Source organism: Lactuca serriola, chromosome 3 (assembly GCF_051521515.1).
Source record: "Lactuca serriola cultivar US96UC23 chromosome 3, Lser_US96UC23_V15, whole genome shotgun sequence".
Lineage (NCBI taxonomy): Eukaryota > Viridiplantae > Streptophyta > Magnoliopsida > Asterales > Asteraceae > Lactuca > Lactuca serriola.
Genome location: NC_136410.1, coordinates 74,984,592 through 75,056,680, shown reverse-complemented (window position 1 = coordinate 75,056,680; position 72,089 = coordinate 74,984,592). Strand labels below are relative to the sequence as shown.

Genomic DNA, 72,089 nt, shown 5'->3' with positions numbered 1-72,089 from the left:
TGGCACATACCATTGATTAGTCAGCCTGGGATGTTTTACTCTGATAATGAAATATGTTTTGGAATTAATACTCTAAATTTATGGTATGACTTATGATATGTTTTTATGAATATGGCTTTGGTAATGATTTAAAGAAAAAAATTTGGTATGAATTTTTGGGATGTTACATAGGGTTTGACTGATAATGAGGCTATATACCCGACTCCACTTAGAAGTTTGCCATAATGGCAACAACAGTCCCTCCATGCCCCTTTTCTTACAATGCAATCCAATATTTACCCTTTCTACACTAGCTTTGGAAATCTTCTTCAAATTAAATCTGATAATTACTATTTAAACCCTCAACACTAAAATCCTTTACACCTTCAGTACAAATTTACCAAATAGTCCCCAATATCATAATTATGACATAATCAACCCCTCCACCTCATTTCCTTTTAAATTAAATCCAAATAATTACCACGGAGCCCTTGTCGTCGTGAATATTTACAAACTGAGTCCGGAACTCACACTTTTAACCCCTGACTTCTAAAACTGTGACAATTAGCCCTTTGAGACCATCCTTTGATATGTAATTATTTATTTTAGGGCTACTATTTGTTCATTAATTAATTTATTTATCTAGTAAATAAAAGGGTGTTACAACTCTCCCCTACTTAAATTAGATTTCGTCCTCGAAATCATTCCTTACTCGTCCAACCACTCTAGTAGCATGGTCACCAACCTAGGCACACCCTAGCCTTCCCAGGGTAGCCACGACCAATCCTCATAAAGCTCTACAATCCGCAAGTGAATGAATTCCTCGCAGCAAGATCACCTGCATTCTATCCGAAATCTACTGTCTCGAGATGGTCTGAATCCCTGACAGACCACTCATACTGAATCTTTTATCGTTGAATCTAGTCCGCTTACCCCTCAACTGACTACTCAACTTCTGATAGCCTGAGTCTCCCACTAGAAAACTGAATCACACACCCAATCATCCTTGCAGTTCGTTAGCATAACCCAAGCAATTTTCTATTCCGTCTGTACTTGCAACCTAAAACACAAATACTAATACTGCCCAAACACTGAATCTGCCTGAAATAGCATGCTGCTACATGGCTGTTTTCACAAAACTATTTAGATCTTCCTGGTCTCAATTCACCCTTTAGTCATCTGAATTACCGGGTTCCAACCCGATCGCTGAGCTAAAAGGGCTCCCACATAGTCGTCTCACACGACTTCTGAACGAAATCCTTCTCTGGAACTAGTTGCCACTAGTTATCATGTCACTGTGGCTCTAACAACCTCCTGATCTAACCGATCAGGTCCATGCATCGAATCCTGTCATCATCCAATCCAAGACTAAAAGTGATTGCTACCTGACCAATGGTAGCCTTATTTCATACGTCCTTAAGCAGTCCATTGTTTCCCTGATCTCATAACTGTAGTGATGTTCCTACAGGCTCGTCAATGGCTCAACCAGATCTAATCCATCTCGATAATTCCGAATCCAATCCATGGATTTCCATATCCTCACTGCTACACCCGAACTGGTGGGTACTACTGTTCCTTCCGCATCCTAACAATGCACTCAAGCTATCCACCAACCTAATGAATGTTACGGCTACACCCGCAGACTTACAACACTCTATCACTATCAGGCTACTAGTGAATGCTATGACTACACCCGCAGACTTACAACACTCTAATACTATCTAACTGCTAGTGAATGCTACGGCTACACCCGCAAACTTACAAAACTCTAACACTATTTGGCTGCTAGTGAATGCTACGGCTACACCCGTAGACTTACAACACTCTAACACTATCTGGCTGCTAATGAATGTTATGACTACACCCGCAGACTTACGACACTCTAACACTATCTGCCAACCTGGTGAATGTTACGGCTACACCCACAGACTTACAACACCCCTCACACTATCTGCTGCTAATGAATGCTACGGATACACCCACAGACTTACAACACCCCTCACACTATCTGCTGCTAGTGAATGCTACGGATACACCCGTAGACTTACAACACTTCTTGAACCGGGTCAAACACGCACTCGACCTAGCACTCGACTGAACTTGTGTCCTAACTAAAACTCTAACCTGGTTCCTGAAACCTGCTGTCTGAGATTCTCGAAGGTAGTCTGCTGCTCAGGCCCCAACAAAAGGTCACCGACTTCTTGATCAGTCGGGTCAAAGGAACTGTAATATCGGAGAAGTCCTGTATAAATCTCCAATAATAACCCGCTAGACCAAGGAAACTCCGAATCTCAGTTAGAGACCTTGGAATCTCCCACTGCATCACGACCTCTATCTTGGCCGGATCGACCAGAATACCCTTCTGGTTGACAAGGTGCCTAAGAGATTGCACCCCGTGCAACCATAACTCGCATTTGGAGAACTTCACAAAAGTCTCTCCCCTACTTAGATTCGACTAAATCTTCACCGTACATGAGAATTGAAGGATTCCCAATCCTTCTCGCTTTCTAATACCCTATTGATGACAACCTGTGCCTGCTAATGCTAGCATTTAATCACCGATTTAACCTTGAGATCTCCCATCCTCAGAAATCTTGATAAGGACTCTTGAAATCTGATCCAGTCTGACACCTCAATCTACCTCCCATTCTGACAACAGGAGGCCTTAATCTTCACTCTGGCTGACGAATCCTCGTTTCCACTACCATTATTTTTGCAGCACCATTGAAATCTAACCGAACATAGCCCACATGAGAAATGTAATTCTCCTGAACATCCAACGACTGAACACCCATGCGCCTAACACTCGCAACTGACTCCACTATCTTCATGCTACCAGTCCTGTGCTAGCAACGGTAGTGCCTTGAACTCCAAAGTTCATCCATGGACAATTGTCGACCACACCTGAACAATGATAGAACCCCTGAACACTGACCTCACTAGAGAACTATCACTCTAAACCTGACCGAGGATCTTCCAAACAATACTCCTACACAGATCTCGACTAAGATCCGAAATGATAACGGTACACGCGGAACCCGCTCCGCAAGATGCATCCCTCTGTGGGTTCATCAAGGACTTTTCGTAGATGTATAAAACCGGAAGGTATGGGTGAGAAACTTCCCTAACTTTTTGTGGGCCACAATACCATTTCTCTCACTTTCCTTTCCCTCACCTAAACCCAATGAATGGGTGTGAAGCTTCTCTCACTATTTTGTTTTTTTATTTTTTTTAAACAAAATTAATTCTTTTTTATGATTTATAAATTTTAAATTAGTAATAAACATAAAATTTAATTAAAAGTAAAAAACATTTCATTAATTAAAATAAAAATTACATTAAACCTAATATTTAAATAAGTAGAAAGTTAAAAAAAAACACAAACAAAAAATCAAACAAGCCACAACATAGAAAACATAATTAATAATCTAATTTAAAAAAAACAAAATACGTCACTCGGAATCATCGTCCTCGTCATCGACCGCATCGTCTTCATTATTCTAATGAATGTCACTCTCGTCATCAGAATCTTCGCTCTCGACGAACATATCAGAATCCTCGTTTGATTCGTCAAACAAATTATCGTGATAATACTTTATCGGCGGTTGAATATGAGCCCTATAAATGTGCTCCACCAAATCAGCACGAAGGGCGTGATGAATGTCGCGATTGTGTACTTCTCTTCTATTTTCCATATACTCTTGTGTACCAATGACTACTCCTTCGACATTTGGCAAAACTTCATTTTCGTTGTACCGACATATCGCTCTTCCTTTGTCTTCAAGAATCATATTATGCAATTGTTGGATTAGTGTCTAAGTCCATAACTATTTTGGTATGTACTTGACTCAATTATGAGCATGGTCCTTTTGGGTTGCCTTCACCATAACAATATGTAGGATGAATTAAGGAGAAAAAGGTTTAATTATGATTTACTAATATATTATGAGAATAATATATTAATGGAGAAATCATATTGTTTAATTAATATTAGTCAAGAATTAATAAATAATTAATTTTGTGGCTAAAAGAGATTAATTAAACTTAAGGGACTTATTGTGTAATTATAAGATAATTACATAGATGGGCTAATGGACTCCATAGAAGTTGGAGTGGACGAATTCTATGGGGAAACCCATGAGAAATCGTCCAAGGCTTCTAAAAAGGGAGTCCATGGGCTGCTTAGGGCTTAAGCAGTCAGATTAGGGTTTCCTAGCTGTAAACCCTAATAGCCAGCATATATAAGGAACCCTTATTGCCCCAAAAACGTGGTGAATACTTCCTTTAGGGTTTCAAGCCATTTTTGTTGCCTCCTTTCTCCTCCCTCTTCATCCAAGTTGCTTAGTGGTGTTTGTGACTCCATTAGAGGTGCAACACTTGAGGCACTAAGCTTTCTGAAGCCAAGGATTGATTGTTATTTCTATATAACAATAAAAGGTAAGATCTAAACCCTAATTTCAATTATAGTTTATTAGATCTAGGTTTTATGGCTTTGGATAATCAATTGCATGTTCATTAGACAAACTAGATCCAAAGCTATTAGGGTTTGCATGTACACCATAGGAATGATGTATTGCTCAAAACCCTTTAGCAATATGATACATGCATACATTACGTGTTGTAACCTTTTCACTTCATATGACCTTGCCCCAACTGCTAGTTCTTGCCAACGTCTCTTAAGTACACCAAATGTTCGCTCCACATCCTTCCTACCTGACTCTTGCGACTCTTTAAACTTTTTCCTTATTGGGTCGTAAGGATATGCAAACGATTTCACAAAAACAAACAAGGGAGGATATATACTGTCAGTAAGAGAGTATCCACGCTTATATGTTACCTCATGATTTTGTAGAAATCCTCATTTTGAATCAAGTATGATATGACATTACATATTTCATCTATCATTATAAAATTAAAACTATTTATTATCTTTGCTTGAAAAGGTACATCGTGCGACTTTCCAATGTAAATATCGTTGAATAGCGACGACTGGTCTAGCACATTGATGTCATGGTTTGCACCAACTGGACCAAAAAATGCATGCCATATCCAAAGATCATGCGATAGTCTCTAGAACGATTGTCGTCTCTTTGTGGTCGCCTCTTATGTACTGACCACGCCATGCGTTGAGGCATAATGACCAACTCCAATGCATGCAATCGACACTACCTAGCATTCCAGGGAATCCATACTTTCCTTCATGCACCGTGTATAACTGGTGGATATCGTTACCCATAAATCAAACAGATTGCTTTGCAGAACTTGTACACACACTCCTGCACGGTACGTTTTGACATCCTAAAATACTCGTCCCATATGTCTACGTCCATGTTGTATGTTAATTGACGAATTACAGCCGTGCATTTTTTAATTGGAGATAAACCTTTTATCCGTCTCACATCCATTTTCCATTGGAAATATGGAAAGTGGTATTCCAAATCGTCAACAATACGTAAGAATAGTTCCTTCCTCATCCGGAACTGACGTCGAAACTTTACAGCGTAGATGACGTCATCTGCAAAGTAGTATTCTATAAGATGATTGTGTCCGGCTTCGCGATTTCTACGCAATCGCGACTTTCTTGGTTTAGATCGTGCACGTGATGTTTCGCCTTCGGTTTTAAAAGTATGCAACCGTTTTCGCCATGACGGAACCGATAAACTTAGCCTCCTATAGAGCCGTCGAGTCGGATGATGAAGATTTCACATTTTGATTAATATTTTTTGGAGAGAGTAAGAAGATATGGATTGAAAAAATGGTTGAATGTCGTGGTATTTACAGTGTGATATATATATATATATATATATATATATATATATATATATACCTCTCTAATAAAAGACTCTTAGTTTTGCCACTTGGCAATTTTCTAGAACTCACTCTGCCACGTGTCACTATTTTAGCTCCCTGCTAATTGTATTTCCCGCCCATGCCTATCAAACCAAATTAATCACGAAGAAACTGATCTTAAATCCCTTAAAATCAGTCTTATTTAGGTTATTCTTCCATAAATATCGCTGATTCGTTGCTTGACGATCCGTAAGTCTCGCCAATCCCATGTCTTTCTTTGTTGTTCTTAAACCATAATACTCTTTTTTCTACCTATCAATAGCTACGTTGAAAGAAGATTTATCTCCTCATCTCTAATTTTCTCTCCAAAACCATAGCTTTGCAAACCCTTTGATTTTATGCTTCTCCTACTTGGAGCATAACAATGGCGCATGACTTCCATAAAAATACAATAGTTGAGTTAGTTCTCTTCTTCTGTAAGTACTCTGTTTTTTTTCCTTCAATTCCTCTCTCCCCTGCTATTTTTCTCCATCTTGATTTGGTACTTTTTATAGATACCTGATGCTTCTCTTGAAATTGTTCTATCGCTATTTTAAGAAAACGATACATAAATCCTATATTTTTTAGTTCTATGGTTTTGTTGTCACCTACAAATTTAGGTCAAAACTGCTTACAATTAATCAATAAAAAAAAAAATCCATAAGTTCTTTACCTTGCTTTCTTTCAAGAATTTGTTCAGAGAAAGAGAGGGAGAGAAAAAAGAACGACCTTTTGGTTAAGAAAGGAGCAAGCCCAAATTTTATGTTAAATGGAAGATGTCGTATAAGGGGAAAAGTATGGCTTCTTTCTTTTTCTTTGATACAACTAACATTTCTTTATAATGGTGCTATTTTTATATTTTAACAGATAAGGGAATGGATGGAATTGAATTCCCTTTTGTCTTTGTAGGAATGTTCAATTCCATGAATGATGCGATTCAAAGGAACCCAATGGAATTAAATTCTTCATCTATCATGATTGAAATATGGTCAACTAAGAGTTGGTTTTCAAAATGTTAGCTTTTATTTTGTTTCAAAACTTGATAATTTAACTTCAAAGTGAGGATGTAAGAATGCCAAAAAAGATTTGCTAATATTGCAGGTTCAATCTTGTGCATCATATTGATTTACAACCTTTTGCTAATATTGCAAGTTCAAGGAGAGCTTCATACTATGTTGCTTCCGCAGCCAAGGTGATTCCTCAATTTTATTAATTTCAATCTAAGTATGTGTTTGTGCAGCCATTTGAAAATTTCTTTATTCTATTCTTTCTTATGTTAACAACTTAATATAAAGATTGGTAAATATTTAACAGGGTTGCATCTTAATTGTGTTGCAACTGGAGAATAAAAGATTGATAATTATTGACATGTTTTTTAGCTGGAGTGTCGTGTCCCGGTCAGAATATCACTTAAATATTCTCTTTTCTTTTATCTTAATCTTTTAAAGACAATTCTGAATTTTGGTTAATTAAGCTTTACATATTATGAAATTATGGGTTGATGTTTCAAATATTTTAAAAATACTTCACATGTAACATTTTTCACAAGTTAGTTTATTATTTGGAAGATCAGATGATGATGAGGTTGAAGTTGGATTAATTGATGTATAAGGGACTGTTCATAAAGAATGTAATATGCCTTGCATATACGAGCATAATGTTCTGGGTAAGTTTGCAAAAGGAATGTAGATTATAAAGATAATAACTCAAGTTAGAAAGGAAAATGATTAACTTTTTCTTTTGGTTTCCACTTGGATCCAATATAAGAGTTGGAATTAATCAGGTGCCAAGAAAATTAGCAAAAGGTTGTTGAAAATTCAGCATCTACTTTTCTTATTCTTATCTACATATCAGATTATTTCTTTGTGAAAAAAAATCTTAATTTGTGTTCATGAACTTCTGAATCGAATATGGTTAAATATTGTCTATGTGAAAAAGTTATGCTTAGCACGATTTTAGTTATGCCATTCGGTTTGATTTGTGGTTTGTAGAGATGAAGTGATTGACAAATTAGTGAAGGAACAACCCATTCTAGCTTTATGAGATATTAAATGATTGTAAAGATTTAATATGCTATATGCTTTCTCATTCTAAATTCAAGTATGTTTATGCTTTCTCATGAATATGCATTGTAGAAGATTGGAGTAGTGAGACTAATCTTATGCATTTAAAAAAAAAGTTGATGTCTCTTGATAACAATGAACTTGCTGTTTTAAATATTAAATAACATGAAGATGCAGGTCTGATGCATTTTTTTTTAAACTTTTAAGATGGACCATTGTGCCCCTATACAAAAGATGACCATTCTACATTGGCATAATAACATATTACCTTTTTAATGAGTAATTTACCACTCGAACAAAAAATGATCACAGTTACCAAAAAAAATTAAAAAAACTCATGTGGTTGAGCAATTTTTTTTTATAATAACTGATATATATGCTTGACTTTTTTTATATAGCTTTTATTTTGTTATATGTTTTTAACAAAATTGAAAAAATAAAAATAAAAATAATGGTCCATGTTAAAATTTATAGCAATGTTCTTTGAAATAGGGGCACTTGCGGTAGATTTTAAAAACATGGACCAATTTGGTCATTTATCAAAGTACAATGTTATAAATGGGTGTACATAGTTTTGACAATGTGTAACAGGACCTGTTGTTTTTTAATGAAAATTAGTTTATAATGTCAGTTTACATTTTGGTCAATAATATCATTTCTTATGTTTCTTTATACCATCTTACTTTCATAGTTTCACTTCTGTTAACTGTTATAAATAAGGATTATATGTGTTAAATTTTGAATTATATAGAGACTATTTAAGAGATTTTTGAATATTATTAAAACATTTACCCCATTGGTCTTATTAATAGAACATGGAACATTTATGTTAAATAGCAATAAATTATGTTTAAAGATTTTAATAGCATTGAAGTTGCATGTTAATGCGTTTTCTTAAAAAAAAGGTATATTTTTTTGATGTCAATTAATAGCAATGAACTTGAATTTCTGTTACAGCTCTATTCATCGTCCTTTTGTAAAAAAATCCTATTACGTTAATCATTCAAGATTAAGTTGTTTCATAACCATTTTACAATACCATTTAGTTGTAACAACTTTATTTTTTATTCTGATGCTAAAAGTCTTATTATGTTATACTTTTAAAGAAATCATATCATACAAAATAGAATGAACAATGAGTGTATTGTCCTACAAAATTACTTTTTATTTTGGGTGCATGGAGATTCTCTTGGATGCTATATAAATTTATTTACCTCGATACATATATAAAGCTAGCCACGTGTAAGTATGACGGTATTGTCCTACAAAATTACTTCTAAAATTTTATTAACTGTGGTTTCTACGGGTTATAACCTAGTATATATATATATATATATATATATATATATATATATATATATATATATATATATATATATAGCTGTTGAAAAAAAGAGAAAAAAAATTAAACACCCAATCATCATCGGAGAGAGAACACATCAAATGCACCCCTACCTACCTCCCCGTGCCACCCTTCCAGCACCACCGGTGTGGTGTTACTCCGTGTGGGACGCTTCCCGCGGCCCTCCCCGTTCCCCCATAATGTCCGGCCTAAGAGGGGACTATAATCTTGCTATATTTAGAAAGTATTCTGGAAGACAAAATTATTTTTAAATGGGATTCGGATGATATAAAATATTATTTTCTCTATGTCATCAAAGATATGTGTTATATTATATTATTATGTATTTGGTTTATATATATATATATATATATATATATATATATATATATATATATATATATATATATATATATATATATATATATATATATATATATATATTTTCTATGGGGTTCCGATGACGTATCACCATATTAATGGTCCAGGTTATTAGTAATTATTAATCCACATTTATGGCTATTAAAAAATGATTATTTAAATAGAATCTTCATAACATAGAAAGTTTTGCATTGTAGGACTACTTAAAATAGAAATTACCGTGGTTAAGTAGCTTACTCAAAAATATTAATTTCTTTTTAAAATTAGATAAAATTAGTATCCTTTCTAAAAAAGATCTTTTTGATTTATCTTGCCAATGTAAATTTATGATTATTTTAAGTTAATTTATGTCATGATTTTTTTTCATTTTATTAAATCGTAGATAGTCAGTGGCGGACCTATGTAGGGCATTTGGGGTCCCGGGCTACTGCTCAATTTCCGGCACGCAGTGTAATTTTTTTTTTTTTCTATTAGGTGCACCCGTTTGAAGTACGAGGGACACCCCTACTAAAACAGTCCGCATCCGCCACTATAGATAGTATTTATTTTCAATAATAAATGCATATCGATTTTATTAATGAAGTTTCTTTTTAATTTTAAAATTATCAAATTAAAGATTCATTAACTTTATTTATTTATTTATTTAAATTATTTGTTTAAATTTAGAAGAAAAAAATATTTTAATTTTTATAATTCAATATTTTTTTATTTTTCTTATAAATAATACTTTTCAAATGTTTACAATTTTATATTTAATTTTTTTTAAAGAAAGTCTCACACACCTAGTATATTAATTAATACTCAGTGTTTAGTGTAGTTATTTAATACGTACAAATAATCAACTGTACACGTGATAATACTCCAGAAATCTCATTATTTGAAATTTTAAATAATACAACACAATATAATGATATATTATTAGAACTTAAATAAATTAAATTACATATAATAATTTTTATTTTATTTTATATAAAATAAGCCTACCCCACTCCCACCGGCCTGCTCTACTCTCTCCTCTCCAGAAAGGGATTTTTGTTGTAAAACCAATCGTCCCCTTTACATCTTCCAAGTCAAATATCACTTTCAGCTTTCAGATTTCATCTGCTCTCTTTTTCTCCACCTTCCTACCTAAAACTATACTACTATATATATAATATATTATATATATACTTGCACTAGATACCCGCACTCTACTGCTACTACTGCAGCTGCAACCACTATACTATCAAGAATCCTTCAAAATGGCGCAAGATCTTTCACAAGAAATAGCAAAAACAAGACGCACAAGGAGAAGAACAGATTCAAATCCAAGAATCCCACTTTTTGTCATTTGGGTCATCCTAATCTCCACCCAATTACCGTCGTCGTCCCCAGCTCACCACCACCACCACCACGATTCAATATCCTCCAGCCGAAAAGCTGAGTTCTTTAGAACTGCGGCACCACATTTCCATGCAGCAGCACGAAGCCGAGCAGCTGGAGAAGGCAATTTGTATGATGAAGATAAACGATTAGTTCACACAGGTCCAAACCCTCTTCACAATTAGTTAGTTAGTAAATTAAATGGCTTTGCTAATGTTGATTCTATAGTTTCAATTCAGTTTTCCTTTTTTTTACCTTTTTAATGGTAGTATTTAAGTTGTGTAGAAAGTAGGATCAGAGCAACACTTATCTGTGTAAGTTCTTTCTGTTTTCATCTTATTCCTTTTCTTCATTTCACCCGACTTAGAATTAATGGTAGCATGGCTTTTTAGCTTTTTCAGTCCATGTTTAACGAGTGTGACAGTCCAGAAATGGTTGATACATATGAATATATGTGTATATATACACACATAGTATAATGAGAGAGAGAGAGAGAGAGAGAGAGAGAGAATTTACTGCTCTTGTCTTCTTACTGGTGTCCATCTGAAACCTTCTGTTGAAGAAGTTAATGAATTTCTGTATTGAATTTGATGTAAATAACAGCAGCCATTAATTTACTGTTTCGCTCCATGTGGGAGATGTTTCTTTAGCAACAAACCATTGACTTACTGTTTTAAATCCTTTAAGTAGGGGCAAATAAGTCTTTTACTAGAGGTGTTAAGGCGTTGATTCTTCATGCTTTCATGCCATGGGTCCATGTTTGAGTTCTAACAATAACCAGCCAGGATATTTTTGTCTTTTGACAAACATGTGTATAGAAACATTAATCCTAGTACATTTTGGCATCGATAAGGGCAAGTTTGTCCTTCCCAAGCAGAGTGAGAAGGTATGTGTAGGAGTGTCAAATCGGATAATTGTGTTCGGATAATTGTGTTGTGTTTTTGTCTGACAAAACACGACACAAACAATGTTTTATGTAATACGAACACGACACGAAACAATGTCGTGTTTTTTTAACTAATACGAAAACGAATTGATTAAAAAACGACAAACATGATAAAGATAACATAAAATAACAATTAATTTATTTAATTAATACTTAATCATACATAACATGACAGACACGAAAAACACGACAAAAAATATTAAATCATGTCAATTTCGTGTCGAATTTTGAACACGAACTCGACACGACACGACGTCATATTTTTTACAGTTGACACAAACACAGATTCGAATTTTGGTATCGTTCCAACTTCGTTTCATATCGTGTGTTTTTGTCGTGACGTGTCATCAGTTTCCATCTCAAGATACAAATGTTAACGGTGCAATATGATATATTTTAAAGTCAAAACCTCTCTACCGCACTATATATGTGAAATGGTTTAATCATTTTGACAAACGATAAATGATTTTTTCAAAAGAGTAATAAATGCAAAAGGTATAGAAGACAAACAATTTACGTGGTTCACATGATTAGGATGATTTGCTATGTTTACGAAAAATACGAAAGAGAGTTTTATTATATGTGACTTTAAAGACTTTAGTATGGTACATTCGAATTTAAGGAATATAAATACTAATTGTCTGATCTAAAACTGTCAATAAGGCAAACTCAAAAAGACATTAATGAAACTGGCCCGTTACATGTTTTGATAAAGGAACTAGCCCAGGAACTTTTTTTTCATGGAGCGGAACCCTTTGTTTGGGTTGCCTAGTGGTTATATAGTCAAATGGTGAATGAGTTTCCACAACTTCACAATATGTCGTTTGAGCTTTTTGAAAACCGCTAAACAACATTGTAAAATTCTAAACAACGTTATGCGGTTCACTTTGTTGTTGACAGTTTATATTTGTTTGTAATCATTCAATTTAAACATTCTTTTTTAAATTTTATTGAAAATAAATGCATTTGTGTTTTCCTTTCTCTAATTAAGTAAGTCTATTATAACTTTGTAAGTTGCATGATTGCACTTTCTTTGTCAAATTCGTACTTCTTATCTTCTTTGACAAAACCTATAACAAATGAAGAGCGACATTAAATAGGTTATAGTTTAAGCACAAATGTATCTTTGACATACAAAAAGGAACGAATGTTTGGTGCAATTTGTCCTTCGAAAGCTAGTATGATACACATTTACTAGTTGGTGTTAAAGTTTTCTTTTTCATATTTCAGTTCTCAAACAATACGATTTGGTTCATGGTTCATGTTTTAACTAAAATATGGGTCAATTTTGTTTTTTGATGTTTAAGAGTTTGGTTTTTTGCAAGTATAATTAATATATTTCATATATAAGATCTGTATTTTATTTAGAAAGTATTAAGAGGATGGTAATTATCGATTAGAAAAATTCAATTTTTGAGCTTCAAAACTTATCTTTGGCGTACAATTATGGAGAGAACAAAAACACTTTGGATCCTTTAAGTATATAAGAGTTTTCTTTTATTTTGTTCCGACACATATTTGTCTTTCCACAACCACATATTAATACATTATTCTTGTCTTAGTCTATGCATATTTGTTTTTCTATAACCACTAGCCATTCCTTGTGTTCCAAATCTGTCTACAAGTTCCGTTATACACGTTAAGTACCATCATATTTCAATAATGTTAAAACTAACATTCCAATTTCAATCCAATTCATTCTTCTAGTTTTTGCCCCATCTTACATGACACTTTAATTCAAAGTCGCTCCCTCAAATTCTTGACATTAATGTGATTAACACTTGCTTATGTGAACCATTTATATTAACACTTACTTGGTTCAAGCATACATACTCAATGTTTATCTTTCATAGTCGAACGTCCCAATAAAAATAATGTTATATAGGAAAATTTGAAGTTTCCATAATAATATACTTGTCTAACATCAATTCTACTAATATTTAGTTTACTACTTCAATATCTTTTAAGCAAACATCGACTCACAAACACACATTTAAGTGTTTTTGGTTCACATAATGAAATAACCAATATTTCTTGTTCTAAACATAAAATTGTAATGTATAAAGTTGCTAATCATGTTCATACTCCTATAATTTAACTCCATTTCAAACATACAAGTGAAAGTTATAACATTAGGGTTCATAAGTTATTCTTAATTTCACCAATATTCACCATTAAAATGTAATATTAGAGATGATTACCTTCCAAGCTAGGTAATAAACCTTGTATTTCCTTTTTTTTTCTCACATGTTTGCACTAGTTTTGAGCCTTGATACCCAATTTTTGTGTACCACCCAGTTTCGTGTGATTTCTTAATTCAGGGTTGTAGACCAAAATTTGATCAAGAAAAGGCTTTGGGCTTGAGGAAGGAAAGCTTTGGCCTTATTGAAGGACTGTTAATGTTGGTTGTGAGATCTAATCCATTGATTTGTGTGCTGGAGCTGAAGGGTAGAAAAGGAAAAGTTATAGATTGGGTTTTTTTTGCATGAATTAAGGATTTTAGTTTGATATATTTTTAGTCTAAAATAACTAGATAAGATCGTGGGGCTCTTCAATATCTTTTCGTGCATAAAGAACGCCGAAAATGAAGTTGGAACGAAGAAGTTATGGTTGTTTGAAGTTAAGCTGCAAATGGGAGTCTGGCACTATGCATGGCGTACTCTAAGTAAGTAGACCGTGGTGGGGACGCGTTTCTATTGAGTTATGCAGGGCGTAACTTATGTTACGCAAGGTGTAACTACGCAAAGTAAAAACTCTAATTTCGGGGTTTTGAGCCCTATTTAAGGACTCTAACCCCTTGGGGTCCTTCTTATCATCAACCTCCACCCTATTGAGCCTTTAACTCGAAACCCTAGCCATTTTGTGAGGATTTTGAAGCATTTGAGTGTGTTCTAGTGTGTTTTGGTGAAGAAGGAGATCATTGAAGGTGTACTTGGGGAGTCCAAAGTTTATAGATCCAGACTCTTCTCTTCTTCTATGTAACGTCTCAAAAATTACCAAGTAAAAAATTTTATTTTTAAAACCAACAGAAACATCATTTATTCATTTCAAAGGTTCATCAAAATGTGATTATGTATAAAGTAGTTATCAGAGTACAAATCATGTCATAAAATGCGAAATGCTGGTAGATGCGGCACGATCATGTCGGGCCTTTCCCTTTCGAACCGGAAGTACCTGAAACCATAAACATAAAACTATAAGCACAAAGCTTAGTGAGTTCCCCCAAAATACCCCATACCATACATATATAACAGTTCAAAACTAAACTAGGTCTATTTCACCCCATTCGGTCTCTTTCAATCGATATTAGGTCTATTTCACCCCATTCAGTCTCTTTCAACCGGTATTGGGTCTATTTCACCCCTTTTAGTCTCTTTCAACCGATATTGGGTCTATTTCACCCCCTTTTGTCTCACTATCAAGTCTATTTCACCCATACAACTAAGCATACAATAATATCAACAAGAGTCACAAACACAACAAGCATATACAGACATAATAGTAAGTGTCATAAAGACAACTATCATCCTACAAACATAATCCAGTGGGACAGCAATGGTGATTTCAATCCACGAGTACAGTGAAGAGACTCACCTAACAAACGATGATCAGCTGCAACTGCTCCTACTGTCGCGAATGCTGATGCTACAAACCACATATATAGCCATATAAAGTACACCCTTAGCTTTTCTTCCAAGACTAGGGATTTGACCAAAAATCAACGCAAGTTAAAAGTCAAAGTCAACGGTCAAAGTTGACTTGCCACGTCGTGCCCCACGAGTCTAAACCTAATTTGGACCCAAGTCGAAGAAGTCAACATGCCACAATACTCCATGTTGTGGCCTTCCTTGGCCACACCGTGGGCACAAGATGACAAAACAATCGATCTGACCCCAATCACTACTACGTGGTGACCTGATGCCATGTCGTGGGAACTGGGTCCCAAACAACTTAATGGATTAAGCTGTTTTCTTTTGCCCCACAAGCTTCAAAGCCCATATCCAGTCAAAAACATGGTCTAGAAGGATAAAGTTTCTAAGTTTATCAATTAAGTCCACCTAAAAGGACAAAATCTCAAACCTTAAGTTCCATAAGGCTAAAAATGGAAATGACTCAACCATTAAGCACTTAATCCAGAAAGTCCTTAGACCAACTTCTCCAGAATGCTCTTAGGACCCGTAATGGTTTATAAAAATCTAAACTTTATAGACATGCATGACCTATTCATGTCCTTGAAACTAGGTCAAAAAGGGGAACAATAAGACCCAAAATCCATGCAAGGTTCACATCTTTCTACCAAATTCCAGATCTATAAGACATAACGTTCAAGGGACATAGAGAAACCATAAAGTTGCAAACTTTATCTCTTATAACTACTCAAACCACTCCAAAAGACCAAAACATACTCCAAAACCTAGATCTAAGAAGAAGAACACAAAAAGGTTGAAGCTTGAGGACTTATAAGGAGTCTAGAAGATTAACACAAATGGAGGAAGGTATCACTTGATGAACCAAAGCACTAATTCTTCTTACTCTTCTTCCTTCAAAACCACCACAAATTAGCTAAAATGAGCACAAAAGCACCAAGAGCACCAAGGAGGATTAGGGTTAAGGTTTATGGGGGGTTTGAGAATGATGGAGGCTGAGAATGAACAACCCTAGCCTCTTACTTTCCTTTAAAAACCCAAAAAAATAAGGTTTAAGGTATCATCAACGGCCACGCTGCAACCTTTACTTGCCATGTTGTGGTGAGTCAAAAGAGACCCAAAACCAAATATGTCTCACCAATCCCTGGCAATCCTCCCCATTCCATGGCGACTCCTAAAATCAAATTTTAATTAAAATAGAACCCATACTCTAAGATTGTAACGCCCGTAGATCAGGGCTAGTCAATTTAGAGACGATAAGTGTCAAAAATGACTTTTTGATAGAAGATTATTTAGAATGAATAATCTTAACTAAGTTGTAGTATATGTTACAAGGATTCCGTACATATAAAGAACGCCCAAATCTGACTTCGTATGAAGAAGTTATGATTTATCGAATTTTCGGCTTAGCGGTATGCAGCCTGAAATACTCGATTTGAGATCGAGCGGTTTTTAGCCAAAACAATCTAAACGAGAATCGAAGATCTCGTTGTTGGTATCGAAGCGATGAAAAGTTAGGCGAGAACGGACGTCAAACGAAGAAGTTATGATTTTATAACGAAGTTTTCCTGTCCGGGCCTACTAAAAATAAATAATAAAAATAAAGTCAAAATTAGCCGACAAAGTCTAAACGAAAGTTGTAGAGCGTAGTCTCACCTACGCGTGAATATAAAGAACGTCGAAAATGGAGTTCGTATGAAGAAGATATGAATTTTCGAAGTTTATTAAACAATTAATAATTAAATTTAATTATTAAATCCCGGTATTATCCGAAGACGAGTCATCGGACTCATCCGAAGTACGCCCCGCGTACTAGCCTATGCCCCACGTACACCGAGGTATGTCGACATTCGCACTCGGTTATTTTGGATACGTAAGCCATGACGATCCGAGGCGTACGCCCTGCATACCCTCGTACGCCCCGCGTACTCCGAGGTTCCAGCCTCTATAAATAGGATCCGAAGGCAGCCGACTCCTTTGCTATCTTTCTCTCTTATCTCTCCCGTTTTGCATCTTTTTGTGTGCCAAAAGTACCCCGAAGCCCTGGTAATATCCTCGAGCCCCGAAGCAAGTCCCGAGATCCTGAAGATCCCGAGAAGTGCGATTCCCGAGCCGAAGCTCTGCCCGCGAGAAGCTCGATTTTTGTAGAGATCTTCCAGATCTGCTGAGGATTACTACTTCTGCAAGTCGTAGTGCTGTCCGATCATCTTCTGATCAAGTGAGTGTATACTACCTTTCATAAACACGATAATAATACAAGTATGGTTTGAGTGTATTAAGTATATTGTTGTTTATATGTGTGAGTGTGTAGTTACTTTCTTCTAACACATAAATATGAAGTATTTGCTATGAAATACATGCTATGTGTTTATATATTATTTGTCTATTTGAGATGGGCGTGGAATTGATGTTTTATACAAGTGTTAAATGATTTAAACTGTGTAAGTATTTATATCTACGAAAATGTTGGGTAGAACTTGGGTAGATGGGATAGTTGGTGACTATGGAGTTAGCGCCTATTGTATAAACCTTGGCGACGATGTGACTTCGTGCCTATTTGATGAACCTTGGCGACTATGGAGTTAGCGCACGTTGAGTAAATCTTGGCGATTATGGAGTTAGCGCTTGTTGAGTAAGCCTTGGCGTCTATGGAGTTACCGCTTGTTAAGTGAACCTTGGTGACTATGGAGTTAGCGCCTGATAACTATGGATTTAGTACTTGATAAATAAACTTTGGCAGCAATGGAATTCGTGCCAATTCCTTACGAATAAATGAATGAAGGATAGTTGGTTCTTAGGGTAAAACCTTAAGAAGATAATGGGGATGGGTAATTGGGTTGATTGTTTGCTGATTAAATATAATAATTATAATATTGTGGGTTGAAAACCCTATATGCTCACCAGGCTCCCAAGCCTGACTCACTCAGTTTTCTTTTCATTACAGGTAATGGCACAAGGGTATAAGTTGGTGGACTTGACGAGAGATTTTGGATTATAGATCAGTAGTTAAATAGCTATTGTAAGGTCTATTTTATATTGTTTATGCTTTTGGTCTGTATCGAACATGACATCCCAAGGTTTTATTATTTAATGAAAATACATTCTCTTTGAGAAATGTTTGGATAAATGGTTATCATATTTTTGTTTTTGGGAACAAATTCTACAACAGTTTTCTTTAAACGATTACTCTGATTTTAAAAAACAAAACATAAACAAATCGGTCTTTTTTGGCCGTGAAATTGGGGATGTCACAAAGATTGAAGATCATCCATCGTCGTATCTACCCCTAGTCCTTGACTAGGAATACCACCAAAACATGTAGAAAGAATACTCAAAACATAGATCATGAATTTCAACCAATCCAAATCCGAAAGTTGTGCCCAAAAACCTTACATATACACTTGACTTCCTGAAAAGTCATCACCAATGCATTGTACCCATGAGCGTAATGATGGTCAATCCAAGAATCTCATGTTGCATCCAATTCCCTTATCATCTTAGGTGTACATCCACCTGACAAATCACTCGAGATATCTACAACGAACTTCATGACTCGAGATTTTAGAACCAATACACAACATTGGTAACCAAACCCATAATAAACCATCCTCAAGAAAACACGGTCCACAGTGGCAAACATTCATCAAGCAACTTTTGATGCACAATTAATACTCCCAATAAATTTCTACTATCCACACGATCCAAACTGGTTGGTCACCCAGTCACCCGACTCCTAATCAAAGCATTAATACCCGAACATGCCAATAAGACTAATGATTCGAGACCTAAGAGTCTCAATAAGATGACTACCAAGTTCCACCTATATGAATCATACAACCGTTGGTCCACGACACATCGTGACATCCTCTAGCCACTAGAATAATAAGCTTACAGTACTATATCGATCTCGTTGCTATTCTATCACTATCCCGAAGACTGACGAACAACACCACATGGACCTAAAAATACCCAACCTATCAATCCACCAACATGCAGGAACCCAATCAAAATCCCTCTCAACGCTAACCGAACGTAACACGGGTCATACCCTTTTTATCACACACAGTTCCTTTCATAGTACAAGCCGCTACCAATGCAAAATCAAATGAAAACACGATCACATACAACCAGGGAATGAGGTAGTTGGTTTCACTCTTGTTCCAATTCAAGAGCTATAAACCCAATAAGAACCATGCCAATAATCCGAGCCAATTGTTCTCATGCTATCATACTCAGTCCACATACACTTCTCATGGGAAAAACACAACCAAACCTAGATCTAATGCATTCCTTCTTCCCCACAACATTACCTAGAGGGTGTGGTACCAGTAGATCTAACCGAAATGATGAACCTCAACTGCTAACAAAACATCCTCATGAATGACCAATACAAGATCCCATACCTTTATTGAAATTAAATAGATCTTACCAATATGTAACTCAGCACGATAACAAAATTCCAAAATTATTTATAAATTCTATCAAAACCATGGTCGGGTCAATCCAGATACCAACCTTACCGACGTAACATGACAAAATTAGATTATGCGATGATCCCAAGCCACACCTGAAATATTAAACAACGCTGCCCCAACATCCGAACTTCCAATAACTAAGGACATTTTCCAAACTCGAGCTTGATATGAACAATAATTCCACAAACAACGTATTTCGAATAATAATACTAGGTTACGTCAAGGAAAAGACAATTGCTAGAAGCGAAGCACTATCTGTAATTCGAATCATCACTTTAATAAGTGAGTGCATAGTTACTTTCATATTACATATAAATATGAAGTATTTAATATTGATACATGCTATATGTGCTTATTATCTGTGTTCCTGATATCTATGCTAGATGAATGATCTATACATGTCTATGTGATTTAAATTGTATATGTATTTTATACGTATAAATATATTGGGTAGAGGATGGGTAGATAAATGGTGAGAGATGAAAGATGATATAGATGATGAGAGGTGAAAGATGATGAGAAGCCTTGACTTTAAAGTTGATCCAGTCATCTAGCAGAGTATAGATGACGACCATGGACTATTCTAGGCAGTCTAGTGGAATGTTAGCAGGCTCGCAACCTGTGGGTGTTTTTGAACTATGTGTTCACCAGATGTACTCTAAAAACCCTGGAAGCTATGGACTTAGTCTCTTATAAATGAACATTGGCAGCTATGAACTTAGTGCGTAACAGATAACATTGGCAGTTGTGCCTAATAGATAACATCGGTAGCTATGGACTTAGTGCCTGTTAGATAAACCTTGGCAGCGATGGACTTCATGCCTATTACTTAGGACAATCCTTAGGAATGATTAAATGAAGAATTGATAGTTCTTAGGAAAGATCCTTAAGAATAAAGAAGATAATGGGGATGGAAAATTGAGTTGTATGTTTGATGATTAACATAATAATTATATTATTGTGGGTTGAAAACCCTATGTACTCACCAAGTTTCCCAACCCGACTCACTCAGTTTATTGTATCACAGGTGGCTATATGAAAGATACATTCTGCTGAGAGATTCAAGAAGTATTAGTCCACTAATTTAATTACACTAAGGCTTGTAATTCGTTATGCTTATATTTATGTATTGACAATGACATGATAATATTTTAATATAAATAAAATACATTTCTTCGAAAACGCTTTGATAATATCATTATCATGTTTTCTGGGAACAAATTCTGCAATATTATTCTTCTGAAAGGATACTTTGATTTTTAAATAAGCATAAACAAATTGGTCTTTTCTGGCCGTGAAAATGAGGATGTCACACTTCTGGTATTAGGAGTGGATGAAAATAGCTAACCCAAGGGTCCTATTTATAGCTACTTGGAAACCGTAGAAACCCTAATTTGAATATGTAATAATAATATTTCAAATTAGGTAGTTATGGAGTTTCCTAGTTATCAGGAGGCTTCCAAAATGCTCTGTTAGGGCATCCTAAAACCGTCCCTATGGGAAGTTTCTGGAACCCTTCCCTTGTTCAACTTTTGAACAATTACAACATAGTCCTTGCACCTTTAATTAATTCTAATTAATCCCAAAATTAATTCCAATTCATTTTTGATTAATTCTTAATTAACTATTACTTTTCAAATTAATATATTAATCATATAATATATTAACAAATCATTTATTACAACTTATTAATCTTATAATATATAAATAAATTTATCCTTTCTCTATAAATATCATTCTAACCAAGTTCTAGTTATAAGGCAAACCCAAAAAGGACTTTGCTTTTAATTACAAGTAAATACCAGTTTAGTTATGAGCTTAGCCACCTTAATCCAAAAAAGTAATGTAACATTCAGTATCAAGTGCATTTCAAATTATCTTTAAAAACCCAAAATATTTGGATTTACAGTCCATACGGATAGCGTAGGTGAGAGCTATGCCCCGCGTAGCTCATTTAACTTGGTCGCAACTTTGGATAGTATGTTGGTCGTACATTTAGGTATGCATGACATAATCGTTTAAGGTTCAAACCCTAATTTTTAGGGTTTGGACCCTATTTAAAGGACTTTATGGCCTTAAACCTTTCCTTACCTCCAGCCTCCATCCCTCATCTTGAAATCCTAATTCTTGTGTTCCAGTTTTGAAGATTTTTAGTGATATTTTGGTGTTCTTGGAGGTAAAGGAAAACCTTTGAAGTTGTGGTGTTGCCCACAAGATTTTAGATCCAGGTTCTTCTCATCTTTGTGCATCTTCAGGATGTATAAAGTTCATACCTTGGAGCTTGCTTTGCTAGACCTTGTTTAAGCTTAGATTTATGTTTATTTTGTCCCAAAACCTTGATCTTTGTGAGTATGGTATACTCCAAAGATTTTGAGTTGTCCTTTCAGACGTTTTAGGGTGTATACTGTCATAAAAATGCAAGCTTGGTCGTTTCCTTTCATCCATGCATGAGTTATGTACTTTTTGGTGATCTTAGAAGTTAAGCTTTTGGGATTAAGCTTCCTTTTGACATGTAAAGGCATAAAGGTTTCAACTTTATGACTTTAGACATTTATTAGTGTAATGCCCGATAATGTTAATGTTGGATTAGTGTCTAAGTCCATAACTATTTTGGTATGTACTTGACCCGATGGTGCATGGTCCTTTTGGGTTGCCTTCACCAAAGCAACTTGATAGGATGAATTATGGAGAGAAAGGATTAAATATGATTTATTAATATATTATGAGAATAATATATTAAAGGAGAGATCATATTGTTTAATTAATATTAGTCAATAATTAATTGGTAATTAGTTTTGTGACTAAAAGAGATTAATTAAAACTTAAGGGACTGGAATTGTAATTATAAGATAATTGCAATTTGGGCCATGGATTGCCTTAAATTAAGGAGTGGACGAATTCTATGGGAAGCCCATAAGGAAATCGTCCAAGGCCCTAATTAAAGGAGTCCATGGGTTCCTTAGGGCTTAAGCATCCAAATTAGGGTTTCCTTGTTAGATAACCCTAATAGCCTTACTATATATAAGACCCTTATGACCCAAAAACATGGGGAATCATTATTCTAGGGTTAGAACACGTTTTGGGCAGCCACCATCCTCTCTCCTCTTCATCCTCTTGCTTATGGTGTTTGTGAACCATTAGAGGAGTGACAATTGTGACTCTAAGATTTCTAAAGTCAATACAAGGAGATTTGGGATTGTTATTGCTACATAACAATCAAGGTAACATCTTAAACCTATTCTCATGTTAATATGATTACTTGAATGCTAGAATTAAGGTTTATAGTCTTGGATAACTTTCATGTACAATAGAGAAACCTAGATCCAAGCATTAGGGTTTGTATGAGCACATAGGATGTTCTTATGACCAAAACCCATCAGTGGTATCAGAGCCTTGATTGGTTTCTATTGTATTGATGCTTGATATGTTTAAAAAATTCGATTTTTTGGTGTTCTGCTTGATGGACTCGGTGAGTCCCACTGTGGACTCAACGAGTTGCCCCTACTCAGCGAGTCCATGGGGGTACTCGGCGAGTTCGAGCGTCAGATGGAGCAAACTTCGGGATTTCTCCTTATCATATTAGATCAATATAAATATGATTTTATGATATATTTGACTATATTCTTGATCTAATTGAAGATATTTATCAATTAATAAGATAATTGTTTCCTTATGTGATAATTGTTTAATTATTTTGATTAAATTGATAAATTGTTTTGCAAGAAATCATTAAATAAATCAAATATGGATAATTATGTGATTAATTGTTAATTTAGATTATTTGTTATTTGATCCTTGTTGTTATGAAAAGTTTCATATTTTCCCCTTAGGTTTTATAGTTTAAATTTGAACCCAAAAGTTTTGTTGTTTTGAAATTTAAATAGTTAAAACCCTAATATTTTGAAAAAGGTTTCAAAACTTGCCCTCAAGTTTTGGAATTTAAATTTTGATTAAATGGTTTAATTTTGATGTATATTTAAATTCTAAACCCTAATGTGTTGAAATGTTTCAAAACTTGCCCTCAAGTTTTGGAATTTAAAAGTTGATTAAAAGTTTAATTTAGGAATGTTAAATTCTAAAACCCTAGTATTGTTTTGAAAAGTTCAAATCACACCCTTATGGTTTTATTAATTAATTAAGGTGTATAATTCAAAGAGGTTTAATAAATCCATAAAAGTTTAGGTTTACAATTTAATTGAATTAAAAGTATAATTGTTAAATTTAACCACCTAGTATTTTAAAAAGTGTAAAATACATCCTATACTATATATATAACATTAAAAGTCTAACATTATATATATATGTATGAGTAAAAGTCAGTCTTACCATTAGTAGGCCTCATTCACGAAGCTAGTCTATAAGGGGTGTTTAAGGAAATTGCCTATAAAATGGCAATTGAATGGGTATCCACTCTTACCCACCGCACTCTTGACTAGTGGAGGGTGGTTAGCCGAACGGGTAGGATATGATGAAACCTTCCATTATAATTATAATGAAGTAAAAAAGTAACTAAATGTTTTTCAAACTCCCAATCTTAGTTACTTAGGCAAAAGTGAATTGATGCAATTCCATGAAATTACACTTTGTGCCCTTGCGAAGACATTAGTGGAGCGTGTGTGGTTTACCGGCACACTAAATGGTTCTAAGCAAAGGTAGCAAAGGGTGACCCAATGTTTGTCATAGTTCGGTGGAGCGTGTGTGGTTTACCGGCACATCGAATAGGTGACTGTAACATGTGGGGGCACCATGTAGTTTGCATGGTTATTCACACCCGCTTTGTGATCCTCAGCATCCCAGTCACAAATAAGAGGGGCATATCGAGATTTAAACATGCCATTGAAATGTTCAATGAATCTCATAGGATCTAGGAGTTTTCATAAATTTAAAACTTAAATTTCTTTTTCGTTTTTCGTGGTGGAAATTAGTGAATCGTCATTCACTTACCTTCAAATATTCAGCAACTAGATTACGGCATCTCTTTTCTAGTTTGTAGCATATTGTGTTGGGTCCTAGCCTTAGTATCTCATTTGGGTGATTTACTAAGGACTCAATCAATCAACTAACTTGAATTTGTTTTCTCCCGTTTTGTAGATGTCAAAGTTCGACAACTATGGTCTTCCTAAATCTCGTGGAACAAGCTTTCCGCATGAAGATGATATTCCACGATTCGATCGAGGAACAAGAGATCATGCTTCACTTCCTTCTCCTACTCCAATTATTCTCCCTAACCCACAAGTTCGAAGGCTTGAAAAGTTCAAGCTCACTCAAGCCCTTTTGGCAAGTAAACATAAAGAATGAAAGTCGGTGTGTGCACACATCCTAGGGATGAAGTCACACATTGATAAGTTAAGAATGTTGGGATTCGTTGCTTCCTAACTCATATAGTAAGTTCGTAAGAGAAACTATATGATGAACTGCGACGTGACCCTTATAGATCTCACCTATATGCTTATTGTTGTTGAATCAGGAATGTTTTGGCGCAATGGAAAAGCAAAGTTGATTGGTGAATCTGCCTTCAAGACCTCTATGGATATAGACAATGGCAACGAAAGACATGCTATGATCGAAAAGTTTGATCATAAGAGAAAGGCAATGTCTGAAGTAGTTTCATGTCATGTTCCAAAAGAGTCAATTTGCTTTTATTGCCAAGAGAAAGGGCATTGGAGACGAAGCTTCCCCATTTACCTAAGAGATCTAAGAGATGGGAGAGTCGAAATGAATGGCTCTAATATAGGTAAAATCCATTAACTAACCCTTTTAAGCTTCTATTCTAGATTCTTAATACATAATGTGATAAGATTACAATTGATGTTTTGTATGATCGAAGAAACGAAAGGAAGCTTAAAGGAAGAAGTGAGCATAATCTAACCGTGAAGGAATGGATTTCGATCGCATTTCTCGAAGATTAGATTCTTGAGCTACTACTTAGAGTTAGAATTAGATTGCTAAGAAAGATGTATTAGCATAGTTTTTCAATGAATTGCATTGTAAGGACAAAATTTTCCACAATAAAATAAATTTTGATTTTATATTATTTATTTATCCTTGCAATGGCGTATATGAAAATTGATGTTTGAATGTTTCTATTATTAGCAATAATAGATTTGGTTCTTATTTATGTTATTTATGGAAAGTCCAGAATTTATCAAATAGGGAGAGTTTCTCATCGCCCAAGTTTCAATTGGACAGAAACTTGGAATCACGCAACTTGGTTGCATGATGAATGAGAAATTTCATATTTGGAAATTAGACTAATTCATTGACAAAGTGTCAAGTGAAGGACTAGGAGATCGAGCACACAAAGTTGCGTATTGATCAAGTCCACCATAAGAGTAACAATGATATTCGTCATAATTCACTAAAGGTTTAGTAAATATGATTATACTTACAAGATTAAGTGTAATTATGAATTGATTGAAAAAGTTTAAATCAATAGCAAAACGAATAAGAAGAATCAAGTAGGCAGAAAGATAAGAGTTTCTCCATTATAAGAAGAAGGAGAGTAGCTTTTATGCTTTATGATAGGTCTTAATGATTAAGAACCATATTTCAGTTGATCCTCTAAGTGAGTCTTAGTACAATTGTATGTTGGATTAGTGTCTAAGTCCATAACTATTTTGGTATGTACTTGACCCGATGGTGCATGGTCCTTTTGGGTTGCCTTCACCAAAGCAACTTGATAGGATGAATTATGGAGAGAAAGGATTAAATATGATTTATTAATATATTATGAGAATAATATATTAAAGGAGATATCATATTGTTTAATTAATATTAGTCAATAATTAATTGGTAATTAGTTTTGTGACTAAAAGAGATTAATTAAACTTAAGGGACTGGAATTGTAATTATAAGATAATTGCAATTTGGGCCATGGATTGCCTTAAATTAAGGAGTGGACGAATTCTATGGGAAGCCCATAAGGAAATCGTCCAAGGCCCTAATTAAACGAGTCCATGGGTTCCTTAGGGCTTAAGCATCCAAATTAGGGTTTCCTTGTTAGATAACCCTAATAGCCTTACTATATATAAGACCCTTATGACCCAAAAACATGGGGAATCATTATTCTAGGGTTAGAACATGTTTTGGGCAGCCTCCATCCTCTCTCCTCTTCATCCTCTTGCTTATGGTGTTTGTGAACCATTAGAGGAGTGACAATTGTGACTCTAAGCTTTCTAAAGTCAATACAAGGAGATTTGGGATTGTTATTGCTACATAACAATCAAGGTAACATCTTAAACCTATTCTCATGTTAATATGATTACTTAAATGCTAGAATTAAGGTTTATAGTCTTGGATAACTTGCATGTACAATAGAGAAACCTAGATCCAAACATTAGGGTTTGCATGAGCACATAGGATGTTCTTATGACCAAAACCCATCAGTTAAGGTATTTATTTAAATTTGGTTTTTTAATTATGATTTTGGGCTTGAAAACCTTGGACTTGATCTTTAGACTTGGGGGTGCTATATGCAGGGCGTACATGAGTAAGTGGATCACGGGTGCCATGCACGTACGCACAGCGTACAAGAAGGTACGCACAACATCCGTGTCCATACCGAAAACCCTAATATTTAGGGTTTGAGCACTATTTAAAGAACATTATGTCCCAAGGATCTTTTCTATCAGCCTCCCTTTTGTCTTTAATCAACCTCCATCAAACTCTAACTCCATTTTTGTGTGTTCTTGAGCTTGGAAGGTCTTTTTAAGTGTATTTTGGTGCTTTAAAGGAAGGAGAAGGTTGGAGAAAGGTGGTGGTTCAAGGAGGAGCTTGTAGATCCAGATTATTTGCTCCATTTCTGGCTTGTTTGAGGTATAAAGTCTTAATCTTGCTCTTTAGAAGCTTAGATCCATCCATGCATGATTTATGGCCATTTTCATGAAAGTAGATAGTTATAAATCGAAGTTGGGATCTTTTGGGGCATGCAAAGTCACCAAGTCAGTGACTTTTTGGTGACTTTATGGTTCTAGATACTCTTTGGGACTCAGATCTATGTTTTAGACCATTGGGCTTAAGCATTAAGAGCTTAATAGAAAAATTGGCTTACTAGAGAAGTAGGCTGGGTGTACAAGTCAGTACGCGTAACGTACAAACCATACAATGAGTACGCTTAACGTATAGCTAAGTACGCCCCGCATACTTAGTCAGTTTGGGCTTCACATCTTTTGGGCCTCGGTTGGGTTACTTCTTTGGACCTTGTTGCTTTGGGCCTTTTGGGCCATCTGAAATCAAGCTTTTGGACTAAGAAAAATTATTAGGGTTTAGGGTAAGGCCCATATGGGGGTTGGGCCCAATTTAGAAAATTGGGCCATAAGTGGGCTTTGGTGGAACAATTTGTTTTGGGCCTTTTGGTTTATGGATTTGGGCCTCAGTTTTGGTTCAAACTAGTTCAGGGGTAAAATAGTCATTTTACCCCAAGTATAGATTATTGGTTATAGCTGGAACCTAAGTGTTAATGAGGTGTTGTTTGGATTATTTAGCTCGGGGAGTCGTTAGGGCAGTAGCTAAGGATTTATTTCAGTGAGATTCAACGTTCGAGGTGAGTTTCTTCACTGGGTTTAGCGGGTCTAAGACACCAATGTCGGCCCTTATTGATTATGCTAGGATGCTATGAGTCTGCATGACCCTTGCATTTGTTATGTGCTGCTATGTATACTGGGCGGGGCTCGATGTCGGGCGAGGCCTGAGGACTGGAACATATGCTAGTGTTTATGATCATTATATGTGTTAGCATGATTATGTGATATGGATTGTATGTGTATAGTGGGCGAGGTCCAATGACAGGCGAGGCCTGAGAATAACATATCTGTAAACCGATCGGGGCTCAATCCCGGGTGATGCTCGATGTCGGGCGAGGCCCGATGTAGGGCGGGGGCCCAGTATGTGATTTATTATGTATGATATGTGGTAGCTTGGGGAACTCACTAAGCTTTGAGCTTACGGTTTTGAGTTTATGTTTCAGGTATTTCCGGTTCCAAGGAGAAGCGCTCGAGATGACTGCATCACATACACCACATGGATTCCACTTTTGAGAAATCACTCTGATTGTTATGTTATTGAGATACTTATTTTCATTGAGATGTATGGATAATGCTTTTGGAATACTGTTTTATTTAAATTAAAAATGAAAATTTTGGATCATATTTTTGGGACGTTACAATTAGGCTTAGATTTGAAGTTTGGATGTTAAGTCTTAATGCATTAAGACATTAAAAGAGAGTTTGCGATTTAGGGAATTACGCAGAGCGTACTCTGGCGTACACTGAGGCCCCGTAACCCCCTTGCGAGATCAACCTATATGTTGGGTGTAATGTGGAGTGCGTCGGACGTACTCCTAGAGAACCCATTGGGCTATTTTTGGGCCTTGGGTCATTAGTGATTTTGGGCTTGATTAGTTGGGTTATGTATGGGAATGGCAAAATGGTCTTTTCCCTTAATAAGATAAATGATGATTGGACCATTGATTATGGGTTAATGCCATGATTTTAATTAGGACTGTCCTTGGGTTTTGATTAGTGTGAGGAGTCGTGTTAGCAGCAGCTCGAGTGTGAGATTCAGTTATCTTCAGCCAGAGGTGAGTCTTCTTGCCACACTAGTGGGTCGAAGGTACTAATGACGACCTACTGATTCGTATGTATAGAATGTATGTAATTATGTGACTATTATTGATGTGATTGTATGATATATGCATTGAGCTTATCTGGGCTTGGAGTCATTATGGATTCGAGGTTGATACGAACCCGATACAACTATTTTTCGTTCCATGAGGTTGATACAGACATGGGGTTTGTTACGGACCTAACACAACTACGTTCTATTATATTTATATGTATGATGTATGTGGTATTTTGGGGAAGCTCACTAAACTTTGTGCTTACATATATGTTTTTGGTTTGAGGTACTTCCGGTACAAAAAGAAAGGGTCCGATGTTATGACACAACATTCTCCCCCTCATGATTTCCGCATTTATGATTTCTTTTACTTTGATAGTTTGTATTTTGGATTATTTTGAGACGTGTGATGTTTGGGATTGATGAACTTAAAAATGAAATTTTTATTTTTGAATTTTGGGACGTTACAAGTAAGCTACCATTTCTTGTAAAATAAGACTATTTAATTTCAAAGTATCATATATATATATATATATATATATATATATATATATAATCAATAAATGCATGTTGATTTGGTAATTGTGTTTATGTTCTATGTGTAGGAAATAGCAATGTAATTTGGTTTTTTTTCCCTAATCTAAAAATAACAATATACTTTGGAATCAATAAATATATGTTGATTTTGTAATTGTGTTTGTACTTGTGATTTTGTCCCAAGTACAAGAAATAACAATGTACTTTGGTATTTCTTGTATTTAAGGTTTAACACAAAATAAGTAAAAAGTAAGCTACCATTTCTTGTAAAGTAAAACTATTTAATTTCAAAGTATCATATATCTATATAATGATCAATAAATGCATGTTGATTTGGTAATTGTGTTTATGTTCCAAGTGCAAGAAGTAGCAATGTACTTTGGTTTTTTGTCACTATTCTAAATATAACAATGTACTTTGGCATCAATAAATGCAAGTTGATTTGGAAATTGTGTTTATATTCTAAGTGCAAGAAATAGCAATGTACTTTTGGTATTTCATGTATTAAGTGCAAATAATAACAATGCACTTTGGTACTTTTTGTTTATGTTATAGTTTAATTTATAAGTTTATATATGTTGTTATTCGTTATATAGTTGGAAAATCTTCGTGAAATGTACAACGACACAACGTGTAGGGAGGAACTTTGTGTGCTTTTTTATTCGGGGAAACCACTAAGTGATGATCAAGGAGGAACCGAGGGGAGCAAAGATGATGGTTTGTCGGAGTAGTTTCTGTTTTGTTAGACTTGTTATTAAATAACTTTATAATTAACACTTTTGTTCTATTTTAGTATTTTTATGAAATTATAACATTTTGGTACTTAATTAGATGTTGATATGTATTTTTTTTCTACATCTAATGTTTTCGTGTTTTCGGCGATTAATGTCGTTACGTACCGATTTTTCTATATCCAAAAAGGACTAAATTAAAAAAAAATGACTATTATTAGCGCCGCACACTTATTACCGACGCCAACCTTTTAGTGGCGATAACAAATATTACCGACGACTTCATTATTAGCAGCAACATTTTGATCAATAGCGACGGGGTAACAGCTGCAACTCATTAGTACCGACTTGTTGTGGCTATTATCTTTACCGCCAACTAATTTTACTTTTATCAGTGATTTTTGTTGCCGCTAATAATCGTTTTTCTTGTAGTGCATTCGTTTCTTTTAGTAAAAGCGTCAAACAAATACAAATACAATATGCTTGGTACGAAAATTATATGGTAATTCTAGCATTTTCAAACTTTGACGTGAATATGAAAATATGAAGTATATCGAAATATGAATTAAGGTTATTTCATAAAATCAGTTTTTGCAAAATGAATAGTTATTTTATAATAAATTAATTTGCAAGAGTCATTACTTGGTCATGCATGCCACCTCCTCTTTTGGTCATTTTTTTAAGTGATTATCCCTATATAAATTATAAGGTACCAGAGTCATTACTTGCTCCAAAATTGGTCACATGAGTAATGAGTTGACCATTTTTTATAGTGTTGACGAGGTGAGCCGACTCATGAAAGCACGTACACAAGCGGGTCAAAAAGGCTTGGCAAGACTGCATCATGAGCTCAAACGTACCAATTTGAGCCAACTCATATTGATATTTCTGCCCGAATCACACTCGCGTATGTGAGAACTTAATGCAATGCAGCTGGTTGTACTACTTTCATAGAAGATGAGGGTTGAATTGATGAAAGGTGCAATTACTCAAACTTTTCCTAGGGGTACAATCTGGTTGGTGAACAAAATATAGTATCAATAAATATTGACATATTGTAATTATATGGCTACTTTATTTCCTTTTTTTATTCTTGGTGTGGTCCTCTAAGGTCTGATAATGAGTGTAGCCATTGTTTTGAATTCTATATGCTAACGTTTTCTCAATAATTATTGAGTTTCATATAACAAATCAAGCGTTTTTCTAGCTTCACACAGTTAGAAACCAACTAGCTGATGTTTCCACTTTTAATATAGTTCTCGATCTGAGAGAAATCAAGAGCTCTCTCCATTCCACTTGCAATGAGGAACCTAAAAGGAACAAAACTTTTTAAAATTAGTGATATGTGTACACTAGGGTATTTGAGTACTAAAAGATACTAGACATACTTATCCAAGAAAACTCGAGCCATCAATAAACAACCACCAGGCACCGTCGACTGCATATTGATCGCTATATTTGGATTATGAATACTTTGTCTAATGTGTATCCATCCGTATTGCCCATCTTCTTCACTTGAAACCTTCGTCCTAAACATGTTTCAAGGTTAATAAATAAAGGACACATGTAATATGAGTTTCAAAATATTCTAGGAGTAGTATTTTTTGATGAAAAAGACCAAATTAATTCACATTTAGGAGTGCATTTATACCTGTACATTTGAGCATCGACGGGAGCAGGAGTGTCATTCGAATCAACAAGGCAACCATCACTCACCCAACAATCTCCACATGCATCGAGCTCCCATCCCACTAGCCTCCCTTCCTGTTGTTTATATACATTTTTATATATCAATTAATAATCATACATCTACAAACGTTTAAGTTATGAATCTTTGTTGAAGAACGTACTTCTATATAGGATTTGAAGGTCTCGATGATGAGAATGGCTTCAGCCTTCGCACGTTTAGACTCAGAAAGGATGTTCATTCTTAGTTCTACCGATTCTAATGGTTCTTCAAGATCTTTTATCAAACTTCCGATTCCTTCATCCGAACCCTCTAGTTTCATTCTCACCATCTCTATAATGATCTTTACCACCATATATGCACCTATATATACACAATGCAATACATGAAATCATAATATCAGACAATAAAAAACGAATTAAAAGAACACTAACCATCATCAAGAAAGTAATTTTCTTTAAGAGCTCCATGACCAGAGGTTTCCATCATAAGTTGAGTATCAATACCATCTTCGTTAAGCTGAACACCCTTATCAATAACATTCCGATAACCCACACGATACAAACAATGTTGACCACCTCGATCAGTGATGAACTTAGTCAAAGCCAAACTGGTTCGAGCGTCAGTAACAATGGTGGAACCAGGATGCTCCTTTAAGACAATGGAAGCCATAAGTGCAATTAACTTATCACCATTAATGGGGTTTCCATCTTTGTCAACAACACCACTCCGGTCAACATCTGTATCAAAAACGATGCCAAGATCCGCAGTGTTTTCTAGCACAGCTGTTCTTGTTACTGCCATTGCAACCTTGTCCTCGGGATTTGGGATGTGGTTAGGAAACATGCCGTCGGGTTTAAGGTTTAATGACCCAAATGTGTCGGCACCTAACTTGTCTAATACTTGGTAAGTAAAGAATCCTCCCGACCCATTTCCAGCATTCACTATTATCTGTGGTTAACTAAAAATTTGTTTTAGCACATATATGTAATATATATTGATAAACAAAGTAAATACAAATCCATGTTTTCATTGTTTTCATTTGGTTTACTAGTCAAGATATTTACAGGGTACTTATAGTTATTTATTTTGCGTATCATATCCAAAAACTTAATCCTATTGACGAAATTTTTAATTACACAATTAGGCTGACTGAAAAGCTAAGCTAATAATATATAAGGTTTTGTAAAACTAGAAGATAAGTTAAATAATGATTGTAAAATTGCAATAAAAATGACATTTAGTTATATAACTAAAAATGGGTTAACAATAAATTTTGGTTAAGGAACTATTCCAAAATGTCTATAAAGCAACCATGGAAGTTGTCCGGAATGAGTCTCTTAGATATATATTTTTTTAAATTATGATTTTTACAACTTTTATGCACAATTTATTTCAAGATTTTTTTAGTTTACTACATCTTTGTCTTTCTGGAAAAATGAATATGTAAAAACAATTACTTTTTACATGTTCATTTTACAATTTTGAATACATGAAAACGAATATATAAAAAAACATAATTTATAAAAACAAAAAATCTTAATAAATCTTAAAAAAAAACCCGAATATCTAAGACAATAAGCTCAAAATAAATTAGTTTATGTGCTCTATATGTGCTCTAATTTATAAAATAATTTATTGGTCTCAAAACATAAAACCAAGAAGTTTATGTCATATACTATCTCTTCGAAACCAACAACACTCTAATATGAGTGTGACAGTTAAGGTGTGTAATAAAAAAGTTTTGATGTTAAAACCAAACACAAACACTTCTATATCCTACCTAATAAATGAAAATACTTTTATCACTTGTCATCTTCTCCTTCATTTTGACAAATGTCATTTTCTATGATTTTTAAAATTGTTATTTTCCACTTGTCATTTTTTGGGGAATTCTTGATTTTCTTAAAATAATTTTTTCAAAAAATTCTAATGGGTTATATATGTAAGGTTATCATTCTATTAATTTGATAATAAATTCTCATAAATGCTTTAAATGATTTGATTTCATTCATAAATACTTCAAAAGATTACATTTTATTAAGGAAAAACATTATTTTATAAAATATTTATTGTATATATATATATATATATATATATATATATATATATATATTAATATTAAATTTTTATTTTTAATAAACCCGTGTAATACACAGGTCTCATACCTAGTTATTTTAATATTCTGCAATATATCATGGACTGTTGAACGGGTCTTACCATTTTTTTCATTTTCCCAATCAATAATTTAAAAAAAAATCTATTAACTTTAGACGTTAGTAGCTTTGGATAAAATTAGTTAAACTTCATTTAAATTGGAGGAAATTAATATAATTTCGATTTTATACTTTTCAAATTAGTATCTTTTTAAAAGTTATGTGATACTATACTTACGTTTTCTTTAAATTACTAGAACAAACTAAATAAATTCACTGCTCATGACAATAAATTCTGAATTTCAGAAAGTCCAAAAATTGTAAACACACTTCTTTTGGGTCCATCATCCATGCATTGATGCATGTTGCATCCTTTAAAGGCCCATTATTTATGTTTTAGGACTGAATGACTGATGATGTGGACTGAATCACTGATGATGTATAAACATAATAGGACCCACCTGGGCCTTATGCCTAATTGCCTATGGGCATTTGTGCTATTGTGTACACTCCATATTTTATAAAAAATCGTAATATGCATGAAAATAAATATGCAAAATTTTAAACTAACAGGTTTAGTTTTACTAAAAAGTATGGGAACTATCTAGTTATTAATAGGAACTACACGTCTACACGGCATACCAACATTTCACATAAGCGGGGCATTGTGAAAAATTGATGGAACTTATTGTTAACGTTGCCAATTTAAAAAATTAAATATATATTAACTTTTATATAAATACTATATTTGATGCACTTTGATGCACTAGTTGAAAAGCTAGCTGATAGTTTATAAGTCAGTAGATAAAAAATAACTTTCGGTAAAAACTAACTAATAAACTAGTTGAAGTTATAAAATGACATAAAAATGCATTTAGAAAAATATGATTTTTAAAATTAATTAAGGATATATTTGAAAAAAAAATAACTCATGAAAAGCTTGTCAAAATAATTTTTTAAAAAACTAAATTTTAAGCTACTTTTTAACTTTCTAAAGATGACAATTTAAAAAAAATCAAAAAACAAATTAACTTAAATGGTTTTCACCCATCCAATATTTTTAACTTACTCAAATAAACATGTTGTGCTTCAATATCAAAATAAAATGATAGAAACTTTTTTAAAAAAAATAATGTATAAGTTATTTTGGTATAAAAATTATCAAAAACAATGTGTCACAAGTGTACGTCATATTAGCAAAAATTATTTTGCTAAAACGACCAACAACTTTAGATTTGAGATGTCGTAAACATCTCGACTGTAGTTTATGAATAATATGTATGCAGTAGGCGGTTAACTAGTTGACGTCTACGTGTTTTGTCCCTACTTAGACCAATAAGAAAGTTGTAGGAACCAATGAATTTTAAAAACCTCGATAAAGTCCTTCATGGATAAATTTTTTAAGGAATAATATGTTTATATTAGTCATGACTATCTATTTTGTAAAGATATTAGTCATATTACTTATTTTGCTATGATATTAGTAATATTATTTTCTCAAAATCAATTGTTCTACATTTTAAGGTCCCTGATTAGTTGTCGAAAAGAATTTGATGTCGATGATTTGCAATATTTGACAATATCTAAGTTGTTGCAATATTCTTTTGTAACAAAATGATGTAATTTTTCATTGGTGAAGTTGTGGATGCTCTAGCAGAGCATGACAATAATAAAAAATTAAGGTCTCCTGAGGTGGATACCCAGGCTAATAATGAAGATAAGTTGCTACGATCCATTATACGGAAAAAAATATTAAGAGAAAATCCAATTATTTCTCATGATGAACTAAATAAACTAATCCAAAAACGAGAAAAAATATTAACAGATTTCTCGTTGGAAGATGATGACAACATGTCCTCACAAGGATATTTCGATAATGAAGATAAAGATGGTATTAGTTTAGAAGAACAAGATGATCAACTAATGAATGAAGCTGCAAGTATTCACTCCAAAGAAGGTGCATCGAGCAAGAAGAACGAAAAAAGACAAAACCAATAAAAAATCGGATCCAGCCAAAGAAGATGGAATCTCTGCAAATTAAGTGGAATCTCTGCAGTCATTTTTCAGGGAATCTGACTGAAATAATAAAACCAAATGATTTTTCTATCAAAAGAAAACAAAACCATTTTCCAAGACATAATTGATATTGAAGTCCGGGTTTCAAGTCCGAAGACTGTCTATAAATAGAGCCTTGCTCATTTGAAGAAGGCATCCGAAAAATTCTCATATCTCTCCTTAAATTCCTTTAGTATTGTCTGTGTGTTTGAAGTGTCGGTGTGTTTGGAGTTGTAGAAGTTTTTAATATCATAGAAGTGTGTAAGGATCTCATACCCATGGATCCAAATTGTAAGTTTTGTTTTCTTTGAATTTTGTAATCGTTTATGTACTATGTTTATGTTGTGTTAATAAAGTATTAATTAATTAAATCATCTTTCTACATTGAATTAAAAAATAAAAAACACTTTTATTTAGTAAGTTTTCTATTTTGGGAAATTCGATCCTAATGCATTTTGGTATTAAAGCCCAAGTGTTTCTTTATGAGTAAGAATGTGAGATAATATATTTCACATCCTCTGGATCCATATTCCATATCACAAATATTTGGTCAAAGATGAATCTATATTACGAATCCATGAGTCAAACTAATCCAAAGGTGGACCCATATTTCACTCTGAATCCATTTTACACTCTATGAATCCATATTTTACTGTTTTATTTATTTTAATGTTGATTTTGTTTTTGTTTTGGTAAATTATTTTTCTGTTTATTTTTATTTAGTAAAATTAAAATTGATTATTTTTTATAAAAAATAAAAATAAAAAGGTGATGAGAGTAGAGAAAGACCATTTTGAGGATGAAATCTTTAGCTTTTGACGAGGACCATATGTGCTGTTTAGCCTCAAATTTAATATTTAATTTAACAACCAAATAAAATACCCGAGTTACACTATACACAATAATATTAGAAATAACATATATTAGAGTTCAAATATTATTATATAGTTAAATAACGTAATAAACTGAAAATAGATACATAGATCAAATTGTAAAGAGGAAAAGTTCAAGGACAAAGTATGTTTCGAATGAATATCAAATATTAACAATAATTTAAAAAAAAAAAAGGTTATTAAAATAGTGTATGGACTTTGATGTTGGGTTCGAGATGCTAGAAACGTTTCTTGTGACTAAATATTTTAGAAAATAATTCAGTTATTTTAAGTTAAAATTATATAATTAATTAACTTTGATGGTTAATTATATTCTCATGATCACATCGAAAACCAACTCACCTGAAAGCCTTCAAGAGGAGTGTCGTAGTGTTGCGGATGGTTTACTCGCTCCTTGATGATATCTCGAAGATGTTTTGCATAAACACTCATGAAATCCACTCGTGTAGGCGTCGTTCTAAGCAACGTCGACACTTTTGTCACCCTATTCGCATATTTAAACGCTGCTTTATCGCATATTTCTTCCACCTCAACCGACGTTAACCCTCCTTTCTTTGTAAAGAATTTTAGACCATTCCGTGTGTATGGCAAGTGAGACGCTGTCATCTACATCCAAAACACCATTCCATTTCAAGAAAACATGACAAATTAAAATACTAAATTTAAAACGAATAAAAGAAAACATATATGAATACCATTATGGAAGCATCGTATAAAAATGGTGGCAACACTGTGCTCATGAAACAAGCTGGTGTAGTTGCAAGTCCCATATCATACGTCATACAACCAGCCCGACCCAGACCTGAAAATATAGCAACACTCAATGACCCACCCGATATCCGTGGGTCTCGACCGAGAGAAACCCGAATGTCCTCTACTGGTCTTCCTTTCTCCTTCACCAATCTATTCATCACCCACTCTCCAAAACTCTCTGCAATGGCTTCCACTGCGGGTGGTGTAAGGTCAACTTGCCGGCCAACTTCTCCTTCCACAGCCACACCACGAACATCCGACCCGTTTTGAAGCCGTTTGATCCGACCCATTTCCTCGTCCAACCCGAGGTCATTATAGTTTGTAGTGGCTGAAGATTTGGTGGAAGTTAGGGTTAGTTTTGGAGGGATGGAAAATGGAAAAGTGAGGGTTTTGGGTGTAGATGAAGAGGGAAAGTTGTGATTAATGGGAGTAATGTTATTTAGAGAAGTTGAGGGGGGTAAAGTGTAAGACATTGTATTTTGTTTTTGTGAAGAAAGAAATGCTAGGGTTGCAAGGTTTCAAGATTTGGAAGAGATGAAGTTTAGACCAATCAAGAAATAAGGGAAGATAAGATTATTTCCGTTGTAACTCAATGTACACCATAACCTCATTGTGCAATATCCTTATTACGACAAGAAAAATATCTCTTAACAAAATTCCAATTTCATCTCAAGGGCTTTTTGGTAATTTCCTTATATGTATAAGGTAGTAGTGTACGAGAAATTAACGATTACGTGAGTTCCTACTTCCTTGTCTAGAAACCGTGAAAAAACTAATAATACATTGGCACAAACTAATTTGGTGTCGACAATGGAGTACTTGTAAAACTACCTTGTTATGTTTTGTAAATCTATGTAAAGTATGCTATGTATGATTTTTATAAAAGATTGAAATAATTTAAAACTGACACTGTTAAAAGAAATAATAAAAAAATAAAAATAAATAAATAAATAACGAAGCAATATGCATGTTTGACTTTATGTGGCTGCAATTAGACGGAAGCAAGATGCAAACGAATTGACAGGGTGGGGCCAACCTACCGTCCTACCCTTAAGCACATATTGGTAAAAAAATAAATAAAAAATAAACCAGTAAATTTTGGTTTTTTATAATCTAATGAAATAGCTACCGTTAACTAGGTGAAGAATGTTGTATAGTGCAGAATCCTAGAGCAGTAATTATGTTATTAATATTAATCATGAAATAAATTTTTTTTACATTAATTTGTTAAATAAAAAAAATTGTAATATTGATACTAGTTTTAATTATGAACTAAAGTAGACCGGACTATAACTAGACAATGTATCTAATCAATTATAGCAAAATTCAGATAAGTCGAGTATCGATTTCGAGGAACAATTATTAAAAGTTAAATTATCTACTAAAAATTACCTAAATAACAAGTAATAAAAGTTTGGGTTTTTCTCTAATTTTACAAAACTAGAAACTTAAATCAATTTATTATGCAACACTTAAACAAACATAAAAGCAATCAAAATTCAAATGAAAATCAAAGATTGGAAGAGACTTTTGTTTAGATTTCGATTCACTAATACTCTTATGGTTGATTTGTTGGATAATATTATGAACTGGTTATTTGTTGTTTACCAATTCCTAAAGTGATTAGAATTTATGATCAAAAGACTAATCCTCCAATTATCGAGTTTATTTATTCATTAATCAGCTGCATAAACAAGCAAGACAATTAGAGTTAAGTTCGAATTAAGCTAGACTTAATTAATAATTGACATTAACGGATGATAGCATCAGTTTAACATATGAATGATCATAATATATTAGCTTCCAAATTAAATTACCCACTTTTCTATTTAATCCTAGGGTTTATGATCAAAACAATAATCCTATAACTTTATAATTTTGATTATAACAAATTTATGAGATTCAAATATCCTAAAACAAATTGATCATCTAATCTCATGAATATTCAACAATAAACATAAAAAAATGGTTGTTTTAACACAAAATGTTCTTTACCAAGCTAACAAAACAAATAAACAACTAGTAAATATATAAATATCCAATCAATCAAAACATAGTAGTATGAATCATCTACATTTAAACAGAAGTTAGGGTTTTTAGCCCATAACTACTGGAATCAAACAAATAAATTTGATGTTACCAATGAAAGACATGATGAAAATCAAGGGGAACTAAGATTTAGAAGTAAAATTGCCTTCGATCTCTCCAAAACGCGAACTCTATACGAATTAAGGTGACTCTCTGCCTTCTAATGCCTCTTTGGGTGCCAAAATTCGTGAATTACTTGAAGCATAAGTTAGGGTTGAAGGCAGAATCGGACTTTATATACATACCAAAAAAAACTATCCCCCACGTCATGGCTAAAGGCCTCCACGGCGTGACATTCATCGAAAACGCGTAAAGCCCAAGTCTGCCAACTTGATCGTGAATCTTCGAGATACCACAGCGTGGCTAGATATCCCCACGTTGTGGACTTTAGAGTTTATGCCAAGTTCTGCCTTACTTTGATCAGATCCAAGTTTCCTTGCTTCCAGCTCCGCATTTTGCTTCCTTTTTATCCCGAGCATGTCTTTATTACTACAAAACATATTTATAATAAATTAAGTACCATTTATCCTAAAATAAGCAGAAATGTAGCAAAAAGTATTAAATAATGCATAAAATATATAACTAAATATGCACATATCTAAATACCCCATGCTTGTCTTTTGCTTTCCCTCAATCAAAACTGATTTTATTATCATCAAATCAAATCTTTAGCTACCAACATCACAAAAGAGAATCCATTTTAAACCTCTCCATTACTCCAAAACCGCAATGCGTATATTTGTTTCTAATTTTTCCTAAGAACTTCCCTGATCCTAAATACTTACGATCCTCATAAACACTCATTTTAAACAACATTCATTTTATGCATCCCTCCGAGTATATCCTCAAAAATATTTCTTAACCTCAATGTATTTTTTTAATTAAGCTCCCCAGCATACATATAGAAAAATAACCTAGAAAGAAAAATTACAATAAATAATTACTTGTCAAATTGCCTTACTTCTTCACTTTCTTCGAGATCTTCATCCTTTGATAGCTCTTATTCACTCAACAACAACTTTTTTTTTTCTTTTCAACTGAAAACCTAAGAAAAATATATTCTTAAGCAAGGGAACTTAATCTTCAACTCTTATTGGTTAAATGCATCAGTCTAGAGTACAATCACTACATAGGCTATAACGCCCTGTTTCGAATTGTTTCTCATTTGGAGGCGGGTGATGTAATTTGGATGATCCAGGTAATCCTTAGTAAAATACTCAAAGGATTAGAAGTAATTTTCAATGATATTATGAATTCATATATCTGATTGAACACCAAACATGAGAGAACTAGTTATCCTCTGATCCCATGGACAGTATCAAGGGCTTTTCATCCATGATCAAGTTTAACTTATTCCTTTTTCAATCCTTTTACCTCAAATATATATATTAGGCATGTATACTTTCATTGACCTTTTCTTGTTTCTGGAAACGAATAGCTTACTAGAACATGTCTTAGAATAAGCCTTCCATTGTCCTTGGTATTTGGGCCTAGATTAGGTATACCAACACTAATCGCCTTTTAACCCATGATAGATTGGCTTTCTTTCTTCTTGACACTTCTATGATATTAAATATATGGGAGTGTTTTGAAGTTTGAGTTTCTATGATTGGCTATGTTAGTTCCAAAAGGAAAACTCAACAAGCTACACAACTCATTCATGGAAATTCCAAGGTCTTCATATCAAAATCAGAATGAAATGATTATATGTACATTTCATCTAGTTTACTAACCTTAGTCAACTTCTAATTTAAGGAAATTCAGTTTTACTTCAATATGTCAGTTTACAATGTATACTTAAGAACTGCGCTTTCTAATATGTAAGAATGCAATGTTTGGAATAAGCTAGAAAGAGCTTTATCAAAGGCATGATCTTTCTTTTCATTTATGAAAACCGTTCCCAAACTATGAATTTGACAATATTGATCATCCTAATAGTTAATATTTTCAAAGGTTTTATAACAGTAGATTTTAGTGGATAAGGTAATAGACATCATTCAATATCAATTTCCATTATAGTTTGTTTTACATATCCTTAGAAAAGAATCACCCTAAATAAAATTATTTAAGAAGGTTGGATCGATACTTGGCTCTATGATGTGTAAAGGGATGCCACAAACACACCATAAAGTTATTTAGGTAGGCAAAGCCCTTTGCCAATTTCGATCACTACGAAATTCCTAGATCTTTAAGATTCATTGATTATCAATGGCGTGTTAATCTCGGATTATGTTCATCTCAAATTCACTAACGGGGTCGTGAATAGATGGAGAATCATCCATAAAAAATCATGTGGTCCTCGTCTTAAGTTACGCTTGAGATTCGCAAGTTCCACATCATTCTCTACTTACACTCTCAAATTGACATTCCGGTTAACCATGCGAGCTAAAAAAAGTTATAAAAAGAACGTGCAACTTTTATGGATAACATAAGATTCACTTTAAATAGATTGTGAATTAACCATGAAAAATCGCATGGTCCCTGGCTCAAGTTACGCTTGAGATTCGCTAGTTCTACATCATTCTCAACTATACTCTAAATTGATGTATCGGTTAACTACACGAGCTCCATCAACAGAATATAAAGAGAATGTGCAATTTTCATGGATAATCACTACTAGAAAAACAACCTTTTACGACGCTCATTGCACACCGTAAAAGGCTCAGACGACGCGCAAATGCGTGTCAAGGAAGGCCCTGTCATAAAGAGTGACGACGCGCATTTACGACGCTCATTTACGACACGCGTTTACGACACGCAATGCGTATCAAGGAAGGCTCTATCATAAAGGAAGACGACACGCATTCGCGTGTCGTAACCTTACGACGCACGTGTTAATGACACACAATGCGTATCAAGAAAGCCCCTGTCAAGAAAGGCCATGTCATAAATGAAGATGAGACAGATTTTTTGCGTATCATAATTTTAAATGTTTAAAAAAAATATTCTTTATAGATTTACTTATTTTCAAATTAAATTTTTATTTAATGTTTCATAATAGAAAATAAAATATCATATACAAAAAATAGAACCCATTGCATAAATTTAATGTCATGCAATTCTATTTCTTACAATATATAAATTTACATCTAATCTACTATATACATCAAATTCCAACCAAGTAAAGTTGCATCTTGTCTTTCATAATTCTTTAAGACTAATGCTCCAAACAGATGATTACATGGATAAGCAGTTGTACATTGGCCCATCTCACTCAATAATGACTTAGCCAAATTCAACTCCAATTCTTTACTGCATCTTGCTGATAATGCTGCAAGATTTAAATCAAGTGGCTTCATATTCCTTTCTTCCATCAACTTTACCTGATGCACAAAATACACAGAAACAAAAAAACATTGTAGAGGAAGGGGTAATTTGGGAAAATGTGATGGGTATAATATAATAAGAATGCAAATACTTAATACCACTTTCATCCCATTGTTCCAAGAGATTCAATTAATCTTTAGTTGCACTAACTCCCAATGCTGCAGGAATTGCCTTTAGTTGCACTAACTCCCAATGTTGCAGGAATTGCCTGAATAAATAAATAAATAAAATATTTTTTTATATAAAACTCTATATGAAAATACTGTTAAAGCAATCTTTCAAATGAACCTTGAATTGGAGCCTAATAAAGAACAATGGCATTATTATCGTCACCGCCATCAAGACCCATCTCAAACTAGCATCTTTCCTAAAAAGATAGCTCAATAAAGAATAATGAGATAAATGTTCTAATAAAAACAAAAACCAATCAAATAAGAAAATGTATACATACCATTCTTCAAGAAGACCAACTGAATAAAGAAGTGAATGAACATCACCATGGCCATGAGGTTTTGTCTAATAAGTGAAATAAAAGAGGTTTATAATAGGGAATATTACTAATATTATATACTTTAGTAAATTCTTCACTTGTATTATGTACTTATTATTTGGATACTTCTTTCCTGTCAAAAGAGAGGAAGCTAACCTTTTGGAATCATAATGATGTTGTCTCTCTTTTGAAATCATAATGTCAAATATTTTCTAGATATTGCACTAAATATAGTGCAAGAGCATCCAGACCTTCGTAGTAGTGGAAGTGTGCTTGGAGTTTTAGCTAAAAAGGCTGGTGTATTTGCTGAAACATAATCTAATATCTTTAAGAAAATCTTTAATTGGAGTAAGCAAAGGAACGAAATTGATGCCATAATCAGAGGCCCTCCTGATCCTCCCGTTAAGCCAGATGACAAGTCACCTTCTGACAAAATGCCATTTGAAAATCAACACTCTATAAGTTTTAATATAAAAATGTAAACAAGGTAAATTAAAACCTATTCAGGGGATCGTATCGAATGATATCTAAAGCTTCATTCCAGTCTGTAGGGCCAACTACACCACAAGATGACCGTGCAAGTGGATGTCTTTCCATTTGAGGTTCTTGAGGAACATACATTTCTCTAAACCCCAAAATTAAGCACCTCAGGAAAAATATAAAGTAATACAGAACATGAAAAAAATTTAAAAATAAATCAAAACACAAGGACAACACTACCTGCTAAAAAATGGTCCAGACATGGATTGTGTGACTTCACCACTTTGCTCAGCAACATCAGAATTGCACAACAAAATATATATAAATTAAATAAATAAAAGCAATAAAAATGGTTATTTATCTTGGTGTTAGAAAAAGAGGATGTTTACCCATTTTCCCTAACAGAACACCTTTAAGCAGCTCTTGTTTCACATGGCTTCCCCTCCTTTCTTTTCTCCATTTCTCAAAACTATAAAAAAAAGTAGGGAATTAATAACAACATATAGATAAATTACTCCTATTCCCCAAATAGTCGTTTTTTTACCTTCCACTTAAAATTTTCATCTAGCATGCTCCTTTGGGCTTCATTCACATATCAACTTCACTACTCAATATTCACTCCTCCACAAAATGAAGAATATGATTGGCATCTAATGTAATTATATATAAGAATGGGGACACTATGATTGGCATCTAACTCTTCCCAATAATAAACGGAGCTAGATCAAATTCTCTCATAAGCTCTACTCTACTGACTAAATTGCAAACATTGTTTTAATTTGTATCTCCTTTTGGCTTCTCCATAGGCAATCACACCCATAACAGTCAAGAAGTAGCCAGCTATACCTAAAGGGGTAACCGGATTACGGAAAATGAGTATTAAGATAACAACCGCTACAACACCTTTAGCATTCCGACCATACCATATGCAATACTTCAGCTTAATTTGTAGTATAAAAAAGAAAGAATCATGGCTAAATTCACAAGCTCGATCCATGAATATGTAATGTACTAAGTTTGAACTCAGAAGTCAAAACATAGAGCAAGAAGAAACAAGTAACCTGTAGAGTTAGAGCACTTGTGTGCTTGGTGACCAAAAAATCGGTCAAGCTAGCAGCATACGCCATGGTTGAATTCACAGAAAGCAGTAGCCACATGAATCTATGCTTTAACCCAAGAGTAATGGTGGCATCTAACACATCTGGCTCCATTATAAGTGATGTTGGCAATAAAAACACAACAGCCATTGGGGACATATAAAGCAAAAGGTTCATTGAATTTAACTTCTCCCTGCAATAATAAAATCATTAAATGTACATTCACATACTTGGCTCCGTTGACATACTTGAAGTGAAGAGCAAATTTACATATATATATATATATATATATATATATATATATATATATATATATATATATATACCCTTAGTAGAAAGTAGAAGTAATTTATTTACCCCTCTGAAGAAAGTAGGATACCCTGAAGAACAGACTTGAAGGCCCTAGCAGCTGTTGCACTTATGCACATGATAAATCCATACAGCTGAAAACTTGGTTCACCCAGTAATAACAAACAATTTGACTTATTATTTTTGCCTCACTTAAACAAAATCTCAACATTACTCTCCATGGGAATGTGTAATTTGTTGTTTCTTTTTTACTTACTACAGTAACGTAGATAAAGTATAAGTTGTTATAGATGGAAACTTTTATATACTATGTTGATTAAGATACCAATTGCATTCAGAGGAATGGGTTGATATGTTTTTCAATAAAAATATGAAAATGAGCTTTAATGAAAAGTCCACTTATCTGCACCCATAATCATGGAAAGCATGAGTAAGCTTCAGCAGCTATAAGCCTACAAGGTGTGAGTGTGACACATTAATCAAAGGGACTACCTCAGTGTAATGATTATCAAGCAAAAAACAAACAAGATCAGTACACTCGATTTTTGTCCTGTTGTTTCTAGAGCACAGACCTTCTAAAATATATGGAAAAGTTTTAGCAGCCGAATAACTTTGTATGATCTACTTCATTAGTTCCCTCAACTTTTCTCTTAGTTTCTCAATATTATAACCAGTTTGCATGCACCAAAGTACAGTTAGTACATAAGTTTTCTATGTAAAACACAATACATGATACTTCTGTATAGTTTAAGCACATCTAGGTTCAGTATTAACCTTCTCAACCAAACAAGGAAGAAAGATATGGAAGCTTCAGCTTCATTCATGCTTTAGTTTTCATTTCTCAATGTGTCAAATTGCTCCGGGAGGAATTCCAAAACGTATAACCATATTTCAAATATATATATATATATATATATATATATATATATATATATATATATATATATATATATATATATATATACTACATAAGTTTACTACATAATAAACCAACCAAACTTTAATAATAATAATAATAATAATAATAATAATAATAATAATAATAATAATAATAAGTTCACCTTGAGTAGGCAAGATGTGTTGGATTCGTAGAATCGCAAAACAAACCCCTTCAACAATATATCTAGGACTTCAATAATTTCATTGGCAATTGCTGGAAGTGCCTGAATAAGTTAGATGAGTGAAATCAAAAATTGGGCCCACATAGTCAGTTTTAACTTAGAATATAAAATAAAAAAAGAATGGAAAACATACCTTCTGAAGCATCTCGATTCCATCAACTTGTTTTTTGAAGTTTGTGCTCAAAAGCCGCCTGTGCAAATCTTCCCTGAAGCACTTCATCAGATCATTCTGTTTCAACAAATTTACTTACTTTTTTGAGAATCTTAACGACAACCAAAACAATGTCATTATATAGATATCAAATTAGCAACCTCAAGATCCTGAATCTGCTCCAATCGTAACTCTTCAAATTTAAACATACGAACCACAATTCTCTCTCTTTCATCCTGCAAGTAGATTATATATTATTACTATTATAATTATAACTAAAGTATGTTTGATCCTTCTTAAATTTCCAAATGGCATAAAATCTATATCCAAATACCTTATTAGAGTCTTTGACATTTAGCAATGCTTGTGATTGTATGTTAATATCTTGAACAGACGTTAGAGGCTCTGGTTTTGAGCCCTTTGCTGGTACCCCTCTCTTAAACACAAAATCAAAACAATAAATCTGATATCTATTTTTATAAATCAGAATGAATAAAGTATAAAATCTATATATATCATACCGAAGATACAGCTCTGCTTCCTGGTATTGATCCATAACCATTAGACTTTCCAACCTTTGTTTTTGCTGCTTGCCAAGATGGGTTTGACCCAAACATAATGAAACCTCCTAAAAGGATCACACATGTTTTGAATTGTCCAAGAACAACATTAGTTGTTGCCAAGATGACACCGTTGCTTGTATCGCTTTTCGGATCCCTAACCTTAATACTCCATCATCACCCCTGAAACATCAATTGCAAAATGACTAAAATGCCCTCACGTTTTTCCACACAAAATGACCAAAATTTATAATGAAAAATAGTTTTTTTGTAGCTTTCAATTTGATAGAAATATTCTGAAAAATTGGAGATAAAATATACTTTTACTTTCATTTATTTCTTTATTGTAGCAAACTTGATTTTCATTTCTTTCTATTACAGCATTTCTCAGACAAAAAAAAACTACCAAATTATAGCATTGTGTTTTTTTGTTTATTATAACATACTACAATTAACCCTATCTTTAAATTCATGGAATATGAAACAAACCTGTGATTTCTCAAAGCTCCACTGAGAAACAAGGGCTGACCACTGATCAGGTGGGACCCGATGATCAAGGTCTGCAAGGCGAGACTTGAAGGTCCTCCATTTATTTCTAATGGACAACAGCACCCATCTTTGACAATTCAGGCCAATATCAAACTTGGTCTATAATATATAATAATGTCAATAATGATGATTTAAAAAAAATGTGAAAGGTTTCTTTAGATTACACTCTACCAAAACTTTCTGCCACATGTTCTCTTTGTTTTCTGGTGGGATTTTCTTCCAGTTATAAGTAAGGGGAGCAAAGTTCACATCACATGCTATCACACCCACAAAGGTGGTTGATTGGGCTGCCCCGGGACCCACGGGCTGCCCGAGTTCATTGTTGGTGATTTTTATCCGTTCCATTGTGTTGAACACCAAATCTCCTACCCAAATATCCAAATGGTCAAGTAATCAAGTGGACAACGGGTTTCAAAATCACAGCAGTTTCTAAATCACAGTAGGTTCAAATAATGGGGAAGTTCTTTCTAACAGCTAAAAGATTTTTGATTTCTTATTTAAGGAAAGACCGGAGTGTGAATTACAACCTGAACAAATGAATCAGAAAAACTAATGAAGCAAAAAAAAAAAAAAAAAAAAAAAACTAATCAGAAATTAGAGTTATTAACCAAACTAGTGTTATTTAAAAAAATATTTACCAAATTAGTGTTGTTTCTAAAATATTTACCAAATTAGTATTATTTTAAATTTTATTATAATATTATTGTTTTTGAAAAAACAAAAAACCATTTTTTCCTCCAGTCAAGGACATCAACAATAGAACCAACGTTTTGGGTGTATCCCGCAATTATATTTCTCTTGGGCATTTTGTTAAACACCATGTGTGCACAGCTTATCACCTCCCTTTTCTAGCCTATTTAGAGTGTCATAGCTTAAAAATAGATTTATAAACAGATTCAAATTCAAGACCATTTGAAACAAGACAATGGAATCAAATCAAGCTTCGATATCTCCAAAACCGATAGATTGAGAGCACTTGGATAAAGTCATAAAGTATATTTTATATTACCAATATTTTTTTTTGATTCTTCATGGGCTTAATCGTTTGATTGCCAAGATGGAATTTTCCTGAAACATTAATTGGTACACCCTTTGGTCTTTCACTCGTCTCCTAATTGGTGCTCAAAAGAAATATTCATCTTGATGCTTAACAAGAAATAAACCCAGATTACACCTCTAGAAGCAAAAATTGCAGCAGCACCTAGAACACTTACATAGTTATGAATTTCTGTGAGAAGTTTATAGATAGGGAGTTCTTACCAATATTTAAGGTTGTTGGTTCAACGACTACATGTATATTCACGGTGGAATGAACTGGAGATCGAGAAGCAGAGCATGAGAACCTGGAACGCTTGTGCCCTGATCTTGGATTTGACAAGCTGTCGACGGGAGAGTATATACCTCCACCAAACTCCAATATTAAAGAAAAAATGTAACTCCTTAGTCCTGAATCAAAACACAAAAATATGAAAATAAATACAAGAACTCTAGAAATTTGGAAATCATAAGTCTAGAAAATGAGAAATTATAAGTTGGGCATAAAATTTATACCTTGAGTCTTACTATCAATCAATCAGAAATTCAGAAATCCCCTCTTTACTCTTATGACTCTTTAGATTGCAGTCCTAGAAATCAGGAATCGGAGAATCCACAACCAATTCCATATCTAGAAATCAGGAAATAGAGAAATTAAAGAAAATAGAAATCAGATTATGAGGGGGTGAGTGATGAGTGAGGTCTGATGAGTTTAGATAGCAGAGACATTAGCAAAGTCATAAAAATAAGGATAGGGAGGTGTATTTAGAAATCAGGAGACGAGAGAGGAGAGTTTAGGAAAATTATTGTTCTTCTTATGTTCTTAACATAAACAGTACACATGGAGAGAGTATATAGTTATTACCTATCGACATAAGTGCCTCTTGACAAATCGATGATGGGAAAAACCAATCTACTCATCGTCTTCTTCAACTTTACCTTTCGTCTTTTTAGCGACATGAAAGATGACAACCTGACTCCTAATCACAGTCTTGGACGGCAGAACTCTGTGGTGAAACCGATAGCAACTTGGAATGAGATTCAAGTAAGCCAAATTCAAGATTCATGAAATTCTAGGGCACACGAGGCTACATGTCGCCTTAATTTCAGTCTACCGGAGTTCCGACACATAAGTCCGACTTGTACGCTTTCGGAGTTGTACTTCTGTAGATATTGTAAGGTGAAGAAGGCAAGTGAGGAAGGAAGGAACGAGCGTTGATAACTAGGGCAAGCCGACAGTCACTCTCTGGAGGGGGGAAGAAGGAGCATCGTAATTAGGGCAAGAGGGAAACTGAGAACAAAAGTAGAGGATAAAAAAGAAGCGGGTTCTCAAAAATTTTGGGATTTCATTTTCCCCAAATCTACTAAACGCGCCTTTCATTAAATTTATAAAGCGACACTTCTAGAGGACGCCCACTTAAGATACAGCGCCCTCCGTGTTTTTAAATTTTTTTTCTTATGATACTAATTTAAGGGCGCGCAATAATGCGTTTCCCTTATCCTTAAATTTTTTGAAGAGATGACATTTTTTTAATGTCACTCTCTTTTGCGTAACATAAATCAACGAGTGTCGTGGTTTGCGTGTCGTAAAAGGGTCTATTTCTTGTAGTGAATATAATATTCACATTCTATTAATAAAACAAGATTTTTTTTATACTTGTATTTAGAATACTTTTAGATTGACCATTATCATTATCAAACCCATTCGGTAACTCCCCTCTCAAAATGCAATAGGGCGGTGAGGGTGGTTAGCGCGAAGCATATTAAAAACCGACATCATTAGGAATCAAAGAGAAATCCTTAAACCCCTACATCAAAATGAGTGACCCTAGTCATGGGAAGACTGACAATGTCAATATTTCAACACGTAAGGACGCATGTTGTAACTTTCTTATACATATAATAGATACACTTCTATTATGTATAAAAGGGTAAATTTAAAACTCTTTAAATTTAGATGTCTATAATAGTTCTAATTAATTACGAGGACACAATATAATAATTAATAAATCATGAGAGGTTAATATTCAAATTTATAAATCTCTATTATAAATAATATTAAATATTTAAATTCACTATTTAAACAATAAATAAATATTCAAATTCAAATCTCTATTAAATAATATTTATTGTTTTCCATATTTAAAACAATTTAAATTTGTTAATAATCCATATCATAAATCTTTAAATTTTAAATTTTAAAAATAAACAATGAAACCTTAATTCTGGTGGCTCACATTGTGACCACAATGTTGTCACATCGTGACTGCGACAAAGGGTTTCTTAGTTTCGAATTTTCTTCTTTTTCAATTCCAAACAAGCATTTATAGAAAATATGGAATAAGGGTGCAAGTAATTATGAACTAATGACCCTGATACCACTGTTGGCTTTTGTATGCATCAAATACACTTAAACTATGTGGCAGACAAACTCAAACTATGATATACCTACGTGTACATGCACCTTAGGATCTATAGCTTCATAGTAATTATAGCTACCCTATGAAACATAAAACATAAGGAATAAAAAGATACATCTTCTGAAGTCATTGATCTTCATGCTTGAGATCTTGTCCTCCACAAAGTTGCTTGGATGAGAGGACCCAAACCAAAATCCCTCTAATGGTATCACACCCAATAACACCAAAGAGTGGAATAGAAATAACTAGGAGAATGGTCAATTTCACAAACCCTAAGAGGGTTAAAAATTATCCCTATGGGAAAAGGAAGAAGGGTTAGCGAAACTTCAAGTCAGGGTGCAAGGAAGAATAGAATCTTTAAGGCCTTATTTATAGCCTTGGATGCATTCCTAGGTTTTGTACTCCTTCCCATGTGGGATAAGGAGCCAACCATGAAATTCTTTCCTTTTCTCATGTGGGATAGACTGATTTTCATCCAATCCTAATTAAGGGTTCTGCAATATTCGTGATCAACCAACTATTGATTAATTCAATATTCAACCCTTTAATTATTTAAACTGTTAATAAATTTCAAAAATATATTTCCATTTAGTTTCTAATTAATTATTCACCTTAATAATTAATAAACTAATTTCTTTTTTTATTTATTCTACTCAATTTAGGTCTTGAGGGCAACCAAAAAGACCCTCTTATTGTTAGAAATATTGTCAATAGTTAATAACATTGGACACTATTTCCAACATGCACAACATGCTCTCTCTCTCTCTCTCTCTCTCCCTTCAAGTTATAGGTTCTTATAAGACACGGCTCAAAACTTGTACCAAAATAGTTTTGTATGTTTCTTAATTAGTTTGTGAATTAGTTTTATATGTTTTTGATATTTTGTGAATTAGTTTTTATATATTTAAAATAACAAAATTGAATGGTTGTTAGGGATGAAAAAGATAGATTTCCACATGTTGTAGGATGAGAGAGATAGATATAAGATGAGAGAAAAAACACTGATGTGACAAATAGATTGGTAGCGATAGAAATGATTATTACCTTCCACTAACCGTAGTAACACTCAATATTGTTTAGATATTGTTGACTACAATCCACCGTTTTGTGACATATTTTTTTCATATAAGAAAAAAAGCTATATTTTCCAACGGCATTTTCCTTTATGTAAATCCGAGTAAAACAAACATTTGAAAATCCGAGTATAACAAACATTCTTTAGCCAAAATCTTTAACCAACACAGATAAAAAAATAAAAAATCAATACAATAAACCTAAAAAAAGGAATTAGCAATAAGATATGAATCAAAAAGCACCACTACTTCCACTTCTAGCATTCGGACTAAATTTCAATCAACACAGTAAACTCTTCTAAATATCAATTAACATAAAAACAAGGGTAAATGGCACAAAAAACATTTTTTTTACACAGAAATTCGATTTTGACACCATGTTTTTTTTTGTGTCAATTTTTACACTGTGTTTTCCAATTTGTTACAATTCTGACCACTTGATCGGTTAACATGGTTGCATGCTGACGTGACATGATGACGTGTCAGTTTTGATGACGTGGCATGCTGACATGATATGCTGACGTGTCAAAATTGATTTTTTTCCACAAAAAACACTAAGTTTTCACTTTTTTCGATTTTGACACTAAGTTTAATTTTTTATTTTAATTTTGACACTATGTTTTTTTTTGTTCCAATCGAACATCATTTATCAAATTTTGTTCAATTTTATCTATTTTCCATTTGAAATCGTATAAATATTTTTTAATACATTTAAACCGTATAAATATGTTTTTTTTTCATTTAAAAACCATATTTTTGTATAAATACATTTTTTACACTCAAACCATATTTTTATGTATAAATATGTGTTAGTTATATAAAAATTGTATTTTATAACAAATTTGCAACTTTAAAATGTGTTTGGAGGTTTGGGGGCGTATAGTCAATCAAACTCGGATATCAAGTTTGCAACCCATCAAATTTTTACATCTTATTAGAAGCTTATGGTTAGTTTGATTCTCATGATATAGGTAATGTTTTGAATGTAAGAAAAAAAACACCTTGTATTTAAATAAAAATGTGGTTTTTAAACGAAAAAAATATGTTCATACGGTTTAAAATGTAATAAAAAAATATATTTATACGGTTTCAAATGGAAAATAGACAAAATTGAACAAAATTTGATAAATGATGTTCGATTGGAACAAAAAAAACATAGTGTCAAAATTGAAATAAAAAATTAAACTTAGTGTCAAAATCGAAAAACAGTGAAAATTTAGTGTTTTTTGTGGAAAAAAAATCAATGTTGACATGTCAGCATGCCACGTCAGCATGCAACCTGGTTAACCAGTCAAGTAGTCAGAATTGTAACAAATTGGAAAACACAGTGTCAAAATTAACAAAAAAAAAAAACACGGTGTCAAAATCGAATTTCTGTGTAAAAAGAGTGTTTTTTGTGTCATTTACCCTAAAAACAATTGCATATAAAATGTAGAGATGAAATGAGGAACAAAATCTTGAACCCTAAATCTCTATTCACATTAAATATAGGGACATTAGTAAAATCCACTGCTACTATCAGTGTTGCAACTTTGAATCTAGAAGAAAATAAAAGATGATGTTCTAGTAAAGTTTGTAGAGAATTAATAGCATCATTCATATAGATATGAACAAACCGAAATGATTTAGAAACACCCATAACCACCTTCACTTGATAAAGTCGGCCACTATCATCCATTTCCGGATATCCTTGTACGACAGTCGATATGAAACTCAACACATTAAAATATCATATTTATCCAACTTAATTTTTAAATATCATATTTACCTTTTTAAATATCAAAATATCATATTTATCCGTTTCCAGCTTAATTTCAAAAATATCATATATGATATTCTCAAACATCAAAATATTATGTGATTATATCATTTTAAATATCAAAATATCATATATATTTCCTTTTTAAATATCAAAATATCATAATATTCTTAAATATCATAATATTAGGGGTAAAATCTAAAATATCATTCATTTACAACAGGACAATAATCAGCAACAAAAAAACAAAACAATCAATCATAGAGATATGGATGAAGATTGTGCGTTGTGTTTGTTAAAAGGACGACATTTCAATAATTTAAAAGTAGTTACTCTATCAATTTAGACGTAGAAATAATACGCAAAGTTTTTTTTTTTATTTATTATAATAATTCTAAGGTATAAAGTTCGAAAATATTGTAATTTTATTTTGGATAAATATGGTATTTGAAGACTTGTAATATTAAATTAAAAGTAATTATGATATTGATTTTTAAGAAGGCCAATATAAAATATTATTTGACCAGGAAAGCCCGATTACATGATAACAATACCATTTTAGTCACGTCCTTTTACGTTTTTCAGAAATTACCCTATATACAGGCCCAAACGCTGTGAGGATGTGACAACAAAGACATAGGATCTTGAAACGTGGTACGCAAGTGTCTGCAAATTTCATCGATACTCCGGTCACCGTTATATATATCTTCGAACAATCCGAAACTTCTATCGCTTCTTCTAATTTGAAAATCTCTCGAATTCTCCGGGCAAGTTACCATTTGTTAATGGTAATCGTCCCTCACCAGTTCATGTTCTCTTCCCTCCCTTCAAGAAAGATCTTTCCGCTTGGATTTCGCAAGGAGGTTTGGCGCTACCGCTGAATCGGCGCCGAACCCTGAATTTCAACCTATAACCGTCGTCTTCGCCGTTTAGTTTAGTGGAGAAGCATGTTGGCTTTCAAGCAGAAGAAGGATCAGGTCAGGAAAAGCGGAGGCAAGCGAATTCTGATCAAGATAAACGTCGTCGGAAGCTCCGGACCTATCCGTTTTGTGGTTAATGAGGAGGAGGTGGTGGCTGCCGTCATTGAAACCGCTCTCAAGTCCTACGCTCGTGAGGATCGTCTTCCTGTTCTTGGCACCAAGTTCAGTGACTTCTTTCTGTATACTCCAGTCGCCGGAACAGAAGGTACATTCCTACCACACTACCAATTCTTTTATATGTAAGAACTTTGAATTTATTGCTGCATGTAATTGTGGGTTTATAGAACTAAGTTTCTGATGAATTTGATGTAGCTTTGGGTCCATGGGAGATGATCGGAACGTTCGGAGTGAGGAACTTCATGTTATGGAAGAAGCCTGGGCAGTCGGAGGGTGGGGCGGAGATTACGCGGAAGAGGTCCGGCAGGTGGAAGTCATGGCTTAGTAGATCACTTAGTTTAAAAGCAAACCAATAAAAAAAGTCCAGTTAGTTTGATTTGGTGGTTCATAAGAATTCATCTTTCCTTTGTTAATAAGAATGAAGCAAATGGCACCTCTCATGTCATGTAAATCGTATCCTTTCATACTAGAGTGGGTTTAATTTGTTACTAGATATGTTGTCATATCTTGGTGATCCAAAAGACTATCATCGCAATCTAAATATATCTTAACTAATCCGAAGCACACCCGAAAAAATACCGGATATTTGATTCCAGAAACAAATATAAGATTCAATAACGAAACGGATAGCATAACTAGAAAATATTAAGATTTTTAGGTAGAAGAAAAACGGAAAATAAGTTGCCTTTTTAATTACTTTTTTTTTTTTTTGTGGCGAACCTAGTTATTTTAAAAAGTACTTTCTCAAATCTTGTGGAAACATGGTAAAATATTTAAGGGATAATGATTTAAAAGGGTAATATATTTTTCGATTTGTATATATTTGGTTACTGAGTTTTTTTTCGTCCACATATACCTCTTCAACTTGTTAAACTGTACACATTCAGTCCTTATGACCAGTTATTCCAGGTTGACAGGAAAAATGACTTAATAGGGCAATATATTTCTCATTTTGTACAAATTTAGTCCTTAATATTTTTGTACACATTTAGTCCTTACTATTTTTTTGTTTCAAAATAAGTCATTTTTATTTTTGTACTCATTCAGTACTTATGAATGATTTCTTTAGATTTTTCTCACGACATCTTACGTCGGACAATAATTGATGAAGTGTGTGAGGCTGTTGATGTTTATGTGTAACGTCTCATTTTCACAACAAAAAATTTTCATTTTTAAATAAGGCAAAAGTCACTAATTATAAATTCATTATTAAGAAAAAACGTTTATTCCAAAATATATTTATCGAAAATCAGAGTAATATAAGAAATGTGGAATCCTCAATATTGTTGATGAGTGTACAATCATGTATTCGTCTTCCCACGATCAACGATAGAACCTAAAAACATAAACAACTGGGTAAGCACAAAGTTTAGTGAATTTTCCCCAAAATACTCGATACAACAAACGTATTATCATACATAACGAGCCCACACTCATCATATTGGAATACCTTGGCCCAATCAGTTATCGGACTAGAATGCCAACATGCAATAGGTCCAATCAGTCATCAGGAATACCTAGAGTTTGTCAGCATGCCGCCTTAACCCAACCGCTCTTCTCGAGCCTCCGTGCCTACACCTTACAGCCGGTATGGCTATCCCACATAAGATGTTGTGAGAAAAACCTAAAGAAATGACTTATTTTGCAAAAAAAAATATATTAAGGACTAAATGTGTATAAAAATATTAAGGACTAAATGTGTACAAAGTGAGAAATATATTACCCTATTAAGTTATTTTTACCGGCTAACCTGGAGTAGCCGGTCATAAGGACTAAATGTATACAGTTTAACAAGTTGAAGGGGTAAATGTGGACGAAAATAAAAATCAGTGACTAAATGTGTACAAATCAAAAAATACATTACCCTCTTAAGTCATTATCCTAATATTTAATAACAAGAGCAACACGTACAAGATAAAGCAAATATAAAGGTTTTTTTTATATATTTTTATAATCATTAATATAAAATATTAAGATTTTTGCATTAATTTAAAGTATAATGTAAACATGCAACAAACTACACAACTAACTTTTTCAGATGGCAAAACTAGTTGTGGTAATTGTGTAAATTCATAAATCTTAGGGTTATAACATTACTATGCAAAGCTCGATAAACATTATTGGGGAGCTCCAAAGCATTTGCCGTAATAAAACCAAAAGTATCAAATGCGAATATAAATGAAAATCAAATAAACACACAAAGGCACAAACATTTTTTTTGAAAGTGAACTTTGCTAACGAGCGTTTCTGGGCCAGCTTTCGCATACCGACTAATCTCCCACTGCGAAAATGAAGTTATGTCTCATGCGTTGGAGTCACTGCAGGCGAACCTCCATGGTCACATGGGCTGAGTAGTGTTAGGATTTGAACATGGGGCAATATGTTATCCATCATATTTTCCACATGTCTTACCAAGTCACTACAACCCAAGTGGTTAGTAATTGTGTAAATCCACATTAAAATATGAATGTGATTGGAGTTTTCATTTTTTAATTTATTTTTACCCTTCGTATCCTCCTCACAATTGCATGATTTTTTGAAACATTCAGTGAAGTGAAAGCTCGGAGGAAGGCTAAGATATTACTTATAGGCCAAACACCATCATTGGGTTCCGACTATTCCAAGAAAAGAGCATAAGTATTGTCAAAGTTGGTATGTGCACAATTGACAACAAAGTTGATTTGGTATGGGGTTGCACCTACTACGAACAACCTCGAGTACAGTATCGGTAGATGCTATTTTTTTGACCAACATGCCCTCATATGAAGTCCTTCTCAAGATATTTATGAGATAAAGATGAACCATTTGACCTAATTAACCACATCTGAGACTTCCATAACAATGCCATGAATATGGTTCATCATCTATAGCTTGAGAACTTGGTTTGGTGTGGGGTAAAATCTACCATGAACCTATCATTATGAAGTTTCCATTTTTTGGTATCTCTTCCTCATAGTCGTCTTGTCCTTCATGCATTAGAATCAGTCACCACCTTAAACAAATAATCATCAAGGCCATTAACATTGATTGAGATAATATTTTTTTAGAACTATCCACATCTTTGAACAAAGGTGTCCATTTTGTAACTTCTCTAACTTGTAACACATACGACTTTTCATTTACTATTACTTTCACCGTCCGATAACTTTTCTTCACCGTACCACATATGAGTTTCCATATACTATTATTACTCACAACTTTTCGGATATAATTTTTGTGGTTGTTGATTTAATGCAAATGTAGTTGTCATACATGTTTTTAGTAAGTTTAAAAAGCTTTTCTCCATGCCTTCACTAAAACCCCTTCATTGTTTATCCAAATAAGTATTTATGTAATGTAGAAGTCATATGACCATGGCCTTATCTCCAAAAACTGCAAACATGTGCCCATATTAAAGTGTGAACATGTGTTACGAAATTCAAGCATTACCCACAAGGCTCCAAGATATCGCAACTCCACATCAAGAAACCTATCATTAACACACATTATTTGTAGGTTTGGTAACATTAAAAAAAATCTTTAACATTACTTTCAAAAAATGCATGCATGGTCTTGATGATCAACCACATAATCACTCAAATCCATTTAATGGAAAAGTCTCTTGAGGTGATGCAATAATGTTCTTGTGAGCATTGTCATTTCTCCCATGTAAGAACTTTATTCTATGATAGGTGCATTAGTTCACTCGTTTTAAAATTTTTGGAAACATGTGCAAAGCTTTTGTCGGGATTAACACGTGAAACATGATCATTACTATCAAATTTAGCCATTAAGGCATAGAGTTTATGGCTACTAATCCAAATATTACAAAGATTACGCACAAGTTCTATAACACACGTGTTCCAAGAAGGTTGGACGATACTTAAGAAATCAAAATAAGGTTTTGGAGGAAATGCTCAGCCACGACTTAGGGCATGGTGCCAACAACGTGGTGTGAAATTTAATAAACATGTGTTTTAGGAGGTGTCACCACATTGTGGCAGCCGCTGCAGCTCAAATCTGGGATTTTTAGGGTTTCCCTCATATATAAACACCTTAACTCCCTCTCTAGGTTATCTCCTTCAACGTCAACCACCCCATCTTGAAACCCTAGCCTCCTTTCCATGAGTTTGAGCTTGGTGACTTGATTTTGGTGTTGTTCCCTTAATTTGGTGAAGTTTGTGAAGGAAGTCCATCTTGGTGCAAGGGGATCAAGGAGAGAACTTGGATCCACTATCTTCTCCATATTTATAAGTGTTTGAAGGTATAAAGTTCTCCTCTTGACTTATGTTCCTCTTGATGCAAGTTTGGGTGCTTTTTGGTATGATTTTGGTCCTTTCCTTAGATGCTTTGGACTTGAAGAACTCCAGGACTTGTGATGGAATTTCTAGGTCATCATTTGCTAATTGAGAAAAAGGACTATGCTTGGTGTATTTTGTTCCCATGTGCAAGTTGCAACTTCATTAAGGACCTATTGGACATTAAATGATAGATCTAGCCTTGAAACGGAGTCCAAATGGATAAATTTGGAAATTTATCCATTAAGTCGGTGTAGGAGAATATATTTGGAAGTATGAGCCTAGATCTGAGAATATATTTGAAGTGGAAAAGGTAGCCATGACATGGCGAAGTCAAAAATCATGATTGTCTTGTTTTGGCATGACCAAGGAGAGCCACGACGTGGCGTTGACTTTGACCAAGTTTGACTGTCGAATTTTTGACTAGTTTGATTTCGGGTCAAATTTGAAGGATTGGGTTGTTAATTAAGACTCTTCCATGTTTTGGTGATAAAGGGCTCGTGGGAGAAAGTAGTGCAAAAGGGAGGCGTGTCGCAGTGTTTCTGGAACCTTCGTTTTAGGTGATTTTTCTTCACTGTACTTGTGGGTCGAAGACACCAATACCAACCCACTGGATTATGTATCCTGGTATACTGAAATGATGTTGTGCTGGTTATATATTGGACTAGTAAATCTGCATGATTACTTGTTTTCACTAAGTATGCATTAGATTGGTAGATCTATATGATTACATGTACTTGCTAGTTATTTATTGTTATTGTATATGTCGACATGTTATGGTTTGTTGAGTTGAGGTGGTCCTGCTTTGTGCTGAAGGTCAAGATACACAGGGCAGTCCGAATAGATTGTAGGCCCTGCGAGGTGGTCCAGTCAGGTCTAAGACCAAAAGAGCGGTATGGATAGGTTGTAGGCCCGACGAGGCGATCTAGTCAGTCCAAAGGCTTAGAGTGCGGTCCAGATAGGTTGTAGGCCCTATGAGATGGTCTAGTCATGTTGAAGACTCATGTATGCATGTTGTTATCTGTATGGTTGTGTGTGGTACTTTAGGGGAACTCACTAAGCTTTGACATACAGTTTAAGTGTTATATTTCAGGTACTTGATATGATCGGGGCAAAGCGAAGGTTTGATCGCGCACATCTTTCGGATTTTATGAGATTTGATTTTGGGATACTCTGATTTGTGATTTTGACTTTTGGAAATTATGTTTTGTAAACATTTATCGTTTTTGAGTTGGTTTTGAAAAATGAAAATTTTACCTTGTTTTTTGGGATGTTACAAGTTCATTGACTTTAGGGATCCTAATAAATGTCACAAGACCAAAACACTTTCCTTACTTTGATTTTTTAAGCAAAATAAATACATCGGCCACATTCTCGAATTTCACACTATCCTATAGGGGTGTGCATGGGCCGGGTTGAGTCGGCTTTGGGCTAAAACCGACCCAAACCCGCTAATTTCGGGTTTCAATAATTCAAACCCAAACGGAAACCAATGGGTTCGGTTTTTTGGATCCTCGGTTTTCAATGGGTCCATTTTGGGTTTAAACCCAAACCCAACTACAACCTTACTTCTTGACAAAGAATCAATGACATTTCTTATATAAAAGAAGAAATGGCATCATTTTTGTGTATTAGGGCGATGTGGGATGCAAACTAACCTTTAGAATAAAAATCAACATTAAAATCAAAATATAAGAGAAGAGGCGGGTTGGGATTCGAACTCGAGACCTGTTGTATTGTACAAGCTTATATGTTGAAACACTTAACACTTGAACCAATGATCCGTACATGTTTCATGTTTTAAAATCGCGGAAAGAAAATATATAGATATGAAGCTAGTAAAATAAAGTAAACATGAGACGTCACAAATAAGAATCGAACTAATGACCTTTAGTATAATAACACGATGCCTTAACCATCAGGCCAAGCTTCTATTTGTGTTTCTAACTCAGGCAAATCGTATATATACTTAGATAATTAATAGAATACATATATTTCTTAATATTTGGTTCGATTCGTTTTCTCTTGGTTTTAGCAAACCCAAATACCAAACCTAACCCGAAATTTTCGGTTTTTGAAAAATCTAAACCCAACCCGTCGGTTTATGCTTCGATTTCGGTTTTGTCGGTTTTTCGGTTTTCAGGTTCGGTTTTGCTCACCCCTGCTATCCTAGAACTTCGGATTATCCAAAAAAGAAGGAAATCTTGTAACGTAAATTGTTGATGTACAATTGGTTGGATTTGACATACCTAGCTTTGGAGTTGGACTCTACCGATACAAAACGTTCGGGTACCCTATCCGATCAAAGACATTCTCTCACTAATATTTTCACTTACGTGGATTAAGTTGATTCCCCTCCTTTATTTGCCATGCCAAGGAATTTGTAATCAAAAGGTATGGAAAAATCCTCATAGCCAAACGGGGAACCATAAACCCACACTTTGTTTGACCGAGGAATCCCCAAGTTGACTTGGGATGGGGACGGCGGTGGAGAATCCCAAAATAAAAAAAAAATAGGAACCCTAATCTCCGATATTAAACCCGGCCCCGATAGATATTAATATATAAAAATAAAACAAACATATATTTATAATAAAATTTATAATACCTACAATTTTATATAAACTAAGAATCTTTGATTTCTCCACAGTAGCTTTTTGTGCATTTTGTTGGATGAAATTAACTTTAGACCTCTTCTTTAATTTGTTTATCTTCAAAGCCTATTTTGTGCAAATCGAGCATACTTTCTTCTTAGCATTAACTCACTAAAAATAAATCTCAAAACTCTAAATGATCTTGAGATATACTAGTAGAAGATAATTTAAAGAAAAGAAAATTGTTAATTTATTATTAAATTCAAAATATGACAAACCCTAAGATAATAATAATTAATAACGATATATCTAATTAATAAGATAAATCCTAAAGAATAATAATTAACGAGATAGAAGATAATTTAAAGATAAGAAAATTAATCCTAAAGTAACAACAATATACTCTAATTAGTAAGATAAACCCTTAAAGTAACAATAATTAACCTATTGAATTATGTGATTAAGATACGATTTATGAAATAGAGAAGCCAATAATTCATTAAGACTAAGTAAATAATAATCTAATTAATTAGATTTAAATAGAATAAAAAACAAATAAACAATGGTTTGTGAAATTGTTTTTTTCACATTGGTGCGATTGCACGTTTTCTGGTCCAATGACATGTTTCATATGAATAATATTTCATCCATCTCAAAATTATTGTCTATAGACACAAAAACACACAGATTAAGACACAAAAACACACATATTAATGAAACATTAATTATAACTAACTTTATTAAATGAAATGACAATCGTACTATTTTGTTGCATTTAATTACATTTTTTGTTGCATTAAATTTCATAGTAGGATAACTAATAATGAGATGTATTTTGATAAAAATGATATTTATTTTTAGAATTATGTTATTATTTTGGGACAAATCAAAAGGAAAGCGTGCACTATTATACCGGACGACGGTTGTATAAAATGCTTGGTGTCATTAATATTTTCTAGAAAGGGGGAGTATTAAATCAAACATATATTAACTGTGTCTATTGTTACAATTTAATAAAAAAAATAAACATAGTAGTTTACTATTATTTTCTTAAATACAAGAAAGGAGGCTAATCTTATTTATTATATTTAAAAATTTTAAAATAATCAACAATTTTATCAAAATATTTACAAAAATCTCTACCTATCTGTGAATAATAAATGCGATCACATTTTGAAGATTTTCGCATATGGTTTTTTAACGAATAAAGGTAATAGCAAAAATAAATGTCGGATCGAATCAAAAGCCACTTAAGCCCAATGTAATGCCGAAGTGTGAAAAACATGTCACCTAATTCCAACATGGACCGTGCACTGCCCACAATCACCTAATTCCAACATGGATCGTGCATTACCCACAATCACCTGCAAAAAATACACGCTAAAGACACAGAGACCGTACAAGATGGCAACATTATTTCTTTCTCAAGCTCAATAAATACTTCCTTTGATCATATGAAGTATCACCAAATAATAATTCATTCACATATTCTTCTCTAAAGCTCTTATATATTTTTTCGAGTAAGAGAGCTTTAACTTGGGTGTCAGAATGCAATCTCGGGATACCCCAGGATTGTGACATACCCTAGTTGTGACATCATCATTTTCACGACATTTTTAAAATTTTTTGTTTATGCTTATTTAAATAGAGTTCATTTGTAATAGCGGAATATGTCCCATACTCTCAGATCAGTGGTATATGATTATACCTAATTCATACTCTCAGACTAGGGCCGAATGATTATGCCTAATCCATACTCTCAGATCACGGAAAAATATCAGAATTCTACTCTCCATTCACACCTCTCACGGATTATTAGGAAGATGCTACCCAATATTCCTACTTAATTAAATTTATGCCTCATTTGTAAGTGTTATATTATCTCTTAGAAAGACTACACTACTCAACTCCTAGTACCGACTCTGATTTAGATAACATTATTATACTTTAGTGTGTTTTGTTTAACACATAATACTTTAGGTATTAATACACTTTTTCTAATAACATTCTTATTTTTATCATAAAATAATTATATATAGCTTAGCACATATAGAATCATACTCAATTCCCATATCATAAATTAAAAAATATGCTCTTAACACATATTACAAGCAATAATAATATTTCTTACATATAAATTATTTAACAAATAATTTATATTTTAATTGACACTCATATTAAAATCATGTTCATGAAAGGGACTATGCACTCACCTGACTTAGGTGAGTGATTGGAGAATTCGACAGCACTCCTCCAGACTCCATGACTTTTCCTCTGACGTGACCTAGTTATGAATGTTACTTAGCTTAATATTTCTGGAAACTAACGATAGTCTAGATTCCTTACTAATCTCAATGCCTACATCAAGATCTCTCACGTATGGAACAACCATGTAGGATCATATCGAAGGTAGGGTCCGTTTGGTACACAAAATATACTGTTTGGAAACCCCATTTTAAAAATCTCACTAAATCAATCCTAGAAATCACTCCCGTAAGTAGATCAATCAATATAATGACTTGGAATCACTGATAAATCTTAATTATAGGTTCATAATAACGACTATGACTATAATTAAAAGTTACACTTGAATAAAATAACTATATCTTAAATTACAGAGTACACTGATGAAAAGTAGGAATTAAGCGGGCAAAACTCTTACTCGAGAGCTCCTAATCACCAGCTATCAGACACAGTAGGGCTTCGCCGACTAAAAACTTAAGGGAGAAAGGGATTAAAAATGAGAGAAATGGATAGAGAAACGTTTGGAGGGTGTGAGAATGATCTCATATTCAACTGTTATTTATAGCTGAATGTGGATTGCACGTCGCGTAGCTGGTCCCCTGCTCGCCATGCATCTGGTCAACCAGGGTGACATGTCATTTTCTGCATGATGCCACGTGTCGAGCATATGGTGGAGTAACATCTGATTTCTTAGAAAAATTCATAACTAATGAATACGAATTCTTAAAAAGTCTGCATATGTTGTCTAGGTATGCTGTCTAGGCGCATGGGTGCATGCGGAAACATCTGAATTCTTAGAAAAAATCATAACTAATGCATACGAGCTCCATTTTCGATGGGTAATATATATCCACGCGTAGCTATCAATGATATCTATAACTTTCATTTAGACTTCATCGGCTAATTTTGACTTTATTTTTGAATTTATATTGTTAACAGGCTTAGACTATTAAAGTTCGTTAAAAATTCATAACTTTCTCATATGATATCCGTTCTCGACTGCCTCTATATCGACAAATATGTATTGATGAGATCTTACAATCTCATTTAGATTGTTCTTCTTAAAAATCGACCAATTTCAATTTCAGTTTCTGAGTTGTATGCTGATACGCTAAAATATTAGAAAAATCATAATTTTCTCTCACAACATCAGATTTGGGTGTTCTTTATATGAACAGAATCCTTATCACATATACTATAACTTCGATTAATATCATTTATCCTAAACAATCTTCTATCAAAATATCATTTTATCGCTTATTTGACTAGCATGTATCTGCGTGTGTTACAATTATCTCCCCCTTATGATGATTACGTCCAAAAAATCAGCAGAAAAATAGGGTTGGATGATGATCCTGCGAGTAACTTCTCCATCCTAAGTAGTAGTCGTAGAGGATGAGGTCTTCACTCCCACCACCGTAACAGAATGAGTGGTCATACCTTTATGATGCATTAGGCAGAGTCATGTCTCTTTGAGTCAGATTCCATCACGGAATGTACCTTCCTTCATGTATATAATCAAATTCTAGCATATAGCACTTCTAGCTACAGACTGCTTGATCTTAACGACAATTGCGATACCTCTATCGATTGTTTCAATTATCTTTTCCTTCAATCTCTTACGTTATGTAGGTTTCTACATCGATCATGGTTCTCTGAACCAATTAATTTACTTTGCAGAATTTTTCTCAAGTCGGACTCGATTCGATATGACTACTAGGGTCAGAATACCTTCATCCTCTTAGTCATTACCGAAACGATAATAACGACATACATGAACAAAACGAAGTCAATTAATAGTGCTTTAGTAACTTTGTGACTCATCCTGGTTCAAGTATGAATCATGTGTTTCCGAAAGTACGGGCCCATGCTACCTTCCACACCTACTCGTACTGTCCCAATAGTTTTCTCATAGTCCACAAGTTCTTATTCCTAAAATCACAAAACAATTCACACACGAATGTGTCTAAGCAATCAAAATAAATTCCTAGACTCCAATAGGACTTCTTCCAGGCATATCTTTAATAGCAATTTAGATTCAACTTGGTTGGTAGTGGAAATGATGGGATGACTTTGGGAATCATACCAAAAGTTCTACCATCCCGCCAATCGAAGGTGTACTTTAGACATACCATACTGTTATGTATTCTAAATGCAAGATACTATTCGATATGTATTACCTACGTATCTTCTTATAACTATCATTCACTATCAATAGCCCTCTTATTTCCTCCATTTGCTCAGTCCGCTATGAGTCTTTACCATGACGTTCTATACACCAAAGCAGACTTTCGCTTAAACAGATGCTTTGATACCAACTATGACATCCCCATTTTCACAAATTTTTTAAAACTTTTTGTTTATGCTTATTTAAACAGATCTCATTTGTAATAGCAGAATATGTCCCATAAAATGTATTTCTGAAGAAATGTTTTTCATTGGTTATTGTACCTTGGGATGTCAAAACTGATACAAGAAACATCAGCATAAACGTATTAATTATAGGCCTTACATTAACTAAACTCCTCGAAGCTCTCAATAGATTGTAACTTCATACTCTTTCCTGTTATACAAGGAAACTGAGTGAGTCAGGTTGGGAAACCTGGTGAGTACATAGGATTTCAATCCCACAATGTTATAATATATATATATATATATATATATAAAAATTAAAACTTGCAAGATTATTTATCATCAGTACGCAAGTATATCTCATATAAGCAATCTACCCTTATCCCTTCGATCCTCACATATTGACTCTATACGAATTTTCGACCTTTATCTAGAGAGATTAATGTGAATAATGAATTGACTATATTTCTTTGGGACTTCCTTAGAAGTGGACGAGGATCAATGGAGACAACGGAGTAAAGAATGAATTACTCGAATTATCATACTTAATCCATACTCCCAAATCAGTGATGAATGAATGTACTTAATCCATACTCTTGGATTAGTAATGAATGGCTATACCTAATTTGTACTCTTATATTAAGAATGAATAGCTGAATCTAATTCATACTCTCAGATCGGTGACAAATAACTATGCTTATTTCATACTCTCGGACCATGGACGAATGATTATTCCTAATCCATACTCTCAAATCAGTGACAAACAACTATACTTAATCCACGCTCTCGGACCAGGGATTAATGACTATGCCTAATCCATACTCTCGGATCAGGGACAAATGATTCTGTCTAATCCATACTCTCAGATAAGGGTTGAATTATTATGTCTAATCCATACTCTCAGATCAGGTACAAATGATTATGTCTAATCCTTACTCTCGGATTAGTGATAGATGATTATACCTAATTCACACTCTCGGACCAGGGACGAATGATTATGTCTAATGCATACTCTCGGATCAGGGACAAATGTCATAATTCTACTCTCCGTTCACACTTCTCATGGATTCTCAGGAAGATGCTACCTAATATTCCCACTTAATTAAATTTAAGCCTCCTTTACAAGTATGATATTATGTCATCGTAATACTATAATACTCAACTGCTAGTACCGAATCTGAGTTAGATAACACTTTTCTACCTAAGTTTGTTTTGTTTGAAATAGAGTACGTTAGGTATCAGTACACTTTTTCTAAACATTCTTATGATTATCCTAAAATAAAAATATATATCTTAGCACATATAAAACCATACTCGGTTCGCATATCATAAATTAACAAATACGCTCTTAACTCATATTCCATGCAATAAGCATATATATCACATATAAATCTTTAAAAAATATATAATACTTTAATTGACATTTGTACTAAAATCATGCTCATGAAAGGGACTATTCAATTACCTGACTTAGGTGGGTGACTGGAGAATTCAGCAGCGCTCCTCCAAACTCCTTGACTTTTCCTCTGACATGACCTAGTTACGAATGTCACTTAGCTTAATATTCTTGGCAACTAATGATAGTCTATATTCCTCACTAATCCCAATGTCTATATCATGATCTGTCAAGTAAGGAACAACCAGGTAAGATCATATTGGAGGTAGGGTCTGTTTGGTATATAGAGTATACTGTTTGGACATCCCACCTTAAACACCTCAATAAATCTAGCCTAGACATCACTCCTGTAAGTAGATCAATCAGTGTAATGACTTGGAATCACTGATAAATTTTAATTACAGGTTCATAATAATGACTATGACTATAATTAAAAGTTACACTTGAATAAAATAAGTATACCTTAACTTACAGAGTACACTGATGAAAATTGGGAATTAAACGGGTAGGACTCTGACTTAAGAGCTCCTAATCGCTGGCTATCAGACACCGTAGGGCTTTGCCGACTAAAAATTTAATGGAAAAAGAGCTTAAATTGAGAGAAATCGAGAAATAGACGTTTTAAGAGAAATCAATGTGTTTTATATCCACGCATATTCGCGAGATCTACAACTTTCATTTAAACTTCGTCGGCTAATTTTGATTTATTTTTGAAGTTATATTTTCGTTAAAATTTCATAAACCTCTAATATGATATCCACTCCCGACAGTGTTTATATCGACGGATAGGTATTGAAGAGATCTTCCACTCTCATTTTGATTGTTTTCCTAACAATCAACCGATTTCAATTTCGATTTCTATGTTGTATGCTACTACGCTGAATTATTAGAAAAAATCATAACTTGCTCTAAAGAAGTTAGATTTGGGTGTTCTTTATGTGTACGAAATCCTTGTCACATATACTATGACTTCGGTTCAAATCATTTATACTAAATGATTTTCTATCAAAATGTTGTTTTATCACTTATTTGACTTGCCCGTATCTGCAAATGATACAATTATCTCCCCCTTATGATGATTATGCCTCGAAATCATCAGCAAAATAGGGTTGGATAATGATATTGTGAGTAAATTCTCTAACCTAAATAGTAATAGTACAAGATGAGGTCTTCACTCCCACTACCGTAACTTACCGAATGGTCATACATTTATGATGAATTCGCTAGAGTCATGTCTCTTTGAGTCAGATTCCAGCACGGAAAGTACCTACCTTCATGTTCTAATGTGATACAATCACATTCTAGCATGTAGCACTTCTAGCTATAAGTTGCTTGATCTTAACGACGACTGCGATACCTCTATCGATCGCTTCGATTATCTTTTCCTTAAATCTATTGACTTAAGTAGCATCCTACACCGATCATGGATCTCTAAACCATTTAACTTACTCTTCAGACTTTTTCTGAAGTCGGACTTGATTCAATATGACCACTAGGGTTGGAATACATTCATCCTCTTAGTCATTACTGAAATGATGGTAACAACAGACATAAACAAAACAAAGTCAATTACTAGTGTTTTAGTAACTTTGTGAGTCATCTTGGTTCAAGTATGAATCATGTGTTTCTGGTAGTACTGGCCCATACTACCTTCCACACTTACTCATACCTGTCCCAATATTTGTCTCGTAGTCCCCAAGTTCTTATTCCTAAAATAAAAAAACAATTCACACATTAATGTGTCTAAGCAATCATAAAATTTTTCCTAGACTCCACTATGACTTCTTCTAGGGATATCTTTAATAGTGATTCTAATTCAACTTGGTTGGTGGTGGAAAACCCAGACGATGGGATGACTACAAGAATCAAACTAAAAGTTCTACCATGCCTTCAATCGAAGGTGTACTACATACGTGACGTACTGTTATGTATTCTAAAGGTAAAATACCACTCTATAAGTATTAGCAATGATATCTTTTGATAGGTATCATTCACTTTAGTAAGCCCTCTCATTTCCTCTATTTGCTCAGTCCGCTATGAGTCTTTACCATGAAGTTCTATACACCAAAGCAGACATTCGATGTATCGATACGAGAATATCGTCAAGGAAGGTGTTGACGCATGATCCTCCGTATCATTTCGAAAAGTTATATGCCAATTCTAATACCGTAATTAAACATTTAGAAGCCTAAATACATAAAATTTCCTAATTCTAGGTCGACAATAGACCTTAAACCTAATAGCAATTTAGATAGGCAACCTAAGGCATGATATAATATAAATCATTTAGCACATAATAGCAATTATGGCACATTCCTTAATGTATTATATTGCTTGTGTCAATTTAGGTATACTACCTAAAATAAAATAGACACTCACCTTACAATAATTGCTTAAGATTCTATGTTTAAGTCTAGAAATTTTCTAAATTCCTAGTTCACTTCAACTAATGCTTTGATACCAACTGTGGCATCCCCATTTTCACGGCCTTTTTAAAACTTTTTGTTTATACATATTTAAACAGAGTTCATTTGTAATAGCGAAATATGTCGTATAAAAAGTATTTCCGAAGAAATGTTTTTCATTGATTATTATAACCTTGGGATGTCAAAACTGATGCAAGAAACATAAGCATTAACATATTCATTACAGGCCTTACATAAACTAAACTCCTCAAATCTCTCATTGGATTGTACCTTCATATTGTTTCCTGTGATACAAGGAAACTAAGTGGGTTAGGTTGGGAACCTGGTAAGTACATAGGGATTTCAATCCCACAATGTTATTATATATATATATATATATATATATATAAATTAAAACTTGTAATATTATTTTCTAATCGGTATACAAGTATATCTCATATAAGCAATCTACCTTTATCCCGTTGATCCTCATATATTGACCCTATACGACGGTTTCACCTTTTTCCAGAAGGATTATTGTGAACAATGAATTGACTATGTTGCTTTAGGACTTCCTTAACATTAGACAAGGATCAATGGAGATTGGAGACAACTAAGAAAAGAATGAAATACTCGAATTATCATACTTAATCCATACTCCCGGATTAGTGATGAATGATTGTACTTAATCCATACTCCTGGATTAGTAATGAATGGTTTTACCTAATCTATACTCTTGGATTAGAAATGAATAACTGAAACTAGTCCGTACTCTTAGATCTGCGACAAATAACTATGCCTAATCAATACTCTT

General features: G+C 33.7%; 3 protein-coding genes across 3 annotated transcripts; 1 reads left to right on the top strand and 2 right to left on the bottom strand.

Moving 5' to 3' along the window:
• Positions 1 to 31,960: 31,960 nt before the first annotated feature.
• Positions 31,961 to 39,050, bottom strand: LOC145092655 (phosphoglucomutase, putative / glucose phosphomutase). Its single transcript, XM_079030617.1, has 7 exons — positions 38,394 to 39,050; positions 38,041 to 38,304; positions 33,029 to 33,545; positions 32,758 to 32,957; positions 32,559 to 32,671; positions 32,296 to 32,436; positions 31,961 to 32,217 (listed from the first exon to the last, which is right to left on the bottom strand). Exons 1-7 carry the CDS (start codon positions 38,922 to 38,924, stop codon positions 32,136 to 32,138), a joined length of 1,848 nt encoding a protein of 615 aa, XP_078886743.1. The 5' UTR covers positions 38,925 to 39,050; the 3' UTR covers positions 31,961 to 32,135.
• A 6,465-nt stretch (positions 39,051 to 45,515) lies between these two features.
• LOC145095395 (UDP-URONIC ACID TRANSPORTER 1-like) lies at positions 45,516 to 47,652 on the bottom strand. The gene is made up of 6 exons (XM_079033286.1): positions 47,615 to 47,652; positions 47,497 to 47,569; positions 47,304 to 47,405; positions 46,291 to 46,415; positions 45,898 to 46,126; positions 45,516 to 45,770 (listed from the first exon to the last, which is right to left on the bottom strand). The coding sequence occupies exons 1-6, from the start codon at positions 47,650 to 47,652 to the stop codon at positions 45,585 to 45,587; spliced, it is 753 nt and encodes a 250-aa protein (XP_078889412.1). The 3' UTR covers positions 45,516 to 45,584.
• A 7,868-nt stretch (positions 47,653 to 55,520) lies between these two features.
• On the top strand, positions 55,521 to 56,478 carry LOC145094521 (uncharacterized). The gene is made up of 2 exons (XM_079032682.1): positions 55,521 to 56,095; positions 56,203 to 56,478. Exons 1-2 carry the CDS (start codon positions 55,858 to 55,860, stop codon positions 56,361 to 56,363), a joined length of 399 nt encoding a protein of 132 aa, XP_078888808.1. The 5' UTR covers positions 55,521 to 55,857; the 3' UTR covers positions 56,364 to 56,478.
• Positions 56,479 to 72,089: the final 15,611 nt, after the last annotated feature.

Bases quoted from the DNA above. Each gene is read 5' to 3' on its own strand.
- LOC145092655 (XM_079030617.1), bottom strand. From the start codon at position 38,924: ATGTCTTACACTTTACCCCCCTCAACTTCTCTAAATAACATTACTCCC. The intron at 32,958-33,028 runs GTTAGTGTTCTT...GTGTATATATAG, and splicing joins AAATTACTTTCTTGATGATG to GTGCATATATGGTGGTAAAG. The intron at 32,437-32,558 runs GTATAAATGCAC...AAACATGTTTAG, and splicing joins GTCGATGCTCAAATGTACAG to GACGAAGGTTTCAAGTGAAG.
- LOC145095395 (XM_079033286.1), bottom strand. From the start codon at position 47,652: ATGACATTGTTTTGGTTGTCGTTAAGATTCTCAAAAAA. The intron at 47,406-47,496 runs GTATGTTTTCCA...TAACTTATTCAG, and splicing joins GAATCGAGATGCTTCAGAAG to GCACTTCCAGCAATTGCCAA. The intron at 46,416-47,303 runs GTGAACTTATTA...AAAAATAATAAG, and splicing joins ACACATCTTGCCTACTCAAG to TCAAATTGTTTGTTATTACT.
- LOC145094521 (XM_079032682.1), top strand. From the start codon at position 55,858: ATGTTGGCTTTCAAGCAGAAGAAGGATCAGGTCAGGAAAAGCGGAGGC. The intron at 56,096-56,202 runs GTACATTCCTAC...AATTTGATGTAG, and splicing joins TCCAGTCGCCGGAACAGAAG to CTTTGGGTCCATGGGAGATG.